Source organism: Hakea prostrata, chromosome 2 (genome assembly GCF_041222555.1).
Source record: "Hakea prostrata isolate BN-2017 chromosome 2, UWA_Hpros_2, whole genome shotgun sequence".
NCBI classification, from domain to species: Eukaryota; Viridiplantae; Streptophyta; class Magnoliopsida; order Proteales; family Proteaceae; genus Hakea; species Hakea prostrata.
Genome location: NC_142601.1, coordinates 47,534,865 through 47,606,771, shown reverse-complemented (window position 1 = coordinate 47,606,771; position 71,907 = coordinate 47,534,865). Strand labels below are relative to the sequence as shown.

Below are 71,907 nucleotides of genomic sequence, written 5' to 3'. Positions count from 1 at the left end.
GCTGAAAAGAGCAAATGCATGAGAAACCTACTGAACTCCTAAGGATGTAAGCATGTTTTGGGAAAATAGGTTGCCTTCCTTGGAATTCTCTTATTTAATCAAGGTTGAATTCATTTTCTCAATAGCTGATTGCAGATCCTACAACAAACATAGACTCCAAGTCATTTTAATACTTAAATAACTAAATTAAAGATAGAATATAATAATTAAATGTATAATGAAATAAATGAATGAACTTACCCGCAGGGGCGGTTTCCCGTCCCGATACGGCCACAGCACAACCGAAGCTCCCAGTGGCATCCCTAAAAGCCTTTATCTAATATATAAAGAGAAAAAACAATAATTAGTTACTAGGTTAATGACTTAGTATAAAACTATGAATTGAAAATATCAAATTATTCAAATCACTATCTCACCTCCATAAGGATGACCTGCTTGTTTAGTGAATCCGGTTCAAACTTCTCTACTACAGTTTGGACAGCATCCATCAAATCTTGCCTCATCCCAAGATTGTCCTTGTAATGGTACTTGGGATTTAAATAGTATGCTGTGTAAGAAAGAGTATGTCATAAAATGAGAATAGTTAATGCTTAATAGTGTGATAACATAATCAAAATTAAATTAAATACTAGACTTAACAACTCACTAATCTTATGCAGTGGATGTTGTAACATAGACTCCCATCTAATGTCGATGATTTGAAGGACTTTCTTGTTGCTGCGTGGGTGGACCTGAGCAACTTGCTGCTTCATCCTTTCTACTACAGCAAATATGTGTGCTAGAGTAAGTTTTCTCTGCTGATCTAGCATCCTCAACACATTCACCACAAGCTCAAGCATCTTCACCACTATCCTCACATTGTGCTAGAAAGTCTCATTTAGTATGGTCAACTATGCTCTCCTTCCTCCCACTGATGAAGAACCCTCCCAGTTAAACCACTCCTCTGATGCAAACATACTCTTAAGGCCAGTCTTCCTACTCTCAAAGCTCTGCAGTGCTATCCAATTAGTAGCAAATCTGGTTATGCCTAGCCTCACTAACTCACCCTGACACTTGTCCCTCATCATCCTTAATGCATAGGTGTGGTTATATATAAATGTGCTAACATGTCGAGCTTGCTCCACGGTCTTCTTCACAAGCTTGACCTTTCCAATGTCCTTCAACATTAAGTTAATGCAGTGAGTAGCACAAGGAGTCCAAAAGAGCCTATATCTGTCCATCCATCAAGGCATCAAGCCATCAATACAAAGTTATAAAGTGTACATGTATATGTGTAATATAAATATATGTATTTAGTTATTTACAAATGAAAATTAATACTATATGTTTAAATACCTAGAGTTCTCTTGCATCTTCAACCCAGCTTTCTTGTAGTTGGAGCCATTATCAGTCACAATTTGAACAACATTTTCCACTCCAACCTCATTCACCACTTGCTTCAATAATTTGTAAATGTATTTTGCATTCTTCTTCTCACTGAATGCATCTACTGACTTGAGGAACACTGTCCTCCCATCACAATTCAACATGAAATTGATGATGGACTGTCTAGTGGGACCAGTGTCACATCCACCCAGCCAGTACCCCATTTGGAATACCCGGGATGTGATCCACAGTCCAAGGATCAATGATCTGAGGTCCATGCCTCCCACATACACGGTAACACAATCATGAACAGTAATAATCAATGGTAAAAACAGCTAATACTAAGTATCATGAATAAGATAAGAATAACTAAATCAGAGTGCGGAATATAGATAATAGTAAAGTGTGATCAAAATCATAAAGGGTGAGAAAGTGTGATAGTCACCCTCTCAGAGCAGCGGAAAAGAAATAAATCAAGTTAGTTACATATCCGAATATCACAAGAATAATTCAAAGACAAGTTAATTACAATATCCAAGGTTCCACAAATACACCAAGGGAATGGGGCACTATGCTAGGGTTTCTTATATACTAATGGTAGTCTCCTCAACAGTACGGATGAAGTAAACCCAGCGCTGCCGCTCCCGCACAACTGTGGGGCTAACCCTGGTGCGGATAGTAATCCTCCTCGGCTCCAATATATGGATCCTCACCGACGCCACTACCCGGAGGGTAGTATGTGGAATCATAGTCCGCCTCATAGGAGGTGCCATCGTAATCTTCGGTACCTGGAATGTAATCTAAAACATTTGCACAAAAAGGAATGAGTTCGAAGAACTCAAAGAAGGAAGTTATTCCATAATTAGAAATCATACACATTCAGAACATATAATAATGCAATGTGATATGGAACATATGATGCAGATATGAGCCTAACTCTATGAATGCTGGTCTCTAAGGTAGACATGCTTTAAGTCATAGCACCGTAATTCTCTGGGTCGTCAGTCACTCTCCCATTTCCATATCTTGGGAATGTGCGGGGAAGATCGGTAAAGTCATCAAAAACCATGGTAAGGGGATCGGTCACCGCTCTCTCACATCACCATTTGGTCAAGTACTGGCGCATGTCACAGTAAAGCCTAGGCCAATGCAAGTCATCTACTCAGTCGGTCAAGTCGATTCAGATACGTCCATTCCTCGCCCCCGGCGATCCAACAAATCAAGACTATCAAGCAGTCCTTGTTCATTTGCTTTTTCCTCGAATTCACGATCCCGTAACGTCCCTGCCATTATCTCCACTGGTGCCAATGCTTCGGATCCATATGCCAACCTGAATGGAGTTTCTCCTGTGGGTGTTCGAACCGTAGTTCTATAAGCCCACAGTACATTATGAAGTTCTTCGACCCAAGAAGCTTTGTGAGCTTCGAGTCTTCTCTTTATTCCTTCCAGTAGCGTTCGGTTAGTAACCTCTACCTGTCCATTGCTTTGGGGGTATGCCACTGAGGACATACGATGCTCGATCATATATGTTCCACAGAATTGCTCAAATTGTGGGCAGTCGAACTGAGTACCATGGTCAGTGACAATAATCTTTGGAATCCCAAAGCGATATATGATTGATTCAAGCACAAATTTCTCCACTTTTTTCTCGCAAATTGCCGCCAGCCACTCGGCTTCTACCCATTTTGTGAAGTAATCAATTGCTACTATCGGATATTCCCGTCCGCCTCGATGCCTTGGTGAATTTGCCCATGATATCAATTCCCCACATTGCAAAGGGAATGGGATTTAGAATTGAAGTCATAGTTTCCGCCGGGCGCTTCGATACTGTAGCATGAATTTGACAGTTACCACATCGACGAACGTATTCCATAGCAGCCTCTTGGACCTTAGGCCAATATAACCTAAGTCTTAGAATTTTGTGGGCCAGGGCTCGGCCACCCATGTGAGCTCCACAAATTCCTTCATGAACCTCAGCCAAAGCTGATTTTGCTCCTTCGGGGCCTATACATCTCATAAGGGGTCCAGCATAAGATCTTTTGTATAGTCTCCCATTCTGAATGACAAATCTAGCTGATCGAATCTTGATCAACCTTGCCTTTACTGGATCCTCGGGTAATTTGTCATCCCTTGGGCCCTTCTTGGGAAGGACCTTATATGGTTGTGAAACCGGTCGGTTCAGGAGCTTACAGGCTGAAGAACATCAATACCCAGAAAGAGTTGGATCGTTCGTGGAATCCTAGGCATCTCAAAAAGTTTTATCCTTGAGGATGATTTCAATTTTGTTCGCGATGTAATCATTTTCAACTCAATCAATGCAATTTTTGGCTTTCAACAAACTATCTTTTGATTGGGGGGCATCATACACCACATTCAAGAACAAGATCCAACTATAAGGCATCGGATGAAAATTCGTGTGGGTCCTTCAACACTTATGGAAATTTTTCGAACTTTCTTAAGTCGAGGCATCGGATGAAAATCCGAGTGAGTTCCTTTTGCAAGGCGTCGGTTTGAAACCCGAGTGAGTTCCTTCGAGACTTATTGAATTTTTGAATTATCCTTAAGTAAAGGCATCGGTTTAAAACCCGAGTGAGTTCCTTCTCAGACTTATTGTATTTCTCCGGAAATCCTTAAGTAAAGGCATCGGTTTAAAACCCAAGTGAGTTCCTTCTCAGACTTATTGTATTTCTCCGGAAATCCTTAAGTAAAGGCATCGGTTTAAAACCCGAGTGAGTTCCTTCTCAGACTTATTGTATTTCTCCGGAAATCCTTAAGTAAAGGCATTGTTTCAAACAACTAAGACCTAATGCAACGGCGATTCAAGTGGCTAGCAAAGTTCAAGATAAAGTAATTTCTTATTTCTTCAAAAGATCCAAAGAGGCCAGTATCAAAACAATTACAAGAGCTGGATACAATCTTCGATCAAAAAAGAAAGTCATCATAAGTGACTGTTAAGAAGTTATACAAGATCGACGCGACTTTGCTAGAACAAACATATGAGTCAACCATTGGTGGGGATTCAAGGAAAAGAAGAGAAGAAATGAGGATTACAAAAATATTTCGGTATGCATAAAATCCTCCGCAATTTCATACTCTTTGTCCAGCTTGTCCAGGAGAAGTATGGTCCTCGACCAAACTCGCAGTCAGTACAAGCTCGTCATAATTGACTTCTTCCAAGGGAGAATAAACAGGAGAATCTTCCAGATATTGCATAATATCTGGATCGGAAGGTGGAGGATCAATCTTATCCTTGGTCCAATCGGGAGGAGGAATACCCGTGTCGGTAAATACTTCAGGATGGCAAACAAGACTTTAGGGAGTCGTATCAAAATGAGGATCCTTCCTTAATATTGATTCCCATACTTCGTTCTCACCATCCCGGACGCCCTGCAAGTTATAAGCATTCAAGCATATCAACAAAAGGCTTACCGTGTAAATACTTGAAGACGTAGGCTCTGCGAACATCGCTTGGAAGGGATTCGGGCAAAGGAACGACAACTTGCCTTTCGGTAACGTTTCAGATCCTTTGGCTCCCGACTTTCCAAATGTTCGTTCCAGTCCGCCGGATCTTCTCCCCGGCATCATCCAAGTCCGACCGAAGACGACCAATCATCGAATTTTTTTCTCCCCGCCACCTCCCAAGCTAGATTCCGAAGGCGAGCAATCTCAACATCTTTAGCTTCAGAGATTTCCCGAAGCCTAGAAACTTCATTGCTCAATCTATCGAGCCTAGAAACCGCTTCCACTTGGTTGTGGAAGTTACTAGCAAGACTCCCGCAAACAACTTCCGAGTTAGCAAGGAGCAGAAAAAGTAATTTTTCAGAATCGAGGATAATGAAGAAAGACTTACATCACCAATGACTTCGTAAAGACTTCATCCGGAAGTTTGGAAAGAACTGCGCTCTCGAAGTCATTCGAGCAGCAGTACACCATTCCAACGCTCATCAAACTCGTTTGACACTAATTCAAGCGAAGGATGAGAAGGATGAGCTTCATCACTTGTCACCCGACGGCGCTTCCTAGTGGCAAAATCCTCCAACTCGGAAGGAGAGGAGGAGGATGCCAAACAAGCACTAGAGTTAGAAATAGGAGCAACACTCGCTGGGACCACACCTTCATCGACGCCAACATAGTTGCCTCGGATGCCCGAAGAGTCTCCTTCAGGGGTGCACCAATAGGCTCACCAGCAGGAGCGCCGGCAGCACCATCGCCAACGGAGTGATCAAGATCTTCCTAGGAAAGACGAGCGATCACTTCGGGCAAAGGAGGCGCAAGGACGGCATCAACAGAAGCTGCGGGAATCTGACTTGAAGATTCACCGGCAGAAGTCGCCTTACGCTTGGAGGATTCACTAGCTGAAACCACCGCACTGGCCCCAACCACCACCGAAGGAACGATTTTCTTGCAAGATTTTGCTCTGATAAAGTTCGGGTTGATCTTGGGAGCCACTATGCAAAATAAAAAACAAGCCGTATCAGTACAGAAATAAACGACAACAACAGGGGAGAAACCCTAGTTTTCTATAACTTCTGACAAAACCAGAAACTAAACCCCAAGTATAACTACTGTGCAGCTTACTCAGGGGGGAAGTGGGGAAAGAGATGAGTAATCAAAAAACTCACTTGTTCAGAAGTTGATAGAGCTGTTGTTGGAGTACGAGGAATACGGAAGCCGAAGGACGAAAGGTCGCTTTAGCACTTTAGCAAATCTAACTTGCGAAGTCGGGATAGATGGAGAGTACCCACGAAGGCTTTAAATAGCCTCAGGTATTAAGACGACGGTTGAAGGCTAAGGACAACCAACGACCTAGATCGAAATGACGCTTCGAAATCCGCAGAAAGCAAGATCAACGGTCGGAGGGATGCCACATGGAAACATGTGGAAGCGAGCACCTGATGCAGAGATACCTCCAATCGTCGCACCGCCATTAAAATAATGGATGTATTTCCGATTCATTGGAAACAGTGAATGGTATACAAAGGCAGAAAACGTTTGAACTTCGCAGAAGGGAAACGTGCGGACTTTGCAATAAATGAAGTAGTGGGGAAGATTAATGCATCTTCCCGAACGCATCTTCACAATATTTTTACAAGATTATTATTCGGCGAGGAATGAAAAGTTAAGTGATAAGTTTTATCATTAGTACTTTGATATTCAAGGCAAGATTTCGGCAGGAGACGGGGAAATATAAAGGCCAACATGAGAAAGAAATGTCTATTCATTAAATAGAGGGTAAATCTGTACAAAAAGATAACTCCCTAAGCCTTTTCTTCATTGTTGCCCGAGGGACCCTGGTCGGGAGGACTTTTCTCAGGATCATGAGAAGAGCCTTCCTCAAGAATGGCATCGGCTGAGTCCTCTACAGCAGCAACTTGAGACTCGGCTTGTGATTTCTCCTCCGGAAGTGCCGGCTCGTCGATCGGGTATGCCTCATATTGAGGGTCACCTGGAAAAGGATCATCTTCTTCCCGAGCCCAGTCCGGGAGATCCATACCAACTTTCCCGAAGACCTCTTTGTGGCACACCTCACGAAAAGGAGCAAGATGTCGAAGGCGGGATCGATCCAAGGATGCGCTCCCAAACGTCGTTCGCCCCATGCGATAAGCTTGAAGGTTGTAGAGACCTAGCAGTTCTGAGAAAGGTACGCTGTTCAGGCATTTCCGAATGCACTCCTTCCGAAGCTCTGGCTTTATATGCTCGGGCTTGCTAGGGATCGCCAACTTCAGATGTTCTTCGAGCTCCCTACATTTGATTTCAAGGCTGTCACCAAACAATGTGGCAGCTGCTTTTTGCTTCCTGGCCTCGCGCTCGGCAGCAGCGGCACGAATCTTCGACGCTTCGAGGGCCTCCTTGAGGGAGATCACTTCTTCCTCATGATTTTTCTGCAGCTCCACGGCAGCTACAGTCAGCTGGTCTATTTCAGAATTGGCTTTCGCCAAATTCTCTTCACAGGTTTGCAGCAAGGAGCTGGTGCGACCAACCCGGCTCAATGCTTCCATGTGTTGATAAAAGCTCAACACAGCATTCCTGGGAAGGCGGAAAATATCAGAAGAAGTCATAAGGAATTATGAGAAAATAACTAGGCAAGAAGACCGGTACCTTGTAGATTGACTAACAAGGGAGGTGTCATCCAGGGCTTCAAACTCCTGGCGATCAGAAGGAGCAAGACTGAGGGAGCTCCATTCTGCAGCTTTCTCGGGATCCCGAGTCACCCTGTCGGTCAGCTTCAGGGTCCACTGGGGGATGAAGACTTCCTCACCATCCGTTGAAGCTTTGGATTTTTTGTTGGAGGGAGCATCAATTGTGTCATGCCTCCTCTTGGTTCGGGCAGAGGAAGAGACATTAGACCTCTCCACCATCGGTTTCTTCCCTTTACCCGAAGCATCAGCTACAGGCCTGACATTTCGGATACCCCTATAAGAGGGATCGGGAGAGGGAAGAGAAGCCTCTTGATCTACGGTCAAGACCCTGGGCCATCGTTGCTCGGCTGTCACAACGGCCCTAGCAGCCTTCACCTGCAGGCTTTCAGGGTTCATTCTTGGAGGCACTGCAAGGAAGAAGGACAAGAGTCAGAATTCAAAACATATCACTTCAGTCAAATTAAAGGATGATGGTTAGAAGCTCACAATGAGCCAAGCCCCAGTACTGAAGGATGGAGTTATACTCCACTTCAAATCCATGTATCTCTTGATACCACGGAATGGATTTGATCTTCCTGATGGCCGCCTCGTCTTCTCTGGATAAGGGAAGGCCTCGGTTACTCTCGGAAGAAGAAGTACACCTCCTCCAGGTGGTTGGGAAGTTAAGATCTGATGGAGGCGCTCGACAGAAAAAGTATCGTTCGCGCCATCTTTTGTGGTTAGAAGGGCAAGTTCCTTTGACAAGGATGCTACCCCTCCAATCAAGTTCAGCCTTATTGCGTTTGGACAGAAAAACCCATCCGGGGGGATGGGAGATAGAAAGAACATGAAAATGTACAAAGAGAGAAAGAGATGGCGTAATGCCAAGCTCAAAACACAAACCCAAGAAGCCGACGATGAGATGCCAGCTATTGGGGAGGAGCATTCCGGGACAAATGTTCCAATGATTCAGAACTGCGGAGAACAAAGGATTAAAAAGGGAAAGCGAACCCCGCTTTCCGGTGCATCTATATACAGAGAAAATTCACCCGAAAGGGATGAATCAACCCTCTCATCAGGGTGGGGAGCCCTAACCTGATATGAGGAAGGAAGATCAAAATCTTGGACAGCTGAAAGAAGGGTTTCCTCATTGTAAATGGAGGGAATGCAGAGCCAGTCCACCATTGGACCCGGAGGTTTGAGGTTGCCTAGAAGACTCGACAATCTTGGAAGATCCAGACTCGAGAAGGACAGGAGAAGTTTCGGTTTTTCTTTCAAAACCTTTTTGAGAAACTTCAGCGAACTCGCGCCAGAGGACAGTTAGGGTTTTGTTATCACTATCCGACTGTTCGGGAGCAGGAGAAGCAAAAGCATCACTGCTATTACCAACACGGGGTACTAAAGAAGCCCTATCGTCCGCCATTACTCGTTTCAATAAACTACAAAAAGAAAAAGACCAAGAAACTTACTGATTCAAGGGAGACGGAAGCTTGAGAGCGAGGAAGGCGCGAAGCGAACAACAAAGGTTCGGATTCTAGACAGGAAGAATGAAACCTACGAAGACAACGAACCGCTTTTAAAACTCCCGCACGAGTGTTCGGGAATCTGAACGATCGAGATTGATTCAAAATCAGCGATCAAGATTGAAAGACGTTTTGAAAGTTTGAACTCACGAATCCGAAATAGGCGTTCGGAAACCGTCGCTTGGATGACGTGAGCCACGACAAATCAACTGCAAGGAGATATGTGGCCTTACACTCACAACGCTCGAGGAAAAGTGACCACCGCATTAAATGTGATATGACATTTAATGAAGCACGTAGAGATTATCATCGACGACGAACCCGGTTAAAAACCAAGCCCTCGGGATCGACCGAACGCTGTGCGGGGGCTCGTGATACGGAGGTATTATGATCGGCCGGGTTCATCCGGTCCGACCCTCGCCGGGACCCCGGTCGAGACGGAAAGAACCGGCTCCCCCCGAGCAAACCGGATCCGAAGATGGCTTGCTGAAGAAGAAAGCTTATTCGGCTGCAAGCGTGCCCTAATCCTACTTATGGATTAGGGTAATCACCCTAATGATGGCAGACTCGAATTGACGGCTGCGGATAATCATTATCGAAGGGATAAACATCGGATAACCTAAAGGTTATCTCAGGAGTCCTCTACTAGCCCAAACAAGTAGAAGTCTATTGCTCAACGGATCTCACTAATAAGATCCAACGACTACCCGAAGAAGGCTCAAGTGCATCCAACGAAGGAGATTCGAAGGTACACTCTATATAAACCTCACTACCATACAAGGTGAGGGGATCGAAAAAAGAATACTATCTGAGACTCAGGTTCAGATACATACTGATAGACCTAAACTATCAGCGATCTGCTATCTAGATCACCTTTCCCAGTTCTTCATTCCTTAGCTCTGCGCTTCTAGCAGAGCCGTTTGTGATTAAGTTCATCAACTGACCTAGCCTTCGGAGGTGGACTCCCGACCCCAGCGGTCGGGCCACATCTGACGCTTTCGTTTTGCAGGACATCACTCGGAGATCCAAGGGCTGAGCAGATTTGGACGCATCACAACCAAAAAGAAGAAATGATGTATTAGGTTCTTTCCAATAATACAACATTGGTTTCATGAACATGGTCCCTTACTTTTCTACTTGGCAATGATCCTTTTCTTTTTCGCTTTATGGTATGGGTGACAACTCACAGGGATCTCTACCAACAAAAAAAAAAAACTAAAGAATTAGGAGATGATGGGTATCCTACTTAATATGGTTGTAAAGTTAAATACACCTTAATAATCAAGCTCCGTTTATATAGTTTTCAAAGTCCATTCAAATATTGGTGGGCCGAAAGGCCAATATCTTTTAATGAGGGTAGGGATATTGATCTATTATTGATTAGCAAAAGAATATGAAAAGATAAAGCATGCTTGAGTTGAGATTTTTTGTTCTTAGAGTAGAAGACTGTGTTTCTCTCATATCTGTTTACTATATATTTAAGAGGGGGATCACACTTTCAATCCACCCTATTAGTGCTTAGAGGTAAGTCTTCCTCCTATACATGTAGTAAATGAATGTAAGTCTTCTAGTCTTAGGGATAATAGGGAGAAGTTTGACATATAAGTTCAAAGTACAATTAAATGCAAGAATCATGCTTATAGACTAAAAATCACTTAAAAAAATGGAAATAAGTGTAAGATACTTTTTTTTTTTTTGTAAACAATTTACTAGTGTTTTCTTTTTTGTAGAAGTTTGATATCCAAGTTTAAAAGTATAATTACACGCTTAAGCAACTTGGTCCAAGTGGTAAGTAGCTTGGTCAGCTTAAGCAAGGTTTCGATACGGAACCATATCGAAACCTTGTGGATATCGAAACCTTGTGGATGCAAAAAATCCCCGCTTGGAGATTCACCCACCACAGCCAGGTGTGCGATCCGGGTCGAACACCTGATTAATCAGGGCAAAGCCTTGAAAACCGGGGTTGGCAACAAAAAAAAAAGTATAATTACACGCTTTCCTCACTTATCACTACTAATTTTTTTGGTAAAAGTTGTCAGTACTATTAATGCACATGTTCTATAGAAGGTTCCTGTATCCGTTTATATAATGTTGAAACCTTTGTCCAAAGATAAATAAAGAAGTGAAATCTTTAGAAGTAGCAATAGGATACACCTTAGGGCCTCTCTTGGCCAATTAAAATTTTGTAATTCTAAAGGATCAAATTTACACCATTGCCCCTACTAGTGGTTGGTTGTGAAGTTTTAACTCTATCCACTAGTTAGCTAGTCTTATCTAATGTTTATCAAAATTCAAAAGGGTATGAAGTTGCCAACGTAGAGATGAATGTGTTCCTTTCACACTTCTCCATTACATGTTTAAGAGAGAGATCTATTTCTCGTCCTCTTTGTTAATACTCAGGAAATGTAAATTAATGAGATTCTTATTTTATTAAAAATTAATAAATAACTTCATATCATTCCTATAAAGATGTAATAAACAAATGATCATTTAATATTATTAATGTAGTCTCCATAAACATGGGAGAGAGGGTTCCCTGAAAGGTGTTGCGGCCTATGTGTTGACTTGGAGCCAATGAAAGCATATAGAAAGCATCAACATGTGCATCTCACTTTTATAATGGACGAGAAGATCATTTCACGCCTTGAGGTTACATATCAAAATTCAGGTTTATGTACTACTATCATCCCAACACAGCACAAGTTTAGCCCATAATAGAAATCCAAAACAAAGAGATAGATATTGTTATCATTAAGCTAGAAGATAAGAAGATAGAGTTATAAAATTGAAAAGAAACTAAGAGCTTCAATGCTTCCACAAGAGCTCCAGCCTTCTTCTCCATCAGTTCGTCTTCTCCAGCAGCTCTCACACGAGTTCCCCCCTCTCTCTCCTCCTTGCCCACGTTTTGCCTCATTTTCTCCTCTTTGCTTCCCTTCTTCTCCCCCAAAGTCCTAGGTTAAAATTGGCTTGTAGGATTAGAACATTTTCCTTTGATATCAACGGCTGAGATCTTTCATGGAATGACAAGAAGAAAGTCCATTAAGTTAGCCCTTTTTAGTCATTTTCACTTGAATTGGATCTAAGAATATTCTGATCCGTATTGCTGCAGCAAACTTTACAGCAAAGTTAGAGGACAGATTCTTCTTCTATTTTGGATCTTCACCTACATTTTTTAAGAGAAAGATGATTAATCAAATTCATCCATTAATCTGAAGAGACATTCATGTAAGAGTGACAATAATGACCTATACAAGATGCAACATTTTAAGACTCAATAAGACAACATCTAATGACAAAGATAAAAATACTCTTAAATCAAGCCATCTCAAGTATAAAGTTACCAATTTTAACTCTATTTCATAGAGTTATCATTAACCCATTTCTAATTCAACCAAATCCAAACCACACCAACCCAAGACCAAATAGAAACCAAAATTTTGCTATTGGTTTGTGATTAAGTTTGGTGTTTTAACTTGAAATCAAAAAGCCCTAGCCAGACTTAGTGCAGATCAAGATCGTGACACCCTTACCTTACCTTGACCGCTATACATTCAAGGGAATCATCATCTGGTCAATATTTAGAAACGGACTCATTTTCTAAATGTGTGCTAAAAGGGATGTTATAATAGATGAGATCCTTTAACTGCAAAAAATAGAGGGTTATGCTCCCCTTACACACCTCCACTGCATGTTTAGAAAGGAGACTACTTCAGGTGGATTCTTCTCCTAAATGTCTAATAAGGGAGTGTTAAAGAAGCACAATCCTAAATGTGTATTAATGTGGACTCTCAGGATAAGGTTATCCTGATCCTAGTAACCAATTCTACTTGAACTCCCTTGCCAAAAGTTCTACCTTGATCGGAATTGTTTACTCGTCTTGCTTGAGAATACTGCTATATGATAGTTGAATTGAATTTCAATTTAATTTTTGAATGACTACTTATAATATCTTTGATAGGTACTGGAGGCTATCATTAGCAGTGGGAGGAACAACAGATCACCCATTAGCAAACCCTTTTGGACCTAATAGTCCAAACCTCGAATCCATGGCTCTTGATCCAATCTTGGTTGTGGTCGGTGACCATGATCTCCTAAGGGATCCGATTGAAGATTATGTTAGGGCATGTTTGGTTACTTGAGTCTAGATTTCAAAAATTTAGAGATTTCAAATCTCCAGACTTCAAATCTCTAGAGTCATGGTTCGTAAAATTAACTGTTTGGTTAGTTTGAATTTTTGGAATGAAATTTATAGATTTATCCTAAAAAAATATTTATTGAATTATGGTTCAAATCTTTACGCTTGATAGTATGGGTGAAATCTCGGATTTCACCTCTCCATAAATCTACAAATTCCGTTTTGTGTAAATGTGATTTCTGATTTCATGAATCTGAGATTCACACAACCAAGCGAAAAGCTCCCATTTGTGATCCGGTTTCTCTCGGATTACCCCTTGGCCCGGGCATGTTTGGTTACATGAGTCTAGAGATTTCAAATATCTAGAAATTTCAAATCTATAGATTTCAAATCTATGGAGTCATAATTCATAAAATTAATTGTTTGGTTAACTGAATATGTGGAATGACATCTGTAATTTTTGTGAATGCACAAATGTTTAGTGTTTTTATAGTATGAATGAAATCTCTAGATTTTAACTCATACCCATAAATCTACAGATTCCTTTTTTTTAGTGTAAAAAGATGAATCTCTAGATTTCATGAATCTAGAAATTTTCACAACCAAACGGGTATAAATCTCGCATTCATGAATCCAAAGATTTCAAATATCTGGATTCATGTAACAAAACAGGCCCTTAAGAAATTGAAAGAGTGGGGAAAGGATATCCAACTTTTTGGATTTGAGGAACAAAAACATGGATTCATTACAATGAATTCAAACCCTACAGTAGCAAACAAGCTGATGCAAATCATCAAAGATTTCGTTGCTAAGTGTAGCTCAGTCGTCTGAACCAACTTGCAAGCTTTTGTTTTGAGTCCCAACCCACCTTATATTGTTTCTTGCTGCGTTTTCTCTTCAAGTTTCTTCTTCCCTAGCTGTTCTTATAAATAAAGCTAAAAGTTTCACTTTTACCTGTCTCAAAAAATTATTCCTTTTCACAAAAGACAATAATTTGTGCATTTTAGGATTAGTATGACTTTAAACTCCTCATTAATAAAAATAAAATAAATAAATAAAAAAGTGGCTTGAGTACCCTACTTTATTCAGTTTGGATGCAACATCATCAACAGGTGAACTGAGTGAGTATGTTGAAACTGAAACAAAACTGAAGTTTTAGTTCAAATCAGCTTACTAATTCAGTTTTGATTTGCATTTTTGTTTGGGTTTTGACAAATGTAAGATATTGTTGGTAAAAGATCAATGGAGAAAAATGAAGTACAATTACTTCACTTGTGAGTAGTGCATATGTAGGACTTATGTGTGTGTTACATGAAATCACAGAAAGTAATAAACACAAAATTCGAATGCCATCCCATAAAAGTTGTCTATCCACTGACTCATTCTCATCATAGCACATAATTGTAAAGAACTCCACCAAAGACCCCCACAATATTAACCTTAGCATGAATGAACTGAGAAGATTTTGCAATACAGATGACATTTCACCAAGGACTCATCCCACATAATTCAAATTCGCCCAAACTCATCAAACTCATAATTATTAATGCATTTCCATTAAAGGGAAACTTATAACCAGTAACCACCCCTTCAAATTATTATGCTTAATTTTAGTTTCCATAAGACCAAAAGGCAAGAAATTCAATCACTGCTCTCATGAACTCCGATATCTCATGCAGGTTTGTGAGTCAAAATTGAGACAATGGGCCAAGATTCTATGAAAAGTCGGAGAAATCTGAAACAGATTTCCATGATTCAAGACTCAAGTGGGGAATGGATCACAGATCTGGTGGATATTAGGAATGAAGCGGTGAGGTTTTTTGAATTGGCTTTTGCAGGATCTCTTCAAGTCATTTGCACTATTTTAGACCCTGCTGCCATAAATCTTACAATTGTTAGTTGGGAAAGAGAATATGGTAAGACCCTTCACTTTGGAGGAAATCAAGGCGGTTGTTTTTTTTTTTTTTTTTTTTGGTTGCCAACCCCGGTTTCCATGGCTTTGCGCTCCCTAATCCAGTGTTCGACCCGAGTCGCACACCTGGCTGTGGTGGGTGAGTCTCCCAGCGGGGATTTTTTGCATCCACAAGGTTTCGATACCGGAACCTTGCTTAAGCGGACCAAGCTGCTTACCACTTGGACCAACCCCCGTTGGTTAAGGCGGTTGTTTTTAATGCTAAAGATGATAGCTCTCCAGGATCAAACTGATGGATTTGGTGTCTTCTTCTATAAAAAGTGTTGGAAGGTGGTTGGAGTTGACTTATGTAATGTCATTTTTACCTTCTTCCAAAATCCATACTTGTTGAATCAGGTTAAGATGGGAGGATTACATTTGTGCCAAAAGGAGAAGCACAAAATTCTTTCCAAGATCTTAGGCCCATTTCTCTGAGCTCTCTTATATACTGATTTTATTGCCTAACTTATTGCTAATCGATTAAAGGAAGTGGTAGGATTAATTTTGGATCATAAAAAACAACCTTTATTGAAGGCAAGTGTATTACTAACAATATTTTATTGTGTCAAGAAATCATGCAGAGTTACCATTTGGAGAAAGAAGTGGCACACTTTCCTGAGAAAATTGATCTTAGAAAGGTGTATGATTCAATTCAGTGGAGTTTTCTCTTCACATTACTTCTAAGTTTGAATCTTCATCCTATCTTCATCAATTGGGTAGTGCAATGCGTTACTAGACCTTTCATTTGTGGTGTCTGTGGATGGGGTGCATTCCCCAAGGTTCTATGGGAATAGGGGCCTTCGTCAGGGATGCCCTTTATCGCCATTACTCTTCAACCTTGTTTTGCAGAATTTTACTGAATCATTAACTGTCAACGGAGTCAAATTCCTTTTCATACCACCCTTTATGTAAGGAGCCTAAGATAACTTCAATATGCTTTGCGGATGACATTTTTGTGTTCGGGAAGGTAGAAAGATCAAATACAGTTGTTCTCCAAAAAATCTTTTGTGATTTCTCCAGTTAGTCGGGTCTTGAGGTGAATTAGGGAAAATCAACCATCCTTTTTGTAAACACGCCAGTGGTTGATCAGGAGTTTATTTCCAGTCACCTAGGTTTTACGCTTGGGGAATTGCATGTTAGATACCTGGGTGTTCCTTTAATGTCAAGACGGCCATCAAGGTCGGATTTTGCTGGCTTGATTACCAAGGTGGAGAGTTGGCTTTCTTCTTGGAGGGCTAGATTTTCATCTTATGCTGGGAGGGTATCCCTATTGAAGTCCATCATCATGGGAATTATTGGTTACTGGTTGATTGTGTTTTGCCTCCCTCAAAATGTTTTTTAGCATTTGGAGAGATCTATGGCTAGATTCCTTTGGTTTGGGGCAGCTAAGACTGGGTCACATAAAGTGTCTTGGGAAGTTGTGTGCACTCCACATGAGGGGGGGGGGTCTTGGACTGACTCACATTTGAGATTGGAATAGTGCAGCCTTAATGAGAAATCTTTGGGTGTTGGCGGCAAGAGAGGATCCCTGCTGGTCCTCTTTCATGAGGGCAAGATGGTTGAAGAGATATTCGATTTGGTCGGTGCTAGAACCTTCTAATTGCTCTGCTACATTTAGGGAGATCCTTCAACTTTGCCCTATTGCAATAAAGGTTGTGCAACATACGTGATGGTAAAACTATCAACCTGTGGCATGACCCATGGCTTGTGGGGGTGTTTTAAAGAAGGACGATACTTGATTGGCCACTGCGATTGGTCAGGACCCATTTATGATTGTTCATGGTATTTGTGGGGTTGATGGTTCTTGGGTTAATAACACTAGTGACCTTGTCATTCAAGAACAATGGGGAGAGATAATCAACACTAAATAGTTTATTAGATTGTTGGTGTACAGAGTGGTTTGGACCCTTCTACTATTGGTTGCTTTTCCATGAAATCAGCGTTGGGTATTATCTGTAGGGAGAAGTTGTTGGTGCCTTGAGTGAAGGCGGTATGGTCTTCAAAGGCTCACGCCCACGGTTTCCTTTCATAACGTGGCTTGCGGTCCTCAATAGATTGTCTACCAAGAATCGCATTAGGAAGTGGAATAACAATGTCAATCCGATGTACTCGTTTTGTGGTCTAGAGGAGGAGGACGTTAATCACTTGTTTTTTAGGTGTGGATTCTCGCTGCAGGTTTGAAGTGTTATCCTTGAGATAAATGGGTACTGTGACTGCCAGGTCTTACACTGGGAGGAGGAAGTTCGGTGGGTGGCGGCACACTTTGCAGGAAGGTCTTTATCTCAATCGGTCTAGAGTTCCTCCTTCTCTACAGCGGTGTATGCGATATGGAGCGAAAGGAATGGTAGGATGTTTGAGAGAGAAAACCAAGCAAATCATCAACTTATTGCAAGTATAAGATGGTTGGTCGTGGATTGCTTTAGTGATGAGGGGACAATGGTGGAAGATACAACTAGCAACATGCCATTTTTTGGTCGCTAGGGTATTCAATGTACCTTCCAAGTGAATGTTGCTTCCCACCATTGGTGGACTACAACACTGGAAGGTGTATTGGTGATTAACACTAATGTTTCGGTGGTGGAGAGCGAAGGTGGTTATGGTATGGTACGATGGCATTCGCAGTAGCTGGTGGGTTGTCTGAAAATAATATTTTGATGTGTGAGTTGAACGGGATCTTCTGCGGATTGTGGAGGCGAGGGCCAAAGGATTCTATTGGGTAGAGGTTCAGATGGACTCCTTAAATGCTGTCCAATTTCTTAAGGGGGGGGGGGGGGAGACTCCGTGGTATGTTGGCTAGCATGGTTGAAGATATTCTTGTGATTATGGAGGGATTCGAGCAACGTGTTATTCTGTACCTTCCAAGTGAATGTTGCTTCCCACCATTGGTGGACTACAACACGGAAGGTGTTTGGTGATTAACACTAATGTTTCGGTGGTGGAGCGGGTGGTTATGGTTGGTCGTGGCATTCGCGGCGGTGGGTTGTCCGAAATAATTTTTGTGTGGGTTGCGGGTCTTCGGTTGTGGGGCGGGGCAGGTTCTTTGGGTAGGGTTCGGTGGCTCCTTATGTTGTCCTTTCTTGGGGGGGGGGGTGGTTGTTGGCTAGCATGGTTGAAGATATTCTTGTGATTATGGAGGGATTCGAGCAACGTGTTATTCTGTACAACATGAGGGAAACCAATAGATGCGCTGACTACTTGGCAGGCATGGTTCCAGTGGCGGAGGAGATTCATCTTTACATTAACTATCTTCCAGCTACCCTTCAAGCTTTTGTGCGAGAAGAAAAGTTGGGGAGAAGGTTCATTCGTACATAATTTTATATGTACTCTTTACTTTATTAATATAATTTCTCACCCAATTTCAAAAAACATAGAAAATAATACTACCAAACTACCATTTTGTTTGTTTACCAAAAAAAAAAAAACTACCATTTTGTTTCGAAACGGTCAACATCACCCGATGGTGAAGGAAAATTTCCTTCACTGCCAGGGTAAGGAACATTCTTCCACACAATTTTGAAAAGAGCTAGAGACCCAAACGGTCTAAAAATTTTGAATTCCGATCTCGTGACCGTTTATTCTCCTTCTCCACCGTCCGATCATTAAGATCCGAAATTCATTTCCCTTTTTTTTTTTTTTTCAAACAGCAATTTCCCCCTCTTCCTTAGCACTTCACCCAAGACGCACTCACGAGCACACTCTCCCTGACTGATCGCTTTGTCTGTGTTTTCACTCTGCGAAGTGCGGATCAACTCGAAGAATTTCTTCTCTAAAGTTTTCCCATTTACTCCTTTTTTTCCCCTAATTTCAGCTGCAACCCTAAATCCACTTGCTTGAGACTTTGGCGCTCTGAATCTGTTAAGAAATGCCCTTCTTCTCAGAAGCAGCGAGCGCTCTCAAGAGCCGGTTTAGGTTTCAAGAACCCTCGGATTCGGAATCTGTTCAGAGCACTCCGACTGTGTTTAAATCTCAACCTAAAGATAACAGCTTCTTGCTACAGTCTTCGGCAAGCCGAAGCATTTGTGAAAGGGATGACCATGGAGTTAGCGATCAAAACTTCGAGATTCAGGAAGATCCATTATTTTGGAAAGATCACAATGTGCAGGTACGTCTGTTCTAAAAAAGATTATCTGAAGTAAAGTTTTCTTCTAGATTTTTTTTACTTGAAAGATTTGCGAACCTTTGACATCACTTGCTATAACTTTTGGAATAACGTTTTCAGGACTATGTTTGACCTCTACAGTTCGCGTTAGGAGATTTCGTTAGGATTGTGAAAAGGGAAAGTGATAAATATTCAACAATTACTCAACAAATAGAGAAACTAGGCGGACAAATAGAGATAGGAAGGAATATCATCAATCTAGGTTCGATAATCCATTAGCTGAGGTCTCATCTCAACATCTCCTTTGAACAATAGGGATACTGCCTACACGCATAGAAATCTTTTCTCATGGATTCGTCAGCCTTTTCTTTTTAATTTTTTTTCAGAACTATTCTAGTCGATTGGCCTTTGAACGACAGTTTTAACAAGGGTTTAATAAATTTACGTGCGGTTAATCCGTGAGCAATCAGCTGTTGAAATATGGTTTCAATTTTCATGTGGTTCACTGCTTTACTGACTGAGATTTTTGCAATCCGGGCATGTACCATAGGCATTTAGTATCTAAAATGAACTGAATGAATGTCTGGCTGCTCTTGAATTCTCAATTCTGTCAATAATTTCTTGGGGCTTGCCTGATGTTTGTTTAGAGGACTGTGCAGGCTCATAAATGTTGGTGCCCTTGTCTGTGCCAAATTTAGCAAGCTTTCTGAGTGAATAACAGAAGATGATTGCCACAGATGCTGTGCCAAAATTTTGTCAAAACTCCAAAGTGGAAATAGAAATGCAGTTGTTAGTAATTGAATGGACTTCTTTTACTGATGAAATGACACAAAATTGAAGTGTTGGGTACAGCTGTAATTGCAGTTACCCTTTTTTTCATGGGTCCATGATAGTAGACAACCATGGTGTATGCACAACAACTCAGGCTTGTGCTTAAGAATGCTCAGCTATTTTCACTTGATGCTGATTTACACATCTCATTTCTGGCCTCTTTTGAGTAGCAAACTAACTATTTTTGGATCTCACTATTCATTTTATATTGATTTTCACTGGCAAAAAAAGCTATGGAAGCTTTCTGTTAGTAATCAACTTGGACTATGGCATTGGATTACTGTAGTATCTATCATATCTTACAAAGATTCTTCATTAAGTTTTCCTCTTCCATTTTTAACATTGTAATATTTAGCATGTTGAAATTATCAGACAGAAAGGTAGGGAAATGGGAAAGAAAACCTTATCATGATTTGATTTACAATATGCAGGTCATCATCCGTATACGTCCACTCAACAATTCTGAGATATCTCTTCAAGGCCACAACAAATGTGTCCGTCAGGACAGTTGTCAAACTATTACTTGGACTGGGCATCCAGAGTCTCGTTTTACCTTTGACCTTGTTGCTGATGAAAATGTTAGCCAGGTATTATCATACAATTATCAACATACTTGTAGTTCTTTGTGATCTCTTCTTCCCCTGAATTGACTTCTCTCATGTTACTAACAGGAAAAGCTGTTCAAAGTGGCTGGATTGCCCATGGTAGATAATTGCATGGGAGGCTACAACAGTTGCATGTTTGCATATGGTCAAGTGAGACTCCAGGGACTTCTACTTTTGTTTTTGTTCTTTCATATGGCTTTCTCTTAGCTTTAAAGTGTAAAAGTAACCTATTATCTATTGTTTGGTAAGATTTTCAGTGTCTTAAGGCTTGAATATAAAAACTCTTAGTATGGCCTTGGTATTAAAATATTGGACGGAAGGGATGATTCAGCTCCTGCTGCCTGGGCTCACCTAGTATGATTTGGATGTAGCTATTCTTTGCACTGCTTTTCTCTAACTTCAAAATTATTTATTGACAGACTGGTAGTGGAAAAACTCACACGATGCTAGGAGACATTGAGGGTGGCACTCGAAGACATAGTGTTAACTGTGGGATGACTCCTAGAATCTTTGAATCTCTATTTTCAAGGATCCAGAAGGTATGTATTTTCTCATCTTCGGGATGTACTGAAAACCTGATGGGAATAATTAAATATTTATACTAATTGGAAAGATTAACTAGTCCTTGCTCTGAATGGAATTTATGTTTTACAATTTTCTTGATGATCAAACTAGGATTTTCTGTATTACGTCTTAAGTGAAGAAATAACTACATCATGAGAAAACTGAAGTAGATTTTGCAAAGTGTTCAACTTGCTACTGCCTACTTTGTGGGGCCTTAAAAGAACAGCTTGTGGGTTGTTTTTATTTGAAATCTATCTGATAACAGAAAATACCCTTTTCCATAAGCACATGTAAACACTTTGAGTAGAAAGACCCTTTAGATAAGAAAGGTTAAGGTATTTCTTTCTTCTTCTTCTTCTGTTTTTTTTTTTTTGGGGGGCAACATGCACACTAGTTTATTCTAACAAAGCTTTTAAGGTTGCTGTCCTCAAAGAGACAAAGAAACCATGTGTTTTCTTTTGGTTGATGGGTCCTACCTTATTCTATTTGAAGGGGAAGGGAAGTTGTGAACCAGAACTTCCTAGTAGCAATGAAATTTTAACCCGTAAATGCATTTGTTGGTGAGAACAATGCTTGTTGGTGTTGTCTCTGTAAATGGGTTTGGAGAATAATGTTCTCATATGGGAAACTCTGGTCACTTTATTTTTTTCCCTTGGACCTTCCTTTTGTGGTGCATCAAAGCAATTTACTTCCAGATTCTGCAATTGCAAAATAGGCTGTATCCAGTGCACAAAGCAATACAGTTTAAGCTGTTGCAAAAGCTAATGTGAATGCTTAATGGTTTTGCCACATGGGCGTTGGTTCATGACATGGTATCTTACATATGGGTGCTTAAAATGCTAACATGAATGCATTCAATAGTTCAATATCCCTGTGAAAATTCTTCTTTTCTTGCTCACACAAAAGATGCCCATACTTCTCTAGTGATGACAGTAAATTTTTTAGGTTGACCATTTTATAATGTATGGTGCGTATTCTTTCTGGGGGTTGAATAATACATGGTGCTGAGAGTCAAAGTGGAAGAGAGATTATTGGTGATTCCCCATGCATCCTAACTTCAAATATTCAAGGATAATATTAAATTGTATGCACAGCTCAACAATATCTGAGGAATTGGAATAAAATAAGATATTTAACAGGAAAAAATAAGACATAGGTGGAGTCATTGAAGGCAAGTGAAGGTGCCGAAAATTGCACTCACAAGACAAGATCTTACATGGTTCACCTGAAAGCTATGTCCATAGCTGACCATTTAGATGGTTTCTTTACAAAGATAAATAGAAGAGAATGCAGCCCTAATTTTTCTCTTACCCCCACTACTCAAACATAGAGACTATTTGTTAAAGAACAGGTGAAAACCTCAAGAAAATGGTTAAATGCCCAAAAACAAAAGAAGTACCTCCAAAGAGTTTAGGGCCCACAACCAGTCATTTCGAAGAGCTCACAATTCTGAATGCTACCCATGGCCTACTCAGTTGTTGAACACTGTTTTGCAGCCATCCTGGTTGTTTGGGCCTCAAAATGGGGCCAGAATATTTTGGATGGTGAAGTTTGTCTTCACCACAACAATCATTTCTTTGAATAGACCTGATCCTGACTTTTAAGTGTCTGTTCTGTTAAGCAACCAGAATCAGCACTGGCAGGATACAATGCGCTTAGCAAAGATATATCTTCATTAACCCTTCTTCTTTCCACAAGTAAAGACAAAAGCAGCAATTACAACCCATTACTCATGTATACCTAAAAAAAATGATGACAACCTGGTTGGTCTAGTTTATATCCCAAGCAACAACCAAATTAATTACATTATTCTTTAGTAGGTGTGGCAGACTGGAAGACTTTGACCTATGCATTGTCTTGTGAAGTTTCACAATTAATAACCCTCTACAAGTTTGAACCTTGAAAACATGAATAATAATGAATGTGGACTTAGATAATAAAAGGCTTGACTAGATTTTTAGAGGCATATATGAAGCATGACCCAGTGGTCTTAAATATTTATGTGGAATTTGCATTACCTAACCAAGCTTAGTTTCATTACCACTAAATACCATTGGTGAAAGTTATATTGACTGTTTTGGACTCATATAGGATGCTTTCCAGGATATAAAAGTCCAGCATAGCATTTTTGCATGATATGGTAAATTTGGAGCAGTGGCACATGTGAATGGGCAGGACAGAGATTCTGTTGCTGTTAGCTCTCTAAACATCTATTTCCTTTGACTAATGTAGACAATGATTCAATTTAATTTTTATTTCATTCTTGAGAATTGCTTTTGACTGATTGGTTTAGTTCCATGTTGTCCTCTGAAGAATGGAGGTTTTATGATAGACATCTGATTTTGTTGCTGACAGGAAAAAGAATCTCGCAGAGATGAAAAGCTGAGATTTACCTGTAAATGTTCATTTTTGGAAATTTATAATGAACAAATTTTAGATCTTCTGGATCCATCCTCTGTCAATTTGCAGGTAATAGCAGCTCCTTAAATGTGTATGATGATGACTGCCTTTTAAACTTTTAAGGTTGTTTTGTTGTTAGTGTGTCATATCTGAAGTCCATCGTTAGTTTTAGTGTCAATTGTTGAGATTTGATTGGATTATGCAGATAAGAGAAGATGCAAAGAGAGGTGTTTATGTGGAGAATCTCAAAGAAATAGAAGTCACAAGTGGTCGAGATGTTATTCAGCAACTTGTTCAGGTATCTGATTAACTTCTTATCTTTATTTCAATTCCGAAAATGCTGCCTTACTATTGCTACTCTTCTTTTTTCCCCCTTCTTTCTTTGTAGTTTTGATTTTTGTGTTACTATTATTTTTCCTGTTTTTATTTGGCATTGATGTTTTTATCAGTTTCAGAGTTGTGAACTTATGATATCTCAAAATGGTATTTTCAGTTGTGCCATGCCTTCTACCTGTGCATCAGTCATGTCATTAGGTTGATGTGTTTTTTTTCAGTGGCTATCAATATTTTTTGGAGTTTTACAATGTTTTATTGGATCAACATGAATACATAGGGCTGGAAGAATCTAGACTATCTAGTTGACTGCACAATTCCACCAACTCTTTCCTTTTGTCATGATTACAGGGAGCAGCAAACAGAAAGGTGGCTGCCACTAATATGAATCATGCAAGCAGCCGTTCTCACAGTGTTTTCACTTGTGTCATTGAAAGTAAGGTGGGTAGTTGAGTTCTTTCTGCTGTTTTCAGTTTTCTGCTTGATAAATGTCAAAATGAGTAATGTGGCCTTATTGGAAGATGCTTGAAAAAGGACTAATTGATGTTCTATTTGTAGTGGGAATCCCAAGGTGTAACTCATCACAGATTCTCTCGGCTAAATCTTGTAGATCTGGCTGGATCAGAGAGGTAATACTCCTCATGAATTGTTCATTTTTTGAGATGGAGGCCTTTACGATGGACAAGAGCATAATCAAAGAGAATTCCAACCTCTTTTATTATACATTTGGTTTCTCTATCACAGGCAGAAGAGTTCAGGTGCTGAAGGTGAACGTCTCAAGGAAGCCACTAACATCAACAAGTCACTTTCAACATTGGGGTCTGTCACTGCATCTGTAGTTCTGATCAATATCTATAAATTTTGACCTTCTCCTGCTCTTGGTTGTTCTTCTCAATGTCTAATATGGGCTGTTATATACCCCTCCTTGAGACTTTTAAGATCTTTATTTTTATTGAGTAATTAAGTTTGTCCATGGTTGCAGACTAGTGATCATGAACCTTGTCAATATGTCCAATGGGAAGTCGCTTCATGTTCCTTATCGCGATTCAAAGCTTACATTTTTGCTTCAGGTAGAGAGTTCTACCTCACCCATGAAATGATTGATAATTTAACTTTAAATTTTCGTCTAATCATCTATTTTTTGATATACTGGTATTTAGTAAGAAGTTTCAAAGTTTCTTAACATTCACATCTGGTTGTTCTAAAAAAAATGGTTTGTGCAACAACTGTTAGTTAACAATCAGGAATCTTTATATCACTTACTATGGTAGGTCAAATTATTTGTATACTTGCTGTTCGAAATTAACTACTTTATGGTTAACCTTATTCTTTACAGGATTCACTGGGAGGGAATTCAAAAACAGTTATAATTGCAAATATAACTCCATCTAGTTGGTTGGTGACTCATCTACCTACATTATTTCTTGATTATATTATTGTTCATCAATACTTTTGTATTCAATAGGCATATGCTGTTTCCATTTGGCCGTTGAACTTGGTTTCTTCTTCAGGGTTGTAGTCTAAGTTTTCTGTTTTGACAAATTTTTGGTTGCTTGCAGCTGTTCATTGGAGACACTAAGTACACTAAAATTTGCTCAACGTGCAAAGTTCATCAAGAACAATGTACGTGATTATGCCTAGTCATTTTCCATATCTTTGAGAAAAAAGAAATGGTTTTCATGTCAGAATCGGACAGAATGATGCTGTCCTTCTTAAGCCATGTCAATTTTTTTTATGTATAATTTTTTGGTGGTGGGGTTGTGGCCCGGGGGGGAGGGGAATAGGAGGCTAGAAAAAGGAAGTAGTGTTCAGGTCAGATCCTATTTAACCCCTATGATCATATTTTTCACTTGTTTATTTATTTATTTGGTGGGGGAAGGGTTTTTTTTAGGCCGGGGGGGGGGTGTGTGGTAACAGAAGGCTCCTATTCAAGTAAGAGCTTTTGATTCCATATTATGGGAAGGTGGAGGGGATGAGTAGGAGGTTGAGGATCATTGCCCTATTCCCTTTAACCTATGATCATATTTTTCACTTGTTTATTTATTTACTTGGTGGGGGAAGGTTTTTTTTTTTTGGCCCAAGGGGGGGGGGTAACAGAAGGCTCCTATTCAAGTGAGAGCTTTTGATTACATGTTTTGGGAAGGTAGAGGGGAGGAGTAGGAGGTTGAGGATTATTGCCCTATTCCACAGACCTTGATAATGTGCTTGTGGTTTCATGTTATAGAGGGAGGGCAGAACAGTATAACGCTAAGAAGTCAAACCCCTTTTCAACAGATCCATGACTAAGAGCTTTTGGCATCCATATCATGGGTTGGAGGGATTGAAATGGATTAAGCAAATTTCTTTCCTTATTGACTGAATGCTAGGTGCTGATATGTGTCTACTAGGTCTCGTGAGTTCTAACATGTGAACTAGCCCTGGTTGGGTTGCATAACCAAATTCCCTTGTCTTTTGACTGTGAATGCTGGGTCCTGATGTGTACTCTAGGTTTGGTGAGTTCTGACAATGGGTGACAAAGGAATGCGTAACCAAATTCCCTTGTCTTTTGACTGTGAATGCTGGGTCAGATATGTGCACTAGGTCTGGGGAGTTCTCACATGTGAACTAGGCCTGGTGGAGGTATGGCAGCAGTGTGGACACCTAGTATCATCTGCTGACACTAATCTACGTCTTTGATTAATTATTTCAAATTTCAGTCTTATTCAATAGGAAAAACTCTCTAATTATTTGTTGCACAGGCAATTGTAAATGAAGATGCTTCTGGAGATGTTCTTGCTATGCGCATGCAGATTCAGCAACTCAAGGTATTTCACTGGTTTTTCTATGCAAGGTTTAGTGCTGTCACTACTGTGTCCATCGGCATTGGACGTTGTATTGGAAGGGTGTTTTTAAATGAAACAATATTTTTTGTGTTGCCCTATTACCTATGTCATAATACACCATAAATAAGCATAAATACATATTAGTTTATTTATAACATTTATGATGCATAAACACTAAATTGGAGAATGAAACATGATAAGATGAGACTTTCATCATTTTGAGTGCAAATCTTGCAAAACAAGTTCGATGTATCAAATTTTACCAAGATAAAAAAATTAGGATAAGCAGCCATGACTTAAACACAAAGATCTAGGTTTTCTGAGACCTATATCTTTTTTTGGATGTAACCTCCTTGGTCTCAAGGAAAAATCATAATCTAATAGTCTCTTGACCTTGAATTTCCGTACAAACATGTATAGGTTGGTGTCAAGTTGTATTAGCTGATACATATGCTTATTGATAATCTTACAGAACTCTTGAAGTGTCTTATCGGAACATCAGTCTGTATCATATTTTCTTGATGGATAAAATATAAAATATTTCTTCCTGCTCATCCCACTGGTCTATAAACATTTTTTTGACTTTCCATATGATATTTTCTAGTGGAATCTTTTGGTTCATTTTTGCTTGTATTTCTTGCAGAGAGAAGTTAACCAACTACGGGGTTTAGTACATAGAGGGGCTGAGAACCAGGAAAATGACAATTGGACTGTTTGCTTCCCAGGATCTCCAGGCACTTTTAAGTGGGAAGGGCTTCAGGGGGCACTTAGTCCACTTACAACTGACAAAAGAGGATCTCAGGTAACTATTGCATTTTCTCAAGGTTCAGAAATAAGTGCCTAGCCTGTAGAATCAGATCAAGTTGCTTTTGCATTATGATCTAATTAATTAACATTTTGTGTTTTCAGAAAAAAGAATATGAAACGGCACTTGTTGGAGCTTTTAAGAGGGAAAAAGACAAAGAAATTGCATTGCAAGCATTGGCTGCTGAAACTCAGGCTGCTATGCGGCTGGTATTACTGCAACTTTTTTGTTTGTTTAATTCCTTTACTAGGTATGGCAAGGTTATAGAAAATAACAAAATCCTTAACCCCACATCTGAGAGAAAACAAAACTATCTCCATAAGAATCATAATTTTTATAAATGAATTTGGTACCAAACGAAGGGGAAGAATGAAAAAGGTAAAAGTAGTTCTTAAACTGATTCTCTTTTTTGAGAAAATAAAGATAAGAAAGGAAAGAACTAAACAAATGAAAGGTAATAAGTTATTAAACAAAAGGAACACTAAGTGTTGTGGTTGTTGGAGAACCCTTGCTTTAATAAGAAGTGCTTGTTTCAAGTCTCTTTATACACAATGCCAACCATGTTCCATATTTTTTCCTTTTTGTGGGATAATGATTATCTTTGTGGGATACACCTCCCAGGCTCCCAAAGCATCAATACTGAAAATATGGGTTTATTACTTTGACTTCAAGGTATCTATGGATATTAGCTAGAAGCTAGCCATTGTTATGAGTCTCAAGAAAAATCAGTTTTAGTGTATACTCATTGTTTACAACAGAATGAGATCTGCATACATACACTGATACACACACATACACATGGTTACTAGAAAGAATTTTGTTTTGGGTGTAAAGAAAGAAAATTATTTCCTTCCATCTGGCATGTTGATTGCTATTGGCTCAAAAATATGGAACAACTTGGAGGTACAATTAAAAGGGAACCCAAGATATAACTTTGTTTCTCTTTCTTTCTTTTCCCCCATGTTGTTGGAGTACAGAGTTTTGTGTGAAGTATGAACTGGTCATTGCATTTATAATATCTCTTGCCTATTTTTTCCCTCTTTTTTTTTTGGATAAATGCCTATTTTTTCTTTTCCTAATAAAATTTGAGATGGTTTAGTTATTTCTGAACTTGTAAGTCTTGAAACTGTTCTGTTTATCAGGCAAAACAAAGAGAAGACGAGATACAGAGTTTAAAAATGAGGCTTCGTTTCCGTGAAGCAGGGATAAAGAGGTTGGAGGCAGTTGTTTCTGGTAAGATATCAGCTGAAGCACATCTTTTGCAAGAAAAAGAGGAGCATCTAAAGGAGATAGAAGTTCTTCGTACCCAAGTAGATCGTAACCAAGAAGTGACAAGATTTGCCATGGAAAATCTGCAACTAAAAGAAGAAGTTAGAAGGTATGTCATTCTTACATGCCTCTTATAATTATTTCTCCCTGATTACAGCCATAAGGCATTCTTATGTGAAATTGTGAACCTTGTTGGTTGTGGGTCAAAAACTTGGAAACACCCTCTACTGCATTGGGATGCTTATAGACCCTGCTGTAGTAGGATTGTTCATAATTGGTATTAGTGCTTATAACCTTGATTTTGACACATTGTTCCACCTTTGCAGTAACTTATTACCATATGAAAAGAAAATTTAAAATTTAAAAAAACGAAGAAAGTTCTAACTATATAGCTATGAGGGAAACAGGAGATTTCTCTAAATTCTTAAAGTTTTGGATGGGGAGGCAAAATGGTTAAAAAAAAGCTTCTAGCGACTAGCGATTGAGTTATTATAAATCATAAGTTGAAACTTCTGAGCATTATTGCTAATATATTTGCTAAGTATTCAGGTTAAAAATGTTTGTGGAAGAAGGGGAAAGAGAGATGATGAATGAACAAATCATGTTATTACAGAACAAGGTACAACCTGGTTTTATGTTAAGGTTCTCAGGCTTGCTGATGTTCTGTTGATACAACTATTGAGGCGATTAGTATGTTTTTTGCAGTTACTGGAAGCATTAGATTGGAAACTTATGCATGGAGCAGATTGTCGGATAGAGCAGGTTCATTCCACATCATTCCCACAAAAATTTTAGCTTTACTTTTCATGATTTATCTTGCTGAACTTCTGAATTTTCTATCCTTTAGAACGGAAGCTCAAATCTGAATGCTGCTTCAAGCAAAGAGGCAAACCTGCTACTTTCCAGTCAAGTAAGATTATAGTAGATTCATATAATCAGTTTTGTATACGCAGTAGGTTGCTCAAATTGTATTACAGTGGATAATTGATGGACTGAAATATAGTTGTCAAAACATCCATCTAACTACTAGCAATTGTAAAAGAAGTTTGTTCACCTTGTCAAACTTGGTGGATCTTTGACAAAGTCAATGACACATTTTAAAGATAGATATTTTCTATTATTTACACTTCCAATTGCAAAGACCCAAACTCAAACATCATGACCTCAACTATGCTCAAATTCCCTTGTCCATATCATATGGGAGCCATCATGTGATTCTTCCCATGTTGAGTGTCACTTTAGTCTAGCCTAAACAATGAAGCTCCAAGCATTTTATTTAATAAGTTACTAGTATAATCTTACTCTGCCAGTGTTTAATGCCCTAAAAAAAATGCTTAAGAGAGAAAGAAAGAACACGTAATTTCAATTTGTCATTGAATGATTATACTAATATGTGTTTTTCTTAGCAACCTGCTGAGAGGCATAGATAGGTACATGTATGTTCAAATGGAGCCTAGTCCTTGACTTGCCTTGGTTGCTTCTACTTCATGGGTTAATATGGAGCCATTAAACTCTCAGAAACATGGGTCCAGTTTTATGAGTTGAGACATGTCATGCAATCCTTGATGTGTCTAATGTCATTTTACTCTAGACTTGACAATGAAAATTGAAACCTAATTATTAAAAAGTCTCTAGTTTAGTTATGTTTGCTAGTATTTGAAACCTGATTATTAAAAAGTCTCCAGTTTAGTTATGTTTGCCAGTATTGAATCCCAACTAAGATCATGCCTTAGGTGGGGGAAAAAGATGGCTGAAATGTACCTTCAGATACAAAGAATTCTTCTCTCTCTACTTCATTATAATAGCTCCAAAATTGCTTTGAGGTTCATTTATGGTTGTTATTTATGTTATTTGTTTTAAACACAGGAGCCAACATCACCTTGGCATTCTTCCATGACTGAGGAGAATGAATTCCTTCGTATGCAGGTGATGATTCTCAATACATAAGTCTATACTTGTTCCATATTGAGATATTCTTTCACATAGAATAGTTTTTCTTTTCAACCATGCTTCAATGTTTAATATTTACAGATTGTCAATTCACATGTCTATACTTCTTTCATATTGAAATTTTCTTTCACATAGAATAGTTTTTCTTTTCAATCCTTCTCCAGCATTTAACATTTACAGAAGTTGGATTTCATTTCTTGCAGGCAATTCAAAATCAGAGTGAGATGGACACACTTCGCAAGAAATTAACCAAGTGCTTTGAAGAGAAAGAAAATATGGAAAGGTATTATTATAATGAGAATCGTATCCTCAATGATTCACTATGGGAGAGAGTAATTGAAACCCGTTTTGAGACACTTAACCTCAATTACGGAGAACCAATTTGGGTTTAGGCCAAGAAGATCTACGAAATAGGCTATTTACCTAATTAGGAGACTTATGGAAAGGTTTAGAGAATGTAGGAAAGACCTGCATATGGTATTTATTGACCTAGAAAAAGCTCATGATAGAGTTCCTAGAGTGTTAATTTGGCAAGTACTAGAGAAAAGAGGATCACAAGTAAATATGTGAACATAGTTAAGGATATATATGATGGTTTAGTAACAAGTGTCAAAACAGTGGGGACAAAGTAATGAATTCCCAATTATAGTTGGGCTACATCAAGGATAAACTTTAACAAGGATCAACTTTAAGCCCATATCTATTTGCACTTATAATGGATGAATTAACCAAAGATATTCAAGACGAGGTTCCTTAGTGTATTCTTTTTGCTGATGACAATGTGTCGAATAGATGAAACTCAAGTAGGGATTAATACTGAGTTAGAATCGGGAGAGCAGCTTTGGAATCAAGAGGCTTTAAACTAACTAGAACGAAATCATAATATCTATTTTGTAACTCTAGTCATGATCTAGCAAACAATATGCTTTTTGTTGATGATATTGTGTCGATAGATGAAACTCAAGTAGGGATTAATACCAAGTTAGAATCATGGAGAGCAACTTTGGAATCAAGAGGCTTTAAACTAACTAGAACAAAAACATAATATCTAGTTTGTAACTCTAGTCATGATCCGGCAAACAATGAGGTGGTGAAACTTGACAATAAGGAGATTCCTCAGAGTGATTGTTTTAGGTACCTTGGTTCAATCATAAATAAAATAGGTGATATAGAGGATGATATTTCCTGAAGAATCAAAATAGGGTGGATATAGTGGAAAGAGGTGCGTCCAGGGTCTTGTGTGATCAACGTATTCCATTAAAGCTTAAAGGGAAATTCTACAGAACTAGCTATGATGTACAATGTAGAGTGTTGGGCTATTAAAAAGAATCATGTAGATAAACTGAGTGTAGTAGAAATGAGGATGCTAAGATGGATGAGTGGCAAAACTAGGAAGGGTAAGATAAGGAATGATCATATTAGAGTTGGTCTAGGAGTTGCTCTCATAAGTGATAAGCTATGAGAAAGTCATTGGAGGTGGCACAAACACGTTCAACAGAGGCCTTTAAATGCCTCTATGGAGAAGTGATATAATCCAAATTGAAGGTAGGAGAGCTAGGGGTAGACCTAAGGAGATAACCTTAAGAGAACTGGTGAGAAAGGATATGCATAACTTAGGCCTTGATTCTAGCATGGCCTCAAACATATCTGATTGGAGGGCAAGAATCCATGTAGCCGACCTCATTTAGTTGGAAAAGGCATATTGTTGTTGTTTTACTATTAGCAACTTCATTGATAAAGTTATTGTAGATGTAGCCCAAACACATTAGTATTAGCCAAAATTTATGATTTTCTGAAAACAATTGAAATGATGCGTTCAAACTTTTGAACAACATATCTCAGTATCATATTAAATTTCTAACTTTTGGATGCATTCAAAACCCATGTTTCTCAATATATGTGATTTTTCCATGAAGTGGGGGGGGGTTAAGAAAGCATACATTATGACCCCCCCCAGCCTCCCCGGGTGCACGGGTGCAGGAACCTCATGCACCGGGTCGCCCTAGAGTATCAGCGAAACTCTTTAGGCCTAGATACCCTATTATTTTATTAACAACAAAATTCGGCCTTACCCACTGTTGCTTTCCTGGTCCTTGCTTATAAATCGCACAAGAAAGCATACATTATGACCCTGCCCAGACCTCCCCGGATGCAGGAACCTCATGCACCGGGTACGCCCTTAGAAGTATCAGCAGAAACTCTTTAGGCCTAGATAACCCTAATTATTATTATTAACAACAAAAATTACAGAGCCTTAAATCGCACAAGAAAGCCTAATGATTAATCTGCATGTATAGCATTTCTTTGTTGTAAGGAGTGGAATAGGCTGTGTTCTTCCCAAGAGATCAAAAAGAATAATAAATAAATAAAAAGAAAGGGAGATAAAAAGAGAGATGGATTCTGCATCATATGTTTTGACTTTCTTTTTCTTTTCATTTTTTTTCTCTCACAGATGGCTAATTATTCAATTTCCAAAATTTGGCAGGCGTGTGAATGATTTGGTAAGAGAGCTAGAGGAAGAGAGAACTTCCCAACCGATGAAACAAGAAGAATTAAAGGAGCAACAACTGCAAGTTGATCTGTCTCTTTCTTCTTCCATGACTGACCGTAGGTCCAACGTTGCTTTGGACGAAATGGAGCTTAAAACCATGGTTGATGCAATTGCTGCTGCAAGTCAACGAGAAGCGCAAGCTCATGAATCGGCAATTTTGTTGTCAAAAGAGAATGAAGAGTTGCGCATGAAGCTTAAAGTCCTACTTGATGATAACAATAAATTGATTGAGCTGTATGAACGTGCAGTAGCAGAAACTAAAGGTCATGATAAGAGCTTCTCTGCTTCTGAAGAGAAGGAAGCAGAGAGGACAAATGAGATTGCAAACCTAGCACAGCAGCTTCATGAAATGCAGGAGGAAAACGAAAAGCTAATGGGTTTGTATGAGAAAGCCATGCAGGAGAAGGATGAGCTTAAGAGAGTGATTTCCCAAGTTAATACTTTCGCTACCTCTTCTGAAGACAAGGAAGTGGAAATGACAAAGGTGATTGAGAACCTAGAACATAAGCTTCATGTAATGCATGAGGAAAAGGAAATGCTGACTGCTTTGTGTGAAAAATCCATTGAGGAAAAGGAAGTGGAGAGGACAAATGAAATTGCAAACCTAGCGCACCAGCTTCATGAAATACAGGAGGAAAATGAAAAGCTAATGGGTTTGTATGAGAAAGCCATGCAGGAGAGGGATGAACTTAAGAGAATGCTTTCCCAAAATAACATTTCTGATGCCTCTTCTGGAGAGAAGGATGTGGAGAGGACAGAAGAGATTGAGAACCTGAAACACAAACTTCATGAAACACAAAAAGAAAATGAAATGCTAATGGGTTTATATGAGAAATCCATTCAGGAGAAAGAAGGGGAGAAGACAAAAGAGATTGTGAACCTAGCACATCAGCTTCATGAAATGCAGGAAGAAAATGAAAAGCTAATGGGTTCATATGAGAAAGCTATGCAGGAGAAGAATGAGCTTAAGAGAATGCTTTCCCAAGGTAACATTTCCAATACCTCTTCTGAAGATAAACTGGAGAGGACAAAAGAGATTGAGAACCTAAAACACAAACTTCATGAAACACAAGAGGAAAATGAAATGCTAATGGGTTTATATGAGAAATCCATTCAGGAGAAGGAAGGGGAGAGGACAAAAGAGATTGTGAACCTAGCACACCAGCTACAAGAAATACAGGAAGAAAATGAAAAGCTAATGGGTTTGTATGAGAAAGCTATGCTGGAGAAGACTGAGCTGAAGAGATCGCTTTCCCAAAATAATATTTCTGATGCCTCTTCTGAAGAGAAGTTGGAGAGGAGAAAAGAGATTGAGATCCTAGCACTTCAACTTCACCAAATGCATGAAGAAAATCAAGAACTGATGGGTTTATACGAGAAATCCATTCAGGAAAAGGAAGTGGAGAGGACAAAAGAGATTGTGAACCTTGCACACCAGCTTCATGAAATGCAGGAGGAAAATGAAAAGCTAATGGGTTTGTGTGAGAAAGCCTTGCAGGAGAAGGATGAGCTTCAGAGAATGCTTTCCCAAGATAATCTTTCCTCTGCCTCTTCTGAAGAGAAGGAAATGGAGAGGACAAAAGAGATTGAAAGTCTAGCACTCCAACTTCACGAAATGCAGGAAGAAAAAGAAAAGATAACAGGTTTGTATGAGAAAGCCATGCAGGAGAAGGATGGACATAAAAGAAAACTCACCCAAATTTTAGAGGTGAACAATGAAGTGGATAATCTTTCAAGAGAAATTGCAGCTACAGAAAATGGTATCAAGGTCAAGGGAGAAGAGATGACATGCCTTAAGTCACTCTCTTCTGAAATTCAAGAAAGGAGAACTGTTGTGGATAACAAATTATTGGCTCTGAAGTCTGTTCTTTGTCAATTTCATTCATCTTTTGGTTACTGGGAACAAAGAGAAGCAACAAGCTAGGTCCACTGTGAACGCTTCCTCATTTTATGTAGATCAAAAGAAAGGGGAGCTTGCCTATCTTCAATCTCAAAAAGATGAAATTGAGGCTGCACAGAGCAAGTTACAGCAATGTGATGCTGATTTAAGAAGCAAAATCATCTGTTTAAAGTCAAAAGCAGAGGAGGAAAAACAAAGACAAGAGACAGATAAGGTACTAATTGCAATAGATAATAATGTAGATAAAAAGGAAGTTACCCAGAGAAATTGGCAATTTGGAGTCAAAGCTACTGAGTTGCTCAAGTCTGAGGAAGAGCTCACCAGGCTGCAGGCTGAACTGAAGCAATCACGTGAGAAGTTGGGTGTCATACAAAAAGAAGTTGAAAATTTGAGGAGTAGTTCTGCGAAGTTGGAGAGCAAGATGCAAACTGTTGAGGAAGAGATAAGGACTGGTACAAGTAATTTGAAACAGATGGAGCTTAAGTTTCAGAAAGCATCACAAGAGAAGGAAATACTTTTGGAAACTGTTGAGAACAAGACTACTGAGTTTGAACCTATAATTCTAGAATACCAGCAGTGCATGTTTGAATCGGAGTTGAAGAAGGAAGAGATGAAGGAAGTTGAAGCAGAGCTACAAAGAGAAATCAGACTCCTAGAGAAGCTAAGGGTGGCTAAGATAGAAGCAACCCAAAAGAAGACCCCATTGTTGGATGATGCCAGACACATACAACCAGCTAATGTCTGAAGATTTGAAGTGTTAACTGGTTCAAAGTTGCCCTTTAGCATCTGTAGATATATTTCATGAGGCAGATTTCTGCAATTTTAAGAACAAACTTTGCATTGACATGTAATGGCTTGAACTTCAAGCCCACACATCTTTAATCCTAAGCTGGCTGCCTGGTTGTATAATATTCAGTGTGACGTTGCTGAGTTTTCACCACATCTTCTTTGTCCAAGCATGTACAAGTTAATGGGAATTCCTGCTCCCCAAAGAGTTTGTTTGATTGCAAATAAAAAGCTAAAATTATGTTTTCCAATCGTTGGGAAATGTCTTTTAGTTTGTCAACTGTGGTAATGTGATCTATTCCAGCAGTAACCAAAGCAAAAGAAAAACTGACAAACTCAGTTGTCTCAAAATGTCTTTTGGTCTATCAAGAGATCTTGTTTGAGCCCATCACTAAGTGGCAGTAGCATGTGGGATTCTTACCAGAAATGGTATTCTTACAGCATCCACTGACCATTGTGCCAAGCCTCGCCTCTAGAATGGAATGAGGAACTGCAAAACCTTGTGAGTTAAATGATTCCTTTGATCTAGAATGGCATCTAATGCAAACCCTTGCGTTTGACTAATTATTTAAGTTTTATTAGGTTATGCTCAAAGACAGGATGGAAGGTCCAAACTAGGATCGGATCATTAAAAAAAAGGGGGCCCATCAGTGAAGTTTGAATATTTTTTTTGTTTAATTTTTCCAAAATTCTCAACGTGGCCCCACTAGTTTTGGGTCGAGGGTTGACCTCAAACTAACCTATTTGACCATAAATTAGGGCTATTGTTGGAAATTTGAAAAGAGGAATGAGCATTTGGTTTCTTTCCATAATCAACCTGGTTTCATGACCATCTACCTGACTATACAATTAGTACAATTTTTTCTACCCAATTTAAAAGGACAACTCAAGAATTGTGTGTGTATTCTACACGGATTGTAATTTATTAAAAGGTTGTGCTTCAAAGCATCAAGGATGGAAAGGCCAAACTAAGGATTGGGATCAATTATTACAAAAAATATGCCCAAAAGGTGAAATTTGTGAGTTGAATTTTTTTTTCTTTGGGTCCAAGAAGTGTTTTCTCACGTCTGCTTACTTATATTTAGGAGGGGGATCACAAGCCCAGTGCTCCCTCGGGAGAAACTAATCTACTTTATTGCAATCCTACTTCCAACCATATCATTTAACCAAACCCATACTTGCTATACAATTTGAAAACCAAAACGAAGAAATGATGTATTAGGTTTCTTTCCAATAATACAACCTTGGTTTCATGAACATGGCCCCTTACTTTTCTGCTCAAGCAATGACCTTCTCTTTTTCACTTTATGGTATGGGTGACAACTCACAGAGATCTCTACCCCCCAAAAAAAAAGGACAACTCAAGAATTAGGAGATGATGTGTATTCTACTTAATGTGGTTGTAAAGTTAAATGCATCTTAATAATCAAGATCCGTTTATGTAGCTTTCAAAGTCCATTCAAATACGGGTGGGCGGAAAGGTCAATATCTTTTAAGGAGGGTAAGGATATTGATCCATTATGTATTAGCAAAAGAATATGAAAAGGTAAATCATGTTTGAGTTTGAATCATCTGTCCTAAGGCTATAAGATTGTGTTTCTCTCCTATCTATTTACACATATTTAGTAGAGGGACTATTTCTAATCTACCTTGTTAGTGCTCAGAGGTAAGTCTTCAAACCATACGGATAATGAAGAGAAGTTTGACATATAATTTTAAAAATATAATTAAATGCAAGAATCACGGCTTTAGATAAAAAATCACTAAAAAAAATATTGCGTTCCCAAATAAGTTATAATTTTTCTATTCTTGGTCTTCCACAACATTATACAAGTGTTTTTTATGGTTAAGAATTTTGATGGAAAGTATTAATTTATAGTAATTTTGATATGGTGAGACTTAGCAAACATCCACTTCCTTAACAATATGATATTACCAACCCATGCTTATTATACAATTAGAAAACCAGAAGAAAGAAATGATGTATTAGGTTTCTTTCCAAGAATGCTAACCTTGGTTTCATGAACATGGTCCAGCACTTTTGTGTTTGGCAATGAACTTTCCATACTTATTATACAATTTGAAAATCAGAAGAAAATAAATGATGTGTTAGATTTCTTCCCACAATGCTAACCTTGGTTTCTTTTTTTTCTTTTTTTGGGAAAAGAGGGATTTCTATCATAAAAACAAGGGCAACTCATAGGGATAAGGAGATGATGTGTGTTCTAATTAATGTGGTTGTAAAGCTAACTTCACTTTAATAATCAAGATCTCTTTAGGTAGCTTTCAAAGTCCATCAAAGACAGGTGGGTTGAAAGGCCAATTTTATCAACTTTTAAGTAGGGTGAGGATATTTATTCGTTATATATTAGCAAAAGAATAATAAAAGATAAAGCATGCTTGACTAGGATAGATGAATGTGTTCCTTTCACACTTCTCCACTACATGTTTAAGGAGAGAGATCTATTTTTCGTCCTCCTTGTTAATGCTCAAGAAATATAAATTAATGAGATTCTTATTTTATTAAAAATTAAAAAAATAACTTCACATCACCCTTATGAAGATGTAATAACCAAATGATCATTTAATATTATTAAGGTAGTCTCCGTATACATGGGAGAGAGGGTTCCCTGAAAGATGTTGCGGCCTATGTGTTGACTTAGTGCCAATGAAAGAATATAGAAAGCATCAACATGTGCATCTCACTTTTATAGTGCATGAAAAGATCATTTCACGCCTCGAGGTTGAGGCATGTTGCTATTTCCAAAAAAAAAATAATAATAAAATTATTTTAATTATTTATAAATTTAAAAATTTATTGAAATATGATTATTCCCATCTTGACAACATCTTTGCAAAACACACTTCTTGGGCATTCCTCCTCAACTAGTAGCATTAGGATCACTCAACCTTAAATTTTTTTTTATTCTCTTAGGAATGGATTTTTTTTTTATTTATTTATATTTGATAAATGAAACACATAACTTTTAATCATTTTACATCACTTTTTTTTTTTCTTATAAAAAAATAAGACCATTTTCTTTTATATAGATTTGAGTAGGGTAGGAGTTGGCCCTAACTCCAAAAACAAGATTCAGGACTTCATTAATTTGAATATATGATTGTTGCTATGCATTTAGTTGAGCCAAATTTCAATGAATGCATTTATAAAAATAAAAAATAAATTTAAGGTCATGGGTCTAATTTGTATATCTTAATTTTTATTCATATCTAGAAGATAAAGATTACATTTTTCCAAATAAAATTGTATATAAAAAAAGTAAAGGTATTATATCATAATTGGTTGAAACAATAAAACTATTTCAATAGCATTGACTAAAATCTGAAAGAGTCAATCTTGCAAGAATTAGAACAAATGCCATGACAAAAGCAAGATAGTAATTGTTTTGGGTGATTTTACATGCATTCATTCTCTCTTGTCAATATGGTATTTCTCCTTGCAAATGAAAATAATAGATGTTCTCTTCCAAGGTTAGCCAGAATTCATGGCGTGATGGATTTCTTTCTTGAAAAGATTTAAGTTGTACATGATCTTTTGCTAAATAAATAAACTTTCTTTTCAGGTGGGGGAAGAAAAACTAATATCAATTCGTAATTCTATGATCTTGTAATATGATAATGCATCATTAACCAGCCTTATCCAATGCATAGAAAGTGCATACAAGAAACATTAGCTCTTGTGGAATCAACAAACATAGCATATATCGCTCTATCCTCAAACAAAACAACATTAGTAAACTTTTCAAAAAGATAATAATAATTTTGACCAAAAAAACATTATGTTCAACTTATTTCATCATTTTTTTTTACTATTTATGACTTACTCTTCTCCCAATTATAAATCTTTACAAAGTTTGAAAGATACAATTCACAGGTAATGATGCGTCCAAAAGTTGTTTAGCTGCAAGATTCCTACAAAACAGTCGTCAGACGTGGGCCGACCGTGTAGTTGGGGTAGCCACCTCCGAAAGTTAAATCAGCAATTGGAACATTACAGACTTGTGGCTTGATGCAGAACTTGAATTGAATGAATTAATGAAGGGAAACGATTCAGTTACCTTCATTGTGCGTGATTCCTTAGTTTATATAGAAATTACCTGTTATTCTTGACCGTTAGATTCGTTCGTGTTCCTTTCTGGTGGCCATACAATCTTAGGGTTTTTACACATCTTTCGGAGTTAAGAGTATTTATATTTCATAGTATGATCGTCCACCTTGCATTAGTGGTAGTTATCTCTTGTGGTTTGATCATGTATCCCAAATTCTACATGATCACGTCTCTTTCTATAATCGTCAGGTTTCTTCTTCTTCCTGTTGTTGCCGGGTGGTTTATCTTTCGAACCAACTAGATCGGGGTTACCAACCCAACCATGGTCGAACCTGAATTGATATTACTTTTTCCTTATCAAGTAGTTTTTTTAAACTTAGGATGTGTGGGTAAATATTAGAAATTGATAAATAAAAACTAAGAACCTGTTTTATAAACTACTAAGTGTTTTTGCTTTGAGACACACGAGAAGTAGTTTTGGATCGTAAATGGTGGATCATCTATCGGAAAATAAAAGACCCATTTGGTAATCCATTAAAAAACAATTTATGGGGTTATTTACTCCAAAAAGCCAAAAAATTGGGCCGTTGTTTATTAAACCATTTTGTTTCACATGATTTTTGCAACATAAATTGAAATTTAGGAAAATGTTTGTTTCAAAAAACAATTTTGACTAGCTATTGATCTATTCCTCAAAGCAAAAATGGGGCATAGGTTGGGCTTGAGTAAAACCTATTTAGAAGGGACCTATTTAGAAGGGGTATTTGTGAAATTTGGTACTCTAAACATAAGAATTGCAATGTTTGTGTATTTATTACAATTTTCAAATATGTATTAAGAAACATCTTTTACCAAATGTCTATGGATATTATTTCCATTTCTAAAAGCAAGTTTATAAAATGCTTCCAAAAATACTCAGAACTGTTTATAGTGTTTTTGAAGCAGAGACAATCAGTGAATTATCAATAGGGTCATTAGGGCCTGTTTGGTTACATTTTTCTGGAGATTTCAAATGTCTAGAGATTTCAAATCTATGGAGTATGATTTATAAAATTAAATGTTTGGTTGTGGAATAAAATCTGTGGATTTATCCTAAAAAACTATTTGATCGACGTGATTTTTGTGAACGTGCAAATGTATAGCTTTTTTGAAATTTCTAGATTTCACCCCTTACCCATAAATATACATATTCACATTTTTTGTGTAAAGAGGTGAATCTTTAGATTTCATGAATCTAGAGATTTTTACAACCAAATGGGTATAATTCTCATATTTATGAATCTAGAGATTTGAAATCTTTGAATATTGGATATGCTTTTCTTTTTTTACTTTTTTTGATTAATTTTAATTTAACCTTAAAATATGTGAATATTTTTTTATTAAATTTTCTTTTGAAATAAGTACAAAGGAAAAATCAATAGTAAACCAATGTAACAAAATCAAAGAATATTCATAATAGCATCCGAATTCAATTGATTCCATCTAAAAATCGATAAGATATTATATGAATCTATAGAAATGTGATGAATACAAATATAATACATTTGAATCTAATCGGATATGGTGTTCCACCCTACTCTCTTTTTTTTTTGGGGGGGTTTTTTCTTGTTTAGGGTCAAAGTTCCACCCTTAGGCTCTTTTTGGTATCAATTCTTATTCTCTATTATGTCTATTAAAAAGAAATAAATATAAAAATTCATTATTGCTCAAGAGTTAAAAATGGTTTGGTGAATTTTGTTGAAAATATATTATGAAATGAAAAATAAGTTTGGTGTCAAAATAAAAAATGGTTAGAAAATAATAGTAAGCAAGTGAGAAAATAGGGAAAAAATATAATTTTTATCCGTGAACAAAATATTGCCCATCTCGCTTGGTTCGCTGGGCAGCGAATCGGGAGAAATGGCGAAATCTCGGCGATATTTCGCCACCCCATGGCATCAAGAAGGGTGCCGAGAACGGGAAGGAAGAGACCACCAATAATACCAGAGCCAAGGATCTCCAGCAGAAGCTCACTTCCATTGGAAAGGAGCATGGCAGCTTGAAACATCAAGAATCCATACACGATAATAAGGAAAAGGTTCCCAAAGACGGTGGAGGTGCAGGGTAAGAAGTCGTAAGTCTGTTTGCAGGTATCTTCCGATGACAAGATCCACTTGAGTGAAACGATGGATGGCTGCCGAACATAATCAATCCCATCGGAAATTCGATTGGAAACAAGAACCGTCTCCTAAATAATGAATCTACACCCAACAAAACTAGCTGTTGGCTGTTGCAAGTAAGACAATAACAAGAAACAGAACAAAGAGCACGGATTTCATTAGATTTCGACGATATAATGACGACTACTGGATTTCTTTATCTTTCTTTCTTTTTCTACTTCAACAATTCGGCAATTTTCGTGTGATTCGCCGGCGATTTTTTGGCGATAAAATGTTCCATGGTTTTATAAAAGAATGTGTATTAATTATTTTATCCTCATCTTAACTATAAAATTTTAAGTTAACTTGAACATAAATAAAATTCTCACCATAATTCATAATAGACTTTTAGTGTATTATGAATTTTGGAGGTTTTTTTTTTATTATTTTAAATAAAAGTAACACTGATAATTGATACCAAACTATTTAAAATAATAAAAAATTTTCATAATTGGGAATGATGATTATACCAAAAAGAGCCTTACTCATGTCGTTATAATTTTGTTTTGCTGATTAGGCTTAAGTCAAAGATTACCAAATCAAATGGGGTTTTGGATGAGGATCTGGACAAGAAACCAACAAGAAAGCGAATATAAAGCGACATACATGCCTTTTGAGTTTTGAGTCTTTTGACTTCTTTTCTTTATCGATTGATTCACAGTTTCTTACATCATTTTTTCTTTTTTTTTTTTTTTGTTTTTCTAAAAGGGCAAGACGTAAATATAGAAATAAATCATTTCTAGGGTTTCGAATTTCGTCAAATTTTTTCCCCCTTCTCCCTCGCTCATTTGCCTTTTCCTTTTCCGGAGAGAGCCTCCCGCTCTCTGTGAGCATCATTTCCTGCGAATTCCTGCTGCCGTTTGAATCACCGGAAAGCAGGGGAAGGATCAGGAGGTAATACTGTTTGCAGATCCGTGGATGCTGAAGCTAATGGAAATGGACTCTCTTTGATCTCTGTTTCGGCTTCTTCTACTTCATCCATGGTATGCGAGTTGCGTCTCTCTGGAGTTCTCGTCTAAATTGATTTCTATCGTTTGTAATAGAAAAAATGTTTTCAAAGACGTTTGGTTTTCACTTCTTGGTCTGGTGGTTACAGGTGCGTTATTGAACGTGAAGGGCGGGTGGGTAGGTGGGCGGGCGGGCGAGAAGAAGAGGAGAAGAGATTCTTTCTGTTTCAATTTTTTAGGATAATAATAAATAATGGATTTCTCTGTTAGATTTGCTTTTCCTTTTTCTTGAGTAGTTTGTAGTTTGATTGATTGGATTTGGGGATGGGAACATGAAGAGGATCTGGAATTACTATGGAGAAACGGATATCTCGTAAAAAGATTAATCATCTGTTGGAGTTTTGCTTGTGTGTGATTGCAATATGTTTATGAATTCGGATTCGCCACCCTCGAAAGTTTCACTTCAATGCTGTAGTTGTAGCTGTAGTTGCACGTTGATTAACAGCACTCCTGTCACTTGGCAACGTTCCGTGAAGAGGAAGTTTGATGAGTTTCAATATGGTTTCCCGAATCTTCTATCAGCTTTGGATCAATCGGATCAATCTTCTGTTGTTCGAGTCGAAATTGAGAACGAATGCGTTGCCCTGCGAGAGACTGTCAGCAGCCAGCAACAAACTATTCAAGAGCTTTACACCGAACTGGACGAGGAAAGGAATGCTTCTGCATCCGCTACAACTGAGGCCATGTCGATGATATTGAGGTTGCAGAGAGAAAAAGCCGTGATTCAGATGGAAGCCCATCAATTCAAACGGTTTGCCGAGGAAAAAATGGCCCATGATCAGCAAGAACTTCTTGAATTGGAAGACTTTCTGTATAAGAAAGATCAGGTTATTCAAGCTCTAACTTATGAGGTGCAGGCCTACAAGCACAGAATGTTGAGTTTTGGGTTCACTGATGCAGAGGTGGAGGGTGAGATGGGTGCTCACCGTCAGTTTGAATCCCAATTGGAACTTCTCCCTTATGACTATCCTGCTTTGAGATGCAATACGGATGAAGCCCAAGGTCACCCAGATATAGAGGACGATGTTGATCTTGAAAAATATGCTTTTGGCGAAACCCCTCGACCTCAGGCTGATACCCCTCGTAACCGCGAACATCTGCAGAATTTGGAGTACAGAATCTCTCAGTTGGAGAGAAATCCCAGCAGCAATCGTTTGGATGGGGAATTCTCTGGCTCAAGGAATAATTTTGAGAAAGAGGTGGTTGGTCAGTCTCCGCGGCCTAAGCATGCCAGGAAGTTATCTGCCGACAGTTTAGGTTCATTCTCTGGTACGGTTAAAGAAGCAACTCAGTATTCCGGGATGGAAAGTCCAAAGCCTGTTCCCAGCTTGAAAAAGATGAATGAATTTTCACAGACAGAGGAGTACTCTAATTTGAGAAAGGTTGATAATGCATCTGATTTAGGAGATGACATGGATGACAGAGTGTATACTATTGACTCTGTCCATCAAAGAGTATCTCATAGCAATGGTGCAGAGCCCAAACCTTCTGTGGGAATCCTTGGAGATTACACTAATGATCCAATGAATTCAGTGAACCAGGCTGATATGGGGGATCCTGGTATCCAAAAGCTCTACATGAGGCTTCAGGCACTTGAGGCTGATAGGGAATCAATGGCGCAGGCAATTATTTCAATGCGGACTGATAAAGCACAACTAATATTACTGAAGGAAATAGCTCAGCAGTTATGTAAAGATATGACACCAGAAAGAAGGATGCCTCCTGTGAGGAGGCCATCTCTGTTTGTGAGTATTTCCATGTCAGTACTGAAGGTATTCTACTTTGACATCAACCCACCTATACCTTTGGTGTGCTTTGTTTCTGTAATTGCTGCAGATTCCTTGCAGGAAATTTTCTTGTTTGAGTTGCTTTTACCAAACAATGGTCTTGTTTTTTTATTTTAATTTTTAATTTTATTATTGTTATTATTATTATTATTATTATTATTATTATTATTATTATTATTATTTTTAAATTCCTTTCAGTTAGCTTATGCAGTATGTTGGTCTTCTTCATTTTCATCATTTTACATCATAAATTGTCTTAATTTAATGCAGCTCGATGTACTTTACATTCTTCTTTTTGGGCATTTGTGAAGAGTTTTCTTCAGTTTCCAGATTCTTGTGTCACAAACACTGTAAATCTGAAGATTGTGGAACTTATCAGAGCCGCATACGATTGAAATTCACCGTTTTGAGGCTTAGGAATAATAGTACTTTTTTTTTGGGGGTCAACAGAAGGCATGGTTAGTAAAATGAAGAGAAAAACATAGCGGAATAGCTTTTCACTAAGTAAAAGTAAAGACTAAAGAGGAACTGATATTATGTAAAAAGGATGGGGGAAAGGCAACCCAAAATTTGGATACTTGGACTTCAAAATGGTATAGAGGCCTACTAGTCATCTCCATTCCATAGGATACTGGAGACATGCTGTTGTTGCAGTCTTTAACAATTGTTTGGGTCTTTCAGCTATACGTGTGATCTTTGCAAAACCAAGCACTTCAAAAGATGTGCATGGAAATTTTCCTCAGCTTTGTTTTGGTCTTTCCCATTGTTTTAGGACCTAAGATCCACACCATAGTGTAAGGCCAAGCCAACTGAGGTCTCTAGGCTTGCTGCTTAGCGCCTGGGGCTGCTGCCTGCAACACATTGTTAGTCTAGTAGTACTTAGTTTTATTTCCAGCACTGTAATTTCAGTTGGCCCAGTGGCACTTTAGTAAACTTGTTTAACTTTAAGTCAAGGACATCTGATGTAGCCTTAATTGAGTGAGGATCAATCTTCCAAGATCTTCTTACTAGCTCCAGCATAGGGTGGTTTATGGCAATTTTGGTTAGGATCTATGGGGTAACTTCGTTAGTGTTGTCTTGATGGGGTTTATGTCAATGATAGTTATTTTGGATAAACTAGGTGAACTCATATTGGAAGTTTGGTTTTGTGGGGATTAGGTTAGGTTTACGTAGATTACTTGAATATGGGGAGAAAGTGAGATATCTCAAAGAGATGTGTTTGGGGGGAGTTGGGGACCTCTAGGGTTGGGGTGAGATTAAGATTGAGTGTGGGGCAGAGGGTGGGGGTTATGCTTATTAAGTTCGGTCAGCTTTGGCTGTCTGATTGAAAGATACGCAGTTTCTTGATTTTCTTGATTAAATCAAGAAACTAAGGTTTTAATTAAGAACAGCAAGAACTAGGGTTAGGGTTTTCTGTTTTGGCTACAAAAATCGATCAAGGCAAGGACCTATGGTGGTGAGGCTGTGTATGAAGTTTGGGTTATTTATGATGGGTAAATGTTCAGATATGAGGGGGTTAGGTTTTGACTCAATTGAGGTGTCCTTGGTTGAGGTGGAGAAGTTAAAAGTGCAAACTGCAAAGAAAGGGACTGGGGGTTAGTTTTTCTTACCTGATGTTGAAGAATAACAATCAATGATCTAGGCTGCTACAGTCAGCAGGGGAGTTAGATCTTCACGTAAACACCTTATAGCCTTTTCCCAGGGTTTTAGTCACTAGAGCAGCAAGTACACTTGAGCACATGAACTGAATAGCAAGCTCTGCAACTGGAAAACTGTATAATGAAACTGTAGTTTTTATTCTTTCCTCTTGCGGGTATATATAGTTTCAAAGCCTGTTGAGTAAAATGAGGCCTTGATGTTCTTATTATAATCTAACTTGTGTATCTGAATTCTAACTGAAAGCAAGTACTTAAGGACACCTGTCCCAGCCAACTTGAACAGAAACCCTAAATCGTGTCACTAGGGTGGCAAGTAGACTAGAGCTTTTCAACTAGGGTCTCAACACATGAACTGAATAGTGAACTCTGCAAAAGTAGAAGTGAATGATCACTGCAAAAGTAGAAGTGAATGATCTCTGCAAAAGTAGAAATGAATGATCAAACTCTAATTTTATTTTTCCGTCTTGGGGGTGGGGGCTGGGGTATATAAAATTAAAGCCTGTCGAGTACAATGAGGCCTTGAAGTCATAATTGCTGTCTGACTTGAATAAGCAATTCCTAACTGAAGGGGGATTTATTTAACACGCTAATACTTGAGGGTATCTGCCCCAGACAACTTAAACAGCAACCCTAAATCTTGGGCCTGTCCTTATAGCAAACAAAACTGAAATGAAAAGGTCTAGATGCTCCCTTATTAAAACTGAAATAATGAAGCTGCTGGGCAGCAAGGTCCTGGGCCCTAATTGGGCCTATGCTTCCAGTGCATGCAGATCCTAGGATCTACATCAACAAGGTCATTTTAGGGTGTTTTTCCCCCCCTTCAATCTTTTATTAAAGTATTTTAGTTTAATATTATTTCTTGTCAGGTGGTCCATAGTAGACTTGCTTAGTCAGTTTAAGATTTATTTGGTTGCTGCCGTAGTTTAGGTTAGTCTTTTAGGTCCTAATTTCAATAGAACTACATGTATCCCCGCTGTCCTACTCGATGGAGGAGATATATACTGATTATTTGCTTCAAGCTCAATTGCTTTTGTGTCATTTATTTTTGTACTGACAGATTATATCAGTCTAGGCGCAGGCATCTCCAAGGTTTAAGTTTACTTTGGGTTCTTGGTGAGATCAGGCCAGATCCTTCCATGGCTAAACAGACAGCTTCCGAGAAGCCATTCCAGCTCCACAGCAACTACATGGGACCACATCAATGTAATCTTGTAGCCTACACCCATTATCTGCTCCTTTCACCCTTAACTTCTAGTTTGACACCCTAGCTTCATTTGATCCCTTCTGTCCCTCCAAAACCTAGAACTTCCATACCTCCCAACCCCTCCATTGAGATCCAACCCTTGCATACCCCAGCCTTCTCTGACCATCTAAACCTAATATTGCCATTCTTGTTTTGAAACCCTCACTTTGGCCTAGAAATTAGAGAACTCTAATGTGCTCAATTTCCCAGCCAAATCTCTCCATAATTTTGGAGCATAACCTAGCCAGTAGAACCTATGCTCAATCCATTTGTCATTGGATTCTGAAGTCATTAAGACCCCTAAACCCATCACTTTTCATTACCTCTAATTCTCTCTATTTCACAAAGTCCTCATTTCTCTCATGAAATTTACCAGCCAAAGTGAACCTAAGTGAAACCCTATACTATATATATCATGGTTTGGGCTTTCATTGGATTAGTTTCCATTGTAATCGTCCACCCTAATGAGCCTAATGGGTAATTAAGTTTAGGACAAAATTCTCTCACTAAGAAGGAAAGCAGCAGCCAAGCTTGCAATCAGCAATTTCAATAATGAAATTCGTCTCCAATAAAAGGCCCTATTACATCAAGAATGACAAAGCCTTGTCCCTACTAGATGGGGTCAGCTACATCGGCCTTGCCTTCCAATCAGTTCTATTTGAGGCCATACTAGAGTCAAGCCCTAAGCTATGCATATCCTTTCTTTGACCACTTGTCCTAAAGTTATCTTAGGTCCGTTCCCTAATGCTTCTAATTCCTTCTGGATTAAATCACTTATTCATACGGGGGCATTTTAAGGCCTTTATTGCATGCGGCTGTGCAACCTCAGTCGACTTTCTTGTAGCTTATCATTTACAACTTTATATAAAGGACTGAAAAATAGACTGCTAGAAAAAGGAAAGGCATAACCCAATCCTTAACATGTCAGGTTACTAAAACTAACTAGGAACTAAAATAAACTCCAAATAAGGTCCTAATTACATTCTATTGATTAGTCAAGTGTTAAGTCACATGCTGACATAAATTGCTCCACATAGAGCTGTTTCGGTGGAACTAAACTAAAATGATTCAATGAACCTTAAGCCTCAACATAACAAGTCCGAGACTAAGTACTAATTAGGATTCCTCAGGACTTCGTTTCTTTCTGTTTTTTGGTCAAATATGTCTTGGTTTCATTCAAGGAGAAAAACTCTAAAATGTGATTTCCGTATCCAAGCTTAACCTATCTGTGCGCTCATTTACTTCATCTTGCTATATCTTCTCTTAGAGGGACTATTTCACTTTTGGCTTGGTGGTATACTCTTCCTGTAGCGCTTGCTTCATATTTTGCTTACGGGTAAGGTTACTCCAGTGCACTGGTGGGGTCTTTCAACCTGATCGGGTATTCATTATCAGAGATACATTGGGGTATTTCCCTGGATCTCTATTTGAAGCATACGCTTGTACAGATGGAAATTGTTTACTTCCCTTAAATACTAGCCTAATTCTTTTTCACGTGCTCTATTGTGAGAAGAAATCTAGAACTGAACACCCCCAAAAAAAACAAACCATATAATTGATTTAATGGAACTAAATCATGTAACCCAAATTCTAAATTTAGATTTGAGATAACACCCTAAAATTAAAATTGGGTCACTCTCGGATCCTCTCCTTGTGAACCAAATCAAATAACCAATCCTTGGGAAGCCTACTTCAATTTTATGACACACAGTGACAGTAGTAGTTTGGGGATTGCGTGGAATGGAATTGGGAAAAATTAGGGTTTAATAATATCCAAGATGGGATGGGATTGGGAAAGTTAGGGTTCTGGGGAGGACTTCAGGAAAATTAGGGCTCAACAATAATCTAGATGGTTGGGTTGATTTGAAAAAATAGTAATTCAGCTATGGAATCAAATTCAGAAGGAATGGGGACAGGGTAAAAATTGTTGTAAGGCTTGTGGCTAGGCGGAAGAGGGTTGGGATTTGGGAAGCTTGCGGTTGGGGTCTTGGGAAGTTTAGGGATGAATATGGCAAAAATAGGGGGCTGTCCCAAGGTTCTTGGGTTGTTCCTGAACTCCTTCCTTTTTTCCCCCCCCCTCCCGTTCTTGATCTTTCTTGGAATTCTTGCTTCTTCTTCTTCTTCTTCTTCTTCTCTCTCTCTCTCCCTCTCTCTCTCTTTTTGCTCTTTTCTTTTCTTGCCAGAAATTCTGCAGTTGTGTTTCTTGGCTGCCACAAGTTAAAGGAGGAAAGATGAGAGGTAGGGGTTGGGGAAGGTCTGCAGCGGGGGAGGGTTGCTGGAATTTGGGCGGGAGATGTGGGGGAGGCTTGCAGATGGGAGAGAAGAAGGGGAAAAGGGGGCTGGTTTATTAATTTTGCAAGTTTGTGATCTAGAAAATTCTTTTTTAGTTTGTTATTAAGTTGTTGGGTTGTAAAGGGGATCCTAATCCAAACTACTACTGTTAGTGATGTAGGACAACCTTTCTTGGTTGCATTTAACTCTTAGTGATGGAGGACAACTAGCTAGGACCAATTCAACCAGCATTGGACGCTAGTTCAAACCTGCCAACTAGTCAAAATAGAAGGTCCCCTTTCTCCACAATTTTGACCAGTCAACCAGGACTGCCACAATAGGAGAAAACATGAAGAAAGAAGGCCTAAACACTGTTCACATAATTGTTCATGTGAACAGTATCACAGCCCTTTATTTGGTACGTTAGGAATCCTTTGTGGAAGATTTGTGGGGCCCAAAATCAGATTGCATGAAGATTTTTTTTCTTGGGAGATTTAGGACCTTAGTTTAGTTTATGTTTCAGTAGTTTCTATAAAGCCTAGTAGTTTTTTATTTCAACTAGTTTCTATTTTCATAAGATTCTATTATCACTAGTTATTAAGATATTAGTTTTTATTTCTTGCAAAGTTTTAGCTGAGCTATAAATATGCCTTACAGTGGAATAAAAAAGAAGACTTGTGGGATAGAAAAAAATGAAGTTAAGCTTGAGCTTTGGGTGTTTGCAGCTCCTCCTTCTTCTTCTTAGTTTTCTTCTCCTTCTTCCCCTTCTTAAAGACTGATTCGTCTGGGATTTCCTCTTCTTCCCCTATCTTCCTTATCCTTCTTATTGCTCTATTCTTGATTTTCCCTTCTTCCCCTATCTTCTTTATCCTTCTTATTTCTCTATTCTTACCTCCATTATTGAGGCTCTTCAAAAAATTTTGCGCTGCTTAATGGGGGTCCAATAGGCTATTTTGGAAAAGTCAAACACAAGAGATTCCATCTCTCATATTATGTTTATCTTGGCAAAGGAAATATCATGTAGAGGATTGGATTAGTTGGTCAGCAAAAAGAAATTTAAGACCCTCTTTAGTCCAAGGTGTGTAGATTTCGTTCCACTTTCTGTTTGCTGATAATATTATTTTCTTTTTGAATGCTTCTACCCAGTATGCAAGGAACTTGAAGCAAATTCGGGATATGTATTAAAACTAGTCTAGTGCACATTAGTTCGAAAAGAAGAAAGTTTTTTTTTTTGGAATATCTCCTTTACTAGAATTTAAAATATTTTCTTGATGACCTAGGTATCATCTTTTCTGACTAAGTGCTTAGAGTAATCTGCAAGGAACGTGTATCCAAGCTATGTTACTATTCTCTGTTGGTTTAGATTTAAAGTAGACTACTAGTTTAGGAAAGTAAACTTTATCTATGGCAGGAAGGGTGGAACTAGTGAGGTCAGTTATTTCATGCATGCCTGTTCATATTTCTCTGTTTATTGGTGGTCCGAGTCCTTGAATAAGTTGGTTGAAAAGTGGATGAGGAATTTTATTTGGATAGGTGATATTGACTCTTCCATGATCATTGTGAAATGGGATGACGTCTGTACACCAGGAGGTGGATCTTTTCTAAGAGAGCAGCAGCTAAACCAGGGTCCCATTAATTGTTGTTTGGGGCCAAATCTCGAAGGACACCAGCAGTTCTAGGCTTGTAACCCTGTTTCAAGTCTGGAATTCCTGGACAGCTACTAATCTTTTAAAATATCCTCACAATAGGTTAACAATGACCAGAAGCTGTAACTTGCTTAAAACACTCTGAAAGCCATGCGGATAGGATTGGGTAGATGCGAGCCTTCCCTTATTGAAGGAGGGGATTTAGGGTCAGGTTTAGGGTTCAGCCAGGCTAGGACTTGGTCTGAAATTGAGTGAGGATGTTCTGTTGTGGACCTGTGGTTCTGTAATTTCATAAATAATCCTAACGGTCTAGGGTTTAGAAAATAGATACCCTAGTTGGTGTAGGACTCTTAGGGTGCTGGATAGGGTTAAGGTTGAGAGGAGAATAGAGAGGATGTAGGAGAGGGTAATCCTAAAAGTGTTTAGGGTTTAGTTGAGGGGTTTAGAAGTTATGAGAATTGTGGTGAAATTAAGGTTTAGGGTCCCACAGGGAAGAATATGAAGTGCAGGAAAATTCTTCACTACTAGGGAAGGGACTGACCTAGGTTCTAGAAGTGAGGAAAAGGAGAGGAGAGAGGTGCAATCCTATGGGGAGGTTAATAGGGGAAGGGGGGGGGGTAGAGGGTTTAGGACTAAATGAAAGGGGTAGGGTGCGGCTGCTGCAAGAAGAAGAGGGAGAGGGTGAGTCTTGCGGTGGGATAGGGTATTTGGGGGGGGGGGGGGTTTTACTTGTGGAGGATGGACTGGTTATATGGCTGCTGGTTTGATGCATCTGAGGTTGCTGCATGGATGAGGAAGATAAAAAGCAAATGCTGAAATTGAAGAAACACTCTTATCCGTCAAACCCAGGTCGTGAGCTAGCTTCCCATGTCTCCACGTGTACTAATTTTTAGTAATTCTCAAAGATTTGCTTGCAATGAGGTGGGGGCTTTTATGGTCTTATAATTGTGGGAAACAAGCTAAAACTCAACTTAGGAGACTTACTTGGACTCAAACTAGGGAATATATGTTGGATTGGGATTCCTTTTACAACTCAACAACTTCAATGCCACAACTAGGAAAGGAGTCTTCTAGTGTACTCCTAAACAAAGATAACTTGCAAAAATAAACAGCCAACTTTCAAAAGGAATCCTACTTGAATATTTGATTCTAATTGGGAGTCATACTCAAACAAGGACTCCAGCCACTAGTCCAATTGAAAAACAAAAAGTAGATGTTAGATCCTAAAATTATTCTGCAATTAAGTTGACCCTTTTGGTGCTCTCTCTCTCTCTCTCTTTATATATATATATATATATATATATATATTTTGGGGGGGGTGACTTAGTTGCCCAGCTGTAATTTCGGCCAGCTCCTTGGTGTGCTACTAGGGCCTTGTTTTGGATCCAAATTCTTAGGGACCCTTTGCTTGCTGGATCTAATCTAATTAAACCAGGTGGCTTAGGTATCTGTCGCTTGCTAGATGTTAACAAATTTGGCTTAGTAAGCTGGTGTAGTGGTGTGGCAAATCAAATAGTAACTTGATCATGAGGCTTTCTTTAGGGCTGGATCTTGTAAACACCAATGGCTCAGAAGATTAAAGCCCTGCCATCAATTGTTTGGATGCAAATGATCCATGGGATGTTACAATTCAAAGCAAAGGTGTGCTGTTGTCCGCTAAACACTACTTTTGTTCTAAGGAGGTAGAGTCTCTCAATCATCTATTTTTGGAATGGGAATTCATCTTGCAGTGGGTATTTTTCTAAATTTCTTTGGCTTGACTTGGTGTCCACATATTTCCCTTTTGATTTGAGGCCTTTGTTGGAAACATAGTTAAGGTCGGTGGGACTTGAGGATGTGTGGATCTCTGGTCTTATTTTCATTCCAGCCCTAATTTAGTCAAAAATTTAGGATGCTTAGAAGGTCAGTCATGGAACTTCACGGGATATATAGCATGAGAGATTTAGTTCTTTTTGGTTCAAGAACTCTTTTACATCAGTCTCTGACTTGGTATGTGCTGAGACAAGTAAGCATTCTGCTCATTTTCAAAAAGAAAAGAAGTAGTGTATGGAAGTCATTGCCTTCCGGCATTTTGTGGAACTGAATGTGGAAGGTAGCTTTCTGGGTAACCCAGGTAAATCAGGTGCAAGTGGGGTTTTTCATGACTCTAAATGTCATGTCATATTCTCCTTAAGATCCTTCTTGGAAACTTTGAGTCTGAATTTATGGTTGTTATCTCAGGGGTCTCAAGCTAAAAAGCTTTCCCTCACCTACCTCAGGGTGAACTGTGATTCAAATGCTGTATTCATTCTTCATTCTAAGGGTATGATGCTTTGGTTTGTGAGGCAGAAATGAATGGCTTTATATGATTTCCCTGTGCCTCAAGTCTTCACAGAGAGAGTTTCCAACGTTGATGATTAACAATATGCAATTCACATTTGATATTGATTTAGAGATTTGTAACATAGAGTTTGTTATGCTACCATGCTTCCCTGAAGAGAAAGCTCCACGGCTGTAAGACCATATTCCTGTTATTCCTGCATTACAAGCGCTTTGCATGGGGATGGTCAAAGTTGTTTCTCACATGTTGTTTACCCCTCTTAATATGAAATACGAGGATTTTGTTCAAGGAGAGTTGATAGGGGTTTGTTAGAACTCCAAATCCACTTTTAAATTGTTACTTGAGTCAATCTAGGATGCCATAAGTAGAAGTCCTGTTTAAATTCTGTTTTTGATGTTATATCCTAGTAGGAGTCAGTAATAAAGGCTATGAACAACATAGTCCTTGCTTGTAACAACACAGTTTTATGAATACAAATATTGAAGAGAGTTGTTGCAGCTAGGGTCAGGGTTTGAGTAAGCTTCCAGGGTTTCAATTGAAGGAATTTCTCCTTCGGCAGCACTGCTTGTCTGCCTACACTTCTCCATCCCTATCACAGGCTTCTAGACGTGGTAAGTAACAAGGCTAGTCTGATTCCCCCCCTCTTTCCCCCGCCCTACCCTACTGTCTCTTCATCCTTCGGCCCTCTTTTTCTTCCCCCTAACCCTAATTTCCATGTCTCCCAAACCCCTCATGAGAATAACTTCCATTCTAGACCCATATTCCCCCCACTCCCCTCACCACTCAATCCCAACCCCAGCCCTGTTTTCTCTCCTTCAAACCCTAAAAACTTTGATCCCCTAGAATCACCAAACCCTAATCTGAAATCTGAAACTAAGAACAAACAGTTCAGGTTTCTTAACCCTAGATCCGACCTAAAACTCTGTCTGAGAAGCCCTGCAATCCGTATTAGACTTGGCCGAAGGTTTTGTGAACCCAACTTACCATGCTGATCATCTATTTGATCTTGGTTTCCTGGCACTCACCCTATTGAGGCTACACATTGGGCTGCATTTGTTTGCAAAGGTGGGGTGGGAAAAAAAACATGTGGGTCCCATGTGTAGTGGGATGAGGGAGAAGGAAAGGAAAGGAAAGGAAAGGGTTTTGTGGAAAAGTTATAGTGGTGGGTCCCACTTTTTACTTTTCCCAACTTTCCCACAAAATCCCACCAAATATGTGGGGTTTTAAAATGGCTTGGGGTGGGAAAGTTGAGTTGCCACATCACCAGACAAGTTTCCTTGATTCAAGGAAACTTGTCTCTCACTTTCCCACCCCAAACAACCAAACAATCTACCATTTTGGGATTTAAGGGAAAAGTAAGAAATCTACACTTTTTTCAAGAATTTTCCCACCCCACCTTTATTCCAGCAAACAAATGCAGCCTTAGAGATCAACGTGGGTTTGGGCCATCAGAGCCAGAGTTGCACCCCCTAATTTCTGCTATAGGGCCAGGTGGATTTGTAAGTCCTGAATTACTGTTCCCTATTATGGGCTCTGATCCTAATCTATGACATGGACAAAGGTTAACTCAGCCATAAAACAGGATCTGGAATTAATAGAATGGAAAGCTTGCTGACAAATTAAGTCTGGGTTTGTTTGGCAGGTCAATGGATGGACAGGCTAAGGGTTCAGTTGAGTGAAGGAATGGGTTTGAGAAACAGGAAGATATAGGGGGTTTAGCAAACGAATCTGCAGCATGGTTTTCTTATAACAATTTGCGTTGCAGGCTTAGAAATATGGTTTTGATGAATTTTAGGGAGATTTCTGGTAGAGACAAATCAGTAGGTCAAATGGGGTTAATGTGCGACCAATTAGTTTCCTAGTGAAGAGAGAAAAAGGGGGGGGGGATTATGTGCTGTGAAGCAGGAAAAGTGATGATGACTAGATAGGCCAAGAGAACATGAGAATCAAATTAGAAAGTCACGTAGGAGAGTCTAGTCACAGAAGTAAGGTCAGAGCAGCATTGAGTGTAGTCTGGAGTTAAAAGGTCTTCTAAGGGTTTGAAAGCTTGTTTGGGATGAAGAACAGCAACAAGAACCGGCCTCCTGGGCGTCTTCCGCAGGTGGTCAGCAGATTAGGCATCTGCGCCTTCCTACGTGGATCAAGTTCCGTGGAAAATACTTCAGCAGAACAGATATTGCTTGACAGCATAATTGAGAATCAAAATTGCTGGCTGATTGCCCTGCTGAGTTGTTATTATATATTGCAGTATGAGGAAATGGCAAAGGGACAAACTTGAGAAGTCTTACAACTAGTAACTTTCGAAGTCTGACCCCTGCTTGATATGCAAAGATTAAATCCGTTTATAAACTGATGATGAGCTACTAATCCTGTCATATACTAATTAAGAAATGAGAAACTAACAGTCTCCTATGAAAATAGAAGGCAAGAGCTGCAAGACTGCTAACCTGGTCCACACAACTAGCTGAACTAACCAGTTCATTGCCTGACTCTGTGTTAAAACTAAAACAACTCAGTGCTGTGGACAGTAACCTACTCAAAATCATGGCTTCTGAGTATCACCAACTTTTTGGGTTCACCATCTAGAACTGTCATTGAAAATCCTGGTTCTGAGAATTTTATTTCTTATACAATCCTTGGTAGAATTATGGTGGCCTGTAGTAGTTTTGGTGCCTTCGAGTTAATCTCTCTCTCTCTCTCTCTCTATATATATATATATATATATGTGTGTGTGTGTGTGTGTGTGTGTGTTCATCTTTTACAATGGTGAGAGTTCATCTTTTACTTGGTGTTGCCTGTTTGATTACAAAATACAAAGCAACATCTAGTTGGAACACAGAGTTTTTGATGGTGATCCTGTTACTGTGCAACATTTTCTCTTCTCTTTTATACTTTAAGCTTTCTAGAGTTCTTATCTTGTCTTGCTTTTTTATTCAGTGGGTCACTTCCTTCGCCTTTTGGAGAAAAAAAGCATGTCAAAGCAAGTGAGTGAATATCCTCTTTTGTTTGTTAAGGCTGCAGTATTATGTTATGGTAGATGAGTTTTTAATGCCCATGCATGATGTCTACGCTACGTTCTTGTGCATGACAAACTGTGAAGGGGGGGAAAATGGAAATTTGAACAATATATGATTTTCTTGGTTCTGTGAAGATGAGAAGTACAAAACCATGTATCTTCATAGGGTGTTACCCAGTAGGGGCTTGCAAGTTATATGGGCAACAAAGAATGATCTCCCTATTCACCCAAAACAACAGATGCTGGGACACCTAATACTGGACCTTTCGGTCAAATTACTGATCAATTTTAACCGTATGACCCATCACTGACTGGTCTTTCTGCATTGTAATGCCAGTTGCCCAAGTTTCCAACCTCGGGATGGCTTTGTTTTGCCATTTGGTAAATTGTATAGCCTCATCGGGCATCACGTTGAGATTCTAGACTTTCAATTGCTTGTCCATACCTTTCTGAGCCATTGTTGAAAGATGCAGGGCCTTTTTGGTATCAATGTCCATTCCCATTTTCGAACAAATTTTCATTTTTGTGAGTGTTTTGTACTTATTTGTTTAAAAGAACACAGAAAACTTCATAATCCACAACAAGTCTATTATGAATCCTAGGCCAAAGACTTATTTTATTGATTTTTGTGCCAAAAAAGTTCAAATCAAGGGTATTAATAGTAAAAAACATTATTTTCATGGAACCCATATCATTTCTCTTTCATTTCACTCCAAAACCCTACGGATCTATTCTCACAACTCTGCTCGTCTCTCTTCTTGATCGAGGCTTCTCAAGCTTTGCTTATGGCTTCTCCTGCTTGAGGCTTCTCAAACTCTGCTTGCGGTACACCTTTGTTCATGGATTCTCCCTTATTTCTGGTTCACTATTCATGTCCTCCTTGGGCTGTCAAGAGTTTGAATATTTCCCCATTCACTCCTTCAGCAGTATCGCTTTCAGAAGTGGTAGATAAGGAGCAAGTAGTCAGATGAACCAGGAAGAAGCTTGAACAATTTGCCAACTGGAGTTTGCTACTCCAGGCTGAGAAGCAACAGCAGGAGTACCTCAAACAACATGGGGCCTCTGATATCTAGGGCTTGATTCTGTCCAACAGTAATGTCACTGAGTTGGGTTTTCTCAGTTTTAGAAAACACCTCAAGTGCCTTTCTGTTCCAATTCCACATACCCATCATGAATCAGTTCCACAAAACACAATCCTTCTTGGACATTATATCAAACAAATGCCACGAAATCTTCTGTAAAACCATTCTCAGCATAATTCTTGATCAAAGAACTACCACAAAAACATCTGTCTTACAACCCATTAAATGAATGGTCTTGTTAACCAGTGGATCCAGTTTTAATGCAACTAAATTGGCAACAGGCTATAATTACATAGGGAAAAGCATATTTATCAGGTGCAATTCCACAGCTTAACATCTTGAAGTGAAAGAGTAGAGCATATTTGAATTGACCCCCATTGTAAATCCCTTGGTCATCAAATTCCAAGTAGATGTACAACTGAAGCTGGACAAATACGTTCCTTGCATCTGTAACCTTCTGCGAAGAACATCCAGATCCTTGTTCCCATCAAACCTACTTCACTAACTTCTTTCACGATGATCTGGGAATGCACTTGTTGTCCTTGTCTAAAAGCAGGAGTATTTGAACAAGACTGGTTGATGACTTAATCAAAATCATTGTCAGTGCTCTACGTTCCTAAAACAAAGAAAAAATTGAAGAGCTCGTAGATTCAGAAGAGCCTTGAGATCTGTATTGAGAGTCTTGGTTATAGACCAGCTCCGATGGTTTCTCCTGTAGGCCACCCTTAGAAGCAGGCGCTTTTGAAGATAAATCCTCTGAAGTGCAACAGTGCATCAGAGAAACAGAGCAAATCTTATCAGAAACTGATATTCTGCGAGAAGAAAAGATTGATCTTGAAGCTGCAGATCACCACTGTTCTGCGATCGTGAAATCATCCCCTCGATCTTTCCCTCCACCTCTACTGTCTCTAGTCGACAATGACCTGGAGTGTTCTCATGCCATCACATTGCCAAGAAGGTCGTTTGGCTCTTTAAGCTGTTCCTGTCTCTCTTACAATTACTTCCATTGTGAATGCCAGTCTGGTGGTCTTCTCCTTGGCTTCTTCAGAAAGCATCTGCAGAATAATGGGAACCAAAGGCGAATTTCAGACATACAAAGTCTACTTTTCAGTTTGACATGCCAAACCTATTTTTCATCCCATAACGAATTCTTGACATTAGTTACCTGACCATTTTTTATTTTTGACAAAAGTAGATTTTATTATTGATTTCTTTTAGATGGGCAAAATGAGAATAAAATTTGATACCAAAAAGGCCCGTAATAACCTGATAGCCATACCCATATGATAAGAGCTAAAATTTTGATGGTTATGATAAATTACTGTTTTAGGTGGAGAAAGAAAGTCCTCGCACTGTATGCAGAATTACCTGCTTTGTGTGTTGTGGTTTTAGATCATGATTCATGACCAACAACTGGATCAATAGTTAGTCGTTGTCTTTCTGTCTTTCTTTTTTTTTTTTTGGGGGGGGGGGGGGCAGTGTTAAGAGTTCATGTATCGTTATGTTTCTTACTAATATATATATATATATATATATATATGTATATTAAGTTCATGTTTGGATATTATCATCTTAAAAAAGGGCTTGCTGATTACAGTTCAACAATTGGTCTTTTATTTGCAATGCATGTAGTTAATTATGAGAATATTTTTGCCTTGTTGTATTAGGTATATGTCTGGCTTATCAGCCGAAAATGCGGGCTTGCTGATGCTTTTAAATAAGGGACCACGCAAGAGGCCATGGAGATGTATTACAAGTGTACAAGCGAGAAAATAGCCTGGAGGTGTATACATCCATGAGCAAGATCCATGTAATCTTTGCTCATCTGTGTTTATAGTATTGGACGTCAAACATGATTTTGCGTGCAATATTTTGCATTCTCTTATAGATTTTGTGTGACCTGAGAATGGGAGGTTTGATTTTTCTGTGCATTCTTTGTTTTTTACACGTTTCTTTTCTGGATTAAAGTGTTCTTTGTTGGGATTAATGAGTAAATCATGGATATAAGTGTAGTAGATTTTGGGTGTTTCTTTGATCTGTACAAATGTATTTCTAGGGTATTCAATTTGTGATATCCTCCACTGTATATTACAGCTTCATGAACAATACTCAATCTGAACATTTGTAGATTACTTTTCTGCTGGTTCAGGCCTTGGAGCATTGATGCTGCTTTTGCGCTGGGGTCTTTTACATTGTTGCCAGTGTTTGCTCTCATTTCTGGCCTTTCTTACCTCCTCTTTGACAGTTACTAGCGGTTTGGAGGTTTTTGCTGCCATCATTTGTTGATGCAGTTCAGTTCACATGTTTCATGAAGTAGAAAGGTGATTAAGAAATTAATCTAAGTTGAATCCTGAGATCAACGTTGGCATGGAGTTTCCTCATTGGGTGAATTGTGATGACAAAAGTAACTAATTACTGTCTCTCTCTACGCTGGCCATGTTAAGCTATACCATTTTCCTTGGTAATGATTTACTTGTGCAGATTCAAACTCAGGACTTCATGATTGAAGAGGGTAACATCAGTTGTCTAAACAAGGCAAAAATGATATTGCATGCTCTCGTTACTGGAAAGCTGTATCCAGTGCACGAGCTCTTGTGTACGGTAGAGTTTGTGGAGAATTAAAGAGTTGTAAGACTGGAAGTTATTTCTGTAACTCTTCTAGTAATTAGTTAGATTTTCAGATATTAAAGATCTTAATCTACACTTTATCCAGGTAAATATAAACTATTTTAATTTTGAACAAGTTGGTTCTGATAAGTTTTGAGTTTATTATTTTAAATAAAGAATGCAAGAGATTGTTTTACTTGGTCAGTCCATGATCCATTATTTTGTGTCCAAAATTGTCGTGGGTTGTTATAAATTATAAAACAGGCCATGCCAGGAAACCATTTTATTTTTTCTTGGTACAGGAAAGTCATTTTATTTTAATCAGAATGGTTGATCATGATGGGCTTGTTAAATTGCATAGAATTTAGGGATACACAATCCTTTTAAATGAATTAAATTAAAAGAAGAACCAGTAATATGGTTTCCCACCACTCCAAAGTGGATTTACAAAAGATAAAGATGAATTAATATTTTTCTCTAATTCTCACAGAGTTAAGAGACCATTATGATTGAATGTTTAATGTTTATTTTGTCATTTTACAGTTAAGAAGCCCAAAGACAATTATTATAATCATTTAGAATCATATAAAATAATTTCACATGTATATTCACTCTATTGGTATTGGTAGTAGAAACTTTCTAAAATTGATAATGTTGAATTAAATAATAAATAAATAAAAATCTACCGGAAGTTTTTCAGTAAATAATAAAACTTAAAAGATAACACCAGAAAATAAAGAATTGTCCTTTTTTATTACCAAATTGAAAAGTAAATATATCTAAAATTGAAAACAAGTCTTTTTTTCTTTTCTTTTCTCTCTTATTTTGATTAGAGAAGAAGATTATTTAATTAGGGTTAAAATTTTTCTAATTACTAAAATAGTAATGTAATTTAGTATAAAATGTAAATAAGTAATATATCTCAGGTTATTTTGAGGTTTTTAAATAAATAGAAATTGTCACGTCATCACTTAAACGTTATTTAACTTTTTTTTTCTCCCACGAAAACGAAAAAAACATTAATTAATTAGTTCTTTTGATAGCAACTTTGTTTTATTCGCGGAAGAATTTGTATGAGCAATAGTTTTGTGTTTGGGCTGTTTGTATTCGTGTTCGTGAGAGAGCGAGAGACTGTGTTTGTGTTTGTTTATGTGTCTGTGTTTGCATTTCTGTATGTGTTTGTGAGAGAGAAGAGAAGGATGAGTTGCGTCACCACCACCACTTCCATCAATCCTAATAGGAACCATGTCTGCCATCAGCTTATTATCACTAGCTTTTTTTGGTTACTCAGAGGCAAATCTACAGAAGAAGAAGAAGCAGATGCCAGTGAAAGAACCTACAGTCTCCAGCAGAACCTGCATGCTTATCTTGTACACTCCAGCTTTTCTTCTAGTATTCCCTCTTTTTGCCATTTCCCTAGATAAGGGTCTTAGGTTTATGCAATTGTCAGAGCTGCTTTCTCCATCCATTTCTTCAAAAGGATCTTAGGGGTACTCTTTACCCGCACCTTTCTTTATTCTTCTCTTCTCTTCCATTTTCATTCTGTTTCTTATGATTCCTGTTTGCTCACTTTTTTGATGATGGATTTGTGCTAGCATGCCAGGGTCTGATCCAAGGGAAATCTGACAATCAGGCTGTATCAAAGACTTTGATGCCTTTTGTGAGAAGGCAATTAAACTCGTGGGGTTTCTAATGGCGAACTTGTACTATCCTAAAAACATGGCTAAGAAAAGAGAAGAACTACTTTTTAAGATAAAGAAAACAAAAGACTGAAGTGTAATTGTCATTATGATTGATGATTGTTGTCTTTTACAAATGCATTCCAATGGTATGTATAGAAGAAGAAAACAACCATCCTCCATAAGTAATTAAAAACTGATTTTTGAGATAATATCGCAGAAGCTTGGAGGCCTAGAAGTTCAAATTAAAACAATCAAGCAACCACAAATAACTACTGCAATTTCTTCATCCTTCATGAGCTTTGGCCTGCCTAAATGAGGGAACTGATTTCGTCTTGGGTCAGAGCTGATTTAACTCTACTTATTTAGTTATTCATTCAACCCAGTTCACAACTGTTGGAAGTTTTTGGGAATTAATGTTGCACTTCATGCCCCTTTGATTGAAAAATACTGGCTCTCTTGAAATAGAACGACCATATTTCAATTTCCCAAAAACTCCTTCAACTTCGTTGGGTAATTGTATTACAAATTCTAAAAAAACACAATAATGAAATTGCAATACAATTGAAAGATGAAGATCCTTTGGCAATCCGGAGTGCTTGATGTTGCAATCGTTCTTGGCTAAGGATTTTCATCTTTCAATTGTATTGCAATTTTATTATTGTGTTTTTTTAGAATTTGTAATATAATTACCTTACAGGTTAAGGTAATTTGTTTCTGAAAGACCAATGGCAAGTCTTGGAGATGAAGACTTCAACAAAGACGAGAACAACAACATTGTGGTTGTTGATGGAGTTAACAGGGGATGATATCCTTCAAACAATACCACTGAAGAAAACATCAACAAACAAGGATACAACACATTTGTTGGCCGAGATGGTATGAAATATCTATTCTATGCTACCCATGATTCAATCCCCACCAATGTAATTCTGACAGTGATAGATCTTATCCTGGATTTGGATAAGATGAGGATTGTCATCAAGTTTGACAAAATTGAACAATTTGGAGGTTAAAATTTCAAACGGTGGAGACAAATGTTGTTGCTTGCCTTAGCCCAAATTGGGGTGACATTTTCCTTGACTAAACCCATGCAAAAAAAAAGTAATGATCCTGTAAAGGAGGGCAAAAGGGTGGCTTGGATTCAAATAGACTACCAATGCGAGAATCGAAATTTTGAATGCATTATCTAATGACTTATACTATGTGTATAGTTCATTATAACATGCTTATTCGATTTAAAATGCTTAAGAAGTATTCTCTTGAAGATGCTGGTTCAAAGAAATACTTGGTGGCTAGCTTTCTAAAATTTTCTATGAAAAATAGTGACACTATATCAATCCAAATTGATTTATTTTAAATTTTGTTTAGGATTCTAGTAAAAGAGAAAATGGTCATACCTGAAGAATTTGAAACCAGTGCAGATTGAAAAACTTTCACTTTCATGGAATGCTTTCAAGATGTCTATGAAAGATAAGAAGACGAGATTGACCTTAGACCAATAGGTTGTAAATATCAAAATTGACGAAAGAAGCTGGCTCAAAGACAAGGGTGAAAAATACCTTGGGGAAAGACGCTTATTAGCAAACTTGGTGGAAACCAACAAGCAAAACAAGAAGAGGAAAGTCATCAAGACTATGATGAGTCTTCTAAGAAGAAGAAATTGGTTTATTTTTTTGTGTGGAAATGTTAGCCATTTCAAGAAAGACTGTAGGTTCAAAAAGAAAAAAACTGAACAGGTGAACCTAGTTGAAGATGATGTATTTGTAACTATAATCATGGAAGCCAATTTGGTTGAAAAATCAAAGGATTGGGTGTTGGACAGCGGTGCTACAAGACACATTTGTGATGATCTCAAGATATTTTCCTCCTATTCCATAGGCTCAAATGATAAAAATGTATTTATGAGAAATTTCTAGAGTGAATTTGTTATGGGAAAAAGTAAGGTGACTTTGAAATTCACTTCAGGGAAGACTATTGTTCTCACCAACATCCTCCATTTGCTGAATATTAGGTGAAATTTAATTTCAATTCCTTTGCTTAATAAATTAGAAATGAAATTGGCTTTTGAAAGTGATAGACAATTATCACTAAAAACAATGTATTTGTGGGAAATGGATACCTTAGTGAGGGTTTGTTTGTACTTAGTGTTTCCAATGTTGTAATTGAAAATACTAGTACTTCTTTTGCTTACTTTGTTGTTTTGTCCAATTCTTTTGATTTGTAGCATGATAGATTATGCCATGGTATTGTGAAACATATCACCAAACTATGCAAGTTAGGCATGATCACCAATAAAGTGGAATCTCTCAAGAATAAGTGTAAAACTAGTGTAGAGGCTAAGTTAACCAAAATACCTCATAAAACTATGAATAGAAATTGTGATATTTTGGAATTGATTTATAGTGACTTAAGTGACTATAGCCATATGAGTCAAGGGGAGGAAACAATTATGTTATCACTTTCATAGATGATTATTCTGGATATACCATGATATATTTTCTCAAATCAAAGGATGATGCCGGAAAGACATTTATATCTTACAAAACGGAAGTTGAAAATCAACTTGGCAAGAAGAATAAAAGACTTAGAACCGATAGAGGGACTGAGTATTTTATCTTGATAAGTTTTGTGAGGAAAATGAAATTATCTATGAAACAAATGCTCTGTACCAACTGGAATCAAATGGGGTAGCGAAAATGAAAAATAAATCTCTTAAAAAGATGATGAACTCTATGTTGTTGAGTTCTAATGTACCATTTGATTTGTGGGGGGAGGCCATGTTGACTCCTTTAGTATTTTCTCCTTGAAGGTTGTCAGTATGACGAGTACTACTTTCTCGATCCTCATGTTCATCACTTGGAGGAGGGTCCTTAGACACTGCCTCTCTTGGTTGTCGAGATTTCTCTCAGACATTCTCTTTTCCTTTATCCTGATTTCTCTAGGATGGTCGTATTGAGTGGTCAGGTATTGATGCTCAAGCTTCCTTTGGCTTTGGTGTTCGACTTTCCCTGGTCACGTCAAGATTAACTAAGTTAACTTGCTGACCTATTCCAGGGACGACCACTTGCTGGCGGATGCTTGCCCTAATCAATTCGTTCAGATCTAGAATTTGCTTTTGGAGTTTGTGAAATTGACCCATGGTCACGAACTAATCCAATTGCTCCGATGGGATGTCACGACGAGGAATTCTTGTGATTCCTTCATGCGCATCCCCTGTATTAATTTATGGTTTGCCTTCGCTGGAATCATCTCCAACCACTCTTCCTGATCTGGTTTGCATGATGGCCTTTTGATTAGTTTCTCACAGATGGCTCCAATTGTTGCTGCAGAATCCTGCTCATCCACCCAATCAGATGTACTTGCAAGAATGTGCTTGACCATGTTGGTCGAGTAGCATCTCTGATGATCAAGTTCGACGAATATTCCTTCAGGAAAACAGGAATAACAAATTGCAACAAATAGTTAATCAACTAAAGTGATTTCTCTTTTGAACTTACCCTCTTCTCCATTGGACTTGTCCTTTTATAATGAAATTTACTTGAGCCATGTAGTATATGAATTCATCTTGAACTCTATCTTTGAGAGGTAGTGGTTTACTCAGACTTCCTTTGTTGAGTATAATTCAAATTCTACAAGTTAATCTAAGCTTCCCTTTATGGTTAGGACTCTCGTTCCTAATTTAAAGGTGTGATTATCTCTCCGAAGTTTATTCATGACTTAATTCATAGGTCAACCTGTAATTTGGCCGAACTGTATTAATCGTGGTTGGACGGTTTATTTTGTTCTGCCCGTATCAGTGACTAATAGAAAGACATATCGTATGATGAGACATATATTCTACTATTGTCCGACATTGGTAAATGTGTTAATTAGATTAATGATAGATTTTGTGATTGAGATTCCATGGTTATATCAGTTTATCGTAACAAAATAATTAATTTGGCGCAAGTAGAAGATTGTTAGGTTTATCCTAGCTAATATGTGGGTTTGGATTAATTATGGGGGGGTTCATAATTGATGGGGACCTTAATACATTGGATTGATGCATTGCCATTAGGTTTGAGACGGGCCAAATTGGTCTACTGTAGAAGTGGACCAGGGTTTGGATTTGCTTTTAGAAATAGTTATGATAGAATCCCTCCAGTCTCTCAAGTCTTTTGTTCTCTTTTCTCTACACAAGAAAGATGTATAGAAACAAAGACAAGGAGACTGGAGAAGACTTTGTCAATTTGCAGGTTTTAACATTCAAGATTTGGATTGATCCTCTCTCTCTCTCTACCAACAATTAACATGTTATGGGGGCAATACACCAATATGGTTTAGGTAGCTGAAGAAAACAAAGGTGTTACATAATTTATTCTCACAAAACTTAAAAAGGAAACATCACTGTTACATAATTTATTCTCACAAAACTAAAAAAGCGAACAACACTGTTACATAATTTATTCTCACGAAACTGAAAAAGCGAACATCACCAACCTGCTTGCAACGAGTTGCAATGCTCCAACCATAATAGATGTTATGCTCCAACCATAGTAGATTTTATTATTAAAGACAACACATCGCCCTTGCGTTTGGTACTCTCAGTACCGAGTCCATTTCCATATTGATAAATAAAGAGTGATGTTCGCGCAAGATTTAAGCAGGACTGGACAAATTGAACAGAGAAAGGGGACTTGGTTATAGATTTGTTCATCAACTTCCATATCTCCATGATTCTATCTTTAATGTGTTCACGGGCTGCTTCCTCAGAAACTTTATGTTCTTGCATGTAACAATGGATTGATGATGAAACAGCTCCCCTCTCTAGCTCAGCCTACATCAAACCCAAAAAGGAATATTTTTAGGCTATGTGATTTGTGAACAATAAGAGAAAATCTAGGGATCAGTTATTTACATACCGATGAAGTGGCAAGATCATTAGAAAGCCTAAAAATCATGGAAGGACCAAATATTATATCTGGGTTGCTCTCCAAGTATTCAAGTAGTTCTTGATTGATCTCTTGTCCTGTAGCAAAAAATGCATGGAAAAGAAATACTGTCCCAGATGATGAAACCCATCCATTTTTCAAGTACTCCTCAGTTGATGGGGTAGATCTCGTTTGGTACCACTTGGCCTCCACCAACATTGCCTTAATGAGATCTACCCACTGTGCCAAAATGGGTGGAGAAAACACACAAACACGCAAAACCTGAAATTTTAGTAAATTGACTTCTAAGTTCTATGTGCAGAAGATGATACTTCTGGGTTAAAGATATTCTACCGTTTTCCTCAAGTATGGTAAGATATTCCAGTCCTGTTCTTTGAGAATGTCATATGCCATTTCATTAGTGGTGTTGAAGAGGGCTAGTAACGTAATCTTCATGCAGTCTGGAAGTTCTTTCAATGCTGTCATATCCCATCTGAAACAAAAACGGACATATGACAGAACGTATTTCAATTTCAGTAGCCTTCTATATAGGGCTCAACTTCAGTGCTGTGCATTAAAATTAATGCACAGCACTAAGCTGGCCAAGGTCAGGATTCAAAGTGATTGTCAGATTCGATCTCAATCACCCATTTTGCTTCTTTTTTTTTGGGTTTCAACCGTTGTAGTTCAAAAAGAAAAAAAGCAAAACAGGTGGTCTAGATTGAATCTCAACCACAAGAGTTCATCTTCACCATTTGCAGCTCAATATAATTAATCATAAAAGGAAAAGTTTAGTAACCTCTCAACTGCACTAGTGAAAAGCTCAAGTTGTTCAATCGAGCCATAGATATCATAAATGTCATCTATTATCAGAACCAAAGTCATCACTTTTGTAAGCCACATTCTACAACACTCATATTGGGGCTCATACGTAATCCCCATACTAAACAAGAAACTCTCCACAAGCCGGTCCCTTGCAAAGTTAACTTTCGGCATTAAACCAAGATTTTGCCACCACCTAGTAAAGCAAGTGATTCAATTAGTGGGAGTCACAATGGTTAGAGAAATACACTGAGACATGGCTCAGTCATACGTACCTTGATGCATTTCCAAGATCTCTCTGATGTACTGCTTGCACCCTGTTAAAGTCCAGCTTGGCCAATTCGAGAATTATAGGATTCATATCCTCTTGATGCTGGTATACATCAATAAACCACCTTGTCTCTGCCCTAGGCATCCTCCAGTGCAGAGGAACTTCCAGGGAATGCTTCACTTGGGCTTTTAAATTTGAGTCTTTATAATCCTTCATCATCTCCTCAAGATATCTTTTAGTGAAGTCTCTGGCTTCATCCAAGAGACTTTCATCTTCAGTACTGAGGTATGAAGCTTCATACAAGCTCAGCATTCCCATACTGTCATCACAGAGGTACTCATGGAACTTTCCTTTTCCATCCATGAATCTATTAAACACATCTGCAATCATGCAGAAAAGTCCTCTTTAAGATTTAAAAAACACACTCAAAACCAACCTTTAAACAGTGCTACTTACCTTGGTAGACCAGATATCCATGTTGCCTAAGAAGCCTGAAATGAAGAGCAGTTGAATACAAATCATGATCCTTGATAAACTCTTCTGCTTTCCTATTATTGTATATGGCTCGCAAGATTCGGTCTATCTCTTCATTGAAGAGGTGTCCCAAGCCCAGCCTTTGCAAGACATGGATCAGCTTGAGCTGAGGCACTGGTTCAACCTCCTCATTTAACATAACGCTGACATCTTCCCTGAGTTCCTCAGCTCTTGATCTGAATGTGTCATCCTACGTACACGTATAAAATCAAGAAAATCAACATGAGATAACTGGATATTGACTTCTGCAACTTAAGATAATTACTTACCACAGAGTCACCATGTAAGGACTGGAGGAAATTATAGTTCCAAATGGTAGGTTGATAGACAAGTGATGGCTTATTGTCTTCCGCTTGGGATTCGATGCTAGCATTGGCAACCCATCTGGTTTTGGAATTTAATCTTAGATGGCGTGGATCTCGTAGTATGGCAGCTGATATCGTAGGAGACTTTGAAAATTTGAAGGGAGTGTTGAAAGCGTAAAGTTGAAGGGCCATTTCTTTAACACTCTACCGTTTGCTGTATGGTTTGGCCTAACTGCTATAGTTATATATTATACATACAAAGAAGGGTCAGCTCTCAAGTTGAAGGCCAGTTGTAAAGTTCGAATTTAGAACCACCGGAAAGAGGGTGAGAAGACTGATTTTTTTTTTTTTTTGGGTACAGAGAAGACTGGTCACAACTGAGAGAAATTGAGGAACATGACAACTATGATACAGAGAGTGCACGAGGCTTGTACCGCCATACTTTACATGTGGTCACTATCAATGAAGACGACAAATAGAAGTAAGCTGATGAGATCTATACATATATACAACTACCAATCAATATGACAATTTTGTTGAGGTATTTGAGTCATACCCAACTTATGTTGAGGTACTCAAGTTATATTCAACTTATGTTTTAATATAGGGCATTAGATTAGTTACAATATAACGGTATAATGGATCTTTGTTGGAGAGTTCAATTTTCAAGAGAATTTGGTATGGTTCTATAAATATTAGCTGGAAACAACAATTTGGGTATTCCAATCTAAATACTTATGGTGTTATGCTTTAAGTAATCTTGTGCTTAAACTTAAATCCTAACGATCTTAAAGCATTAACAACTTTCTAGATAAGTTTTTGTTCGATAAAGTCTAAAGGGTGATCGAACACTGCTCGAAGCTATCTGCTATTTACAGTGAGCCATTCTTCCATACAAGTAAGTTGTTCTCTTTATCTTTTTTGGTTTGCCTTGAAAAATAATATAATTTTTCATTTTTTTTGGGGGGGGGGGGGGGGGGTTTTTTTTTTGGGGGGGGGGCTGGGGGGGGGGCCCCCAAAACCACTCGTTTCTCAAGATGTGAATCATCTTTGATTTTTTTGTTTTATTCATTGCATTGAATTTTGAATTCTGACAAGAAAATGTAACAGGTGTAATGATCTTCTTTGTTTCTTTCACTGCTTTGCAAAAGAAGGTCATAGAGGTGTCAAATCAAAACAATATGTTTTGATAAATTTGTTTATTTGTTTTATTTTGACAAAAAACAGTGATAAAGAAAAGCAAGATTTGACATCACATTATTATTATTTTTTTTCTCATTTTTGGCCTTATATCTATGGTACTCGAAACCTGTAAAATCTTTATCGAAATTTCGCATTTTGGAAACTAGTGAGGACGGAAAAAGGTCATCAGTTTCGGTTGAAACCATCAAAATTTCGCCAATGGGTCGAAACTTGGGTGAACCATCTTGAACCGGGTGGGGAAACTTCCGAAATTTCTAGGATTTCGATCGAAATTTCGAAGTCGAAACTGGGTTTTAAATTTAAGGGAACCGGATGAACCAGCCGGTTCACTTTTATAAAAAGTCACCATATTCGATTGAAACTCTGGGAACTGGTTCTAGTTCCCAGAGTTTCGATCGCGAAACAGAGGCAGAAGCAGGGAGTGGGAAACTTGATTTTTCGACCTATTTTCGACATTTTTCCATGATTTTGCATGATTTCAAGTTGATTAAAACAAAACACTCCTTCACTGAATTCGGCACTTCTTGGTGGAATTTCACACTTTGAAGCTCTCTTGGAATGTAACCTAACTTTGAATGGTTTAGTAAACAATAATTTCGTTGGTAGTTTCAGGCTTTTAGCTTCATTGGGTTGGGCTTTTAGCTTCATTTCCTTGCTTCTCTTCTTTCCCCTTGCTTCTCTTCTTTCCCCTTGAAACTCTTCATTTCCAGATCTTTCTTGTGTTTTCAGCTCTTGGGATGACATATTTTCTTATTTTTTGCTGCTGAAATTAGAGGAAAATATTTGTTTGCTCTTTTATTGTTGCAAATGAAACCTAAGATAGTGTTTCAGAACAAAATTTCCAATTAAACTTAGGTATATGTTACAGGCCATAGTTGAAGGTGATAAATTGTTACTTTCTGTATTTAGATGTTAAAGTATCAATGCTTTGGTTTGGATTTGTTTTTGTTAAACGTAGTTTATGAATTTCTAAGTATTATCTTACTGGTTTTGATTTGTAATTTTGCCAACGTAGCAATTTTTTGGATTATTTTTTCAGGCTCTTTGATCCCCTAAATAAAATGTCCTTGTCAGATTTTACTGGTTGTTGCCTGATTTAGTTGCTGAAGCTATCATAAATGTTTCTTTTGTTCATCGATTCAAACTTTAGACAAGTGAATTTTAGATATTATATTAGTTTGTAATTCTTTTCTCTTCAAATCTCATCTCATATGTTAGTTTATCTTCAATTTAATATTTTTCCATTCTAATTTTTTTTATTGATTTTC

At 38.2% G+C, this 71,907-nt stretch overlaps 3 protein-coding genes across 6 annotated transcripts; 2 read left to right on the top strand and 1 right to left on the bottom strand.

The window, feature by feature from the left end:
• The first annotated feature begins 18,759 nt into the window (after positions 1-18,759).
• Positions 18,760-36,237, top strand: LOC149024544 (kinesin-like protein KIN-12E). The gene is given in 23 exon segments (XM_089144774.1): positions 18,760-19,195; positions 20,455-20,610; positions 20,695-20,778; positions 21,048-21,167; positions 23,548-23,661; positions 23,798-23,890; positions 24,277-24,366; positions 24,484-24,554; positions 24,670-24,744; positions 24,908-24,995; positions 25,262-25,320; positions 25,485-25,548; positions 26,664-26,729; positions 27,391-27,549; positions 27,657-27,761; positions 28,695-28,930; positions 29,371-29,440; positions 29,527-29,583; positions 29,669-29,731; positions 30,688-30,747; positions 30,975-31,054; positions 33,257-35,237; positions 35,239-36,237. Coding segments are annotated over 23 exon segments (4,860 nt in total). The 5' UTR covers positions 18,760-18,955; the 3' UTR covers positions 35,968-36,237.
• A 6,761-nt stretch (positions 36,238-42,998) lies between these two features.
• LOC149024543 (myosin-binding protein 7-like) lies at positions 42,999-61,160 on the top strand. Of its 4 annotated transcripts, none has more exons than XM_089144772.1 (4): positions 43,002-45,054; positions 57,145-57,191; positions 59,973-60,115; positions 60,455-61,160. In XM_089144772.1, exons 1-3 carry the CDS (start codon positions 43,645-43,647, stop codon positions 60,079-60,081), a joined length of 1,566 nt encoding a protein of 521 aa, XP_089000898.1. In that variant the 5' UTR covers positions 43,002-43,644; the 3' UTR covers positions 60,082-60,115; positions 60,455-61,160. The 4 variants fall into 4 exon arrangements, with proteins under 4 accessions (XP_089000899.1, XP_089000898.1, XP_089000897.1 ...); XM_089144771.1 differs by lacking the exon at positions 60,455-61,160 and having other exon boundaries at positions 43,003-43,258; positions 43,372-45,054; positions 59,973-60,426; XM_089144770.1 differs by lacking the exon at positions 60,455-61,160 and having other exon boundaries at positions 43,003-45,054; positions 59,973-60,426.
• Positions 61,161-66,929: 5,769 nt separating this feature from the next.
• Positions 66,930-69,631, bottom strand: LOC149024542 (terpene synthase 10-like). The gene is made up of 7 exons (XM_089144768.1): positions 69,401-69,631; positions 69,054-69,321; positions 68,602-68,977; positions 68,304-68,522; positions 67,859-67,997; positions 67,496-67,744; positions 66,930-67,410 (listed from the first exon to the last, which is right to left on the bottom strand). The coding sequence occupies exons 1-7, from the start codon at positions 69,626-69,628 to the stop codon at positions 67,114-67,116; spliced, it is 1,776 nt and encodes a 591-aa protein (XP_089000894.1). The 5' UTR covers positions 69,629-69,631; the 3' UTR covers positions 66,930-67,113.
• Between the last annotated feature and the right edge of the window lie 2,276 nt (positions 69,632-71,907).

What these genes read in the sequence shown, in the direction of transcription:
- LOC149024543 (XM_089144772.1), top strand. Translation starts at nt 43,645, where the DNA reads ATGTTTATGAATTCGGATTCGCCACCCTCGAAAGTTTCACTTCAATGC. An exon ending in TTTCCATGTCAGTACTGAAG is followed by an intron (nt 45,055 to 57,144) that starts GTATTCTACTTT and finishes TTTTTTATTCAG; the next exon opens with TGGGTCACTTCCTTCGCCTT. An exon ending in AAAAAAGCATGTCAAAGCAA is followed by an intron (nt 57,192 to 59,972) that starts GTGAGTGAATAT and finishes TTGTTGTATTAG; the next exon opens with GTATATGTCTGGCTTATCAG.
- LOC149024542 (XM_089144768.1), bottom strand. Translation starts at nt 69,628, where the DNA reads ATGGCCCTTCAACTTTACGCTTTCAACACTCCCTTCAAATTTTCAAAG. An exon ending in TTCACTAGTGCAGTTGAGAG is followed by an intron (nt 67,998 to 68,303) that starts GTTACTAAACTT and finishes TTTTTGTTTCAG; the next exon opens with ATGGGATATGACAGCATTGA. An exon ending in ATGATCTTGCCACTTCATCG is followed by an intron (nt 67,411 to 67,495) that starts GTATGTAAATAA and finishes GGTTTGATGTAG; the next exon opens with GCTGAGCTAGAGAGGGGAGC.